The following is a 66,961-nucleotide window of genomic DNA, read 5'->3' on the forward strand; positions in this document are numbered from 1 at the left end:
GGTGGAATTTGGACCCAGACCCTGTGATACGGGATGCAGGCGCCCCAAGCAGCATCTTAACTGCTGTACCAAATGCCTGCCCCAAGAAGTTTTTTTTTAAGATTTTATTTATTTGAGAGTTAGGGAGAGGTCTTCCATCCATTGGTTCACTCTCCAAATGGCCACAACGGCCAGGCCAAAACCAGGAACTTCTTCCAGGTCTCCCACATGGGTGCAGGGGCTCAAGCACTTGGGTCATCTTCTGCTGCTTTCCCAGGTGCATCAGCAGGGAGCTGGATTGGAACAGGAGCAGCCAGGACTTGAAATGGTGCCTATATGGGATGCCAGCACTGTACATGGCGCCTTAACCTGCTGTGCCACAACACTGGCCCCAAGGTTTTTTTTTCTTTTCTTTGTTTAAGATTTATTTATTTTTTTGAAAGGCAGAGTTACAGAGAGGCAGAGGCAGAGAGAGAGAGAGGTCTTCCATCCACTGGTTCACTCCCCAGATGACCGCAATGGCTGGAGCTGAGCCGATCCAAAGCCAGGAGCCAGGAGCTTCCTCAGGGTCTCCCACATGGGCGCAGGGGCCCAAGGACTTGGGCCATCTTCCACTGCTTTCCCAGGCCATAGCAGAGAGCTGGATCTAGAGCTGGATCTAGAGAGCTGGGACTAGAACCGACGCCCATAAGGGATGCCGGCACTGCAGGTGGCAGCTTTACCCATTAGACCACAGCACTGGCCCCCAAATGTTGTATTTTTAAGAAATATCCTACAGGCAGTCTTAGGTCCAGGCTCTGAGAAACCAAGTGTTCTAATCACAAATATTTATTAAGCAGCTATTATATGCCAGGCTAAGAGTCTTCATTCTAGACAGAGACGGCATCGTGGAAAGGCTGCGCCCTGGTGGGGGCAGAAAACACCAAGAGTGTGGATACACATGGACGGCCAAGAACACCCAGCCGGAGGGCACAGGGGCCACGGCCGGCATCTGGGGCCGGAAGCGGCCAGCCCACAGCCGGGGGAAGTACCTCCAAATCCGTCCAAGTTCCCCAGGACCCACGGAGGCCTCAAAGGAAACCATGTCCACCATTCTGGTGGAACTCCCACCTTTACTGCTAAGGCTTCCAGAGCCAGGGCGGACGGCACGGGGGACCTGACGACCGGTGGGGGCGGAGCCCCAAGGCTTCCCCAGGCCAAGGGCAGAGCTGTGACTCCTGTGCCTACTGGGAAACCCGGCGCCTCCACCACTCCTCTCACTCCACGCTCCCTAAGACCTCAGCCAGGTCCCCAGGGCCGGGCCAGCAGGTAGGCAGTGCTAGTCGCTGGCTGAACGGGCAGAGGGGCCTCCTGATTCGAAGCCCAGGGGTGGGCCTGTGACATCACCAAAGGGAAGCTGACCGCATCCCAGCAGGCTGGACGACACACGAGGACGACGCGACACCGGGCCTCTCGGAGGGAGGGGTGGCCGCATGGCACGATGTGACGCCCAGGGCAGGAGGGCGGCCGGCCCGCCGGGGAAGGGGTGGGACTCGGGGCTCCAGGGTCACTTCTTCTTGGCTCGGTCTGCGGCGTCCAGGGCAGCCATGTTGCGGGCGGCCGTGACCAGGTGGATGATGCTGATGAGGGACTTGAGCAGGGCGATGGGGGCAGTGACCCAAAGGCCCACGCGGAAGAGCCCCACGGAGCCGACTGCAGGGAGGCAGCAGGGGCGATGCGGAGAGAAGGGGGATCAGAGGAGCGAAGCGCCTGGGGGGCTGAGGCTGTCCCCTCCGCAGGCGGGCAGGCAGGCAGGCTGGCCAGCACCCCCCACCCCGCCCGTCCTCTCCTACCTAATGGTCCCTCGGAGAAATTGAACAGGTAGAGGAGGCAGTAGAAGAGTTCGTTGCCGGCACACAGGGTGAACAGGGCAGGCTGCGCACACAGCAGACAGGATGCTTAAGCAAGCGGCAGGCAGGGGCCCACCCCACCCCACCCCACCCCACCCCCGCCACGAGCCCCTCCACCGCCAAGTCGGGGTGCGCAACCCAGGCGTTCGCTTCTCCTTCTAGGGGGCTGCCCATGCTTCCAGAAGTGCTCTCAGACGTCCCCCACCCCCCCTCCACCCCAGCCACTCAGCTCCCAGGGTGCACTGGGCCGAGCCCTCCCCCTCCCCCCAAGCCTGCAGGGTCTGGGCGGGCCCTCATCTGCCCTCTCCTGCCCTTTGGACCAGGGTCCAGCCCAGGACCGCCCCGAGGCTCACCCTGGACGTGTAGTAGATACGGAGCACTGGATTCCCAGACAGGTCGATCATCTTGTGGCTCTCACTGCCTCGGACCACGGAACTTGGGGGAGGAAGAGGGGGGCAATCCTCGGGCTTTCTCTACCATCACCACGCACCTGATCCCCCCACCAACCCACGAACGGCAGGTGCTGGGGTCACCCCCCTTGCATAGAGTGCAGGGCACAGCTAAGGACCAAAGTTCCTGTTTACCAAGGTGGGGGCAGGGTCCAGATTCAGATACCGCATTCAGAGGCTTCCAGAGGACAAGGGTTTGGCCTAGTGGTGCCACTTGGAACACCCACATTCCATGCTGGAGCGCCTGGGCTCGAGTCCTGGCCCCGCTCCCAATCCCAGCTTCCTGCCATTGCATTCCCCCGGGAAGTGATGGCTCAAATCACTGGACTCCTCCCACCCTCGCGGGACACCTGGATGGAGTTTCTGGCTCCCAGCTCTTCCGCCTGGCCCAGACCTGGCCAATGTAGGCTTTTGGGGGAGTGAACCAGAATGGGGGGCTCTCTCTTTGCCTCTCAAATAATTAAAAAAAAATAAGAAGAAAGACTCCTTCCTCTGAGTCGCCACCCATTTGGAACCCTAGGATCTTGAGATAGGAGGGTCTTAGGGACTGCTTAACCCCAAGGCGCTGTGGCAAGCTCCAGGGCTTCGAGCAAAGCGGCGCTGGCACAGAGACCTCCCCCCAGGCCCCCTCCCCGGGGTGGGGCCGGCCCCAGACCTGTGGAGGTGCAGCCAGTGACTGGCCACGTCCAGGCTCATGCTGAGCTGGAAGAGGAGGGTGGCGCGAGGGTACAGCAGGGCCAAGTTGACCAGCAGGCACATGGTGGCACAGCGGTCGGTCAGCATGTCCAACATGGCTCCAAACCGGGTTCCTGCAAGAGGACGGCCATTGGGTGGGAAGGCACTGGGTGGGAGTGGGGGGCGGGGGGTGCGGATCCATGGCAGGTGCACGCCGCGGGTGGAATACACAGGGGCCACAGTGGCGGGAACAACCCCATCCATCAAACCCAGAACCAAGGCTCAGTCTGAGGACAGATCAAAGAACCTTCTATCTCCATTCTCCCTCTAAGCCGGCCCTGTTGTCCTGGCCTACATAGCAAACACCTGTGGAATGGGCCACCGCCCGGTCCTGCTCTTTGACAACAGCCCCGGCCAGCCATGGATTCGACTACCAGAGCTGGCTTAAACCGGCGCCGCTGCACAACCCCAGGCCACCCCGTTACCCTCCAGAGAGAGGGCAAGGGCAGAGCCCCAGAGGGCTCGCGGCGGGCGGCTGTCACCTTGATTGAGCGCTCGAGCCGCGTGTCCATCGAAAGCGTCCAGGAGCCCGCTGAGCAGGTAGAAGGAGGAGGCCGTGAGGGGGCAGCTGGGCATGAAGTAGAAGGCGACGATGGCGAAGACAATCCGGGCGTAACCTTGGGACGGGACGGGGCGCCGTCAGGGAACCGCCGAGGCCCCCCACGCCCTCGCGTCCGGCCCGAGCCGCGGGCAGCACTCACCGATGAGGTTAGGCACGAACAGGAAGATATTTTCGCCCGGCATCGCGCCGGCTCCCTCGCCGCCCAGGGCGGGCCCTGGCGGTGCCAACGCTGTCCCGGCGCCGCCAACCGCGCGCTGGAGCCCGCGGCCCCGGCCGGGCCCCAGCTGTTCCAGCCCGCAGGCTGCGGGAGCAGGGGCCGAGCCAGCTGTGCGCGGGGCGCAGGGAGCGCGCGCACCCCGCCCCGGCGATGCGCAGCCCCCCGCCCCCAGCCGAAGCCCCGGCCAGCAGGGGTCTCGGCTGCTCCAGCTGTGCTCGGCTTCCGGGAGCCCACTCGACTGCTCGAGTCGTTGCCAATTTAGAAGAGAGATGGAGTGGGAAAAAAAGGAGGGCTTAAAAATGGCTGCGGCCCCTTTAAGACCTGCCCGCTTCCCCGTCCTTTTCCTCCCTCCGCCCCTTTCCATCGGTTCGTACCAAAACGCAGAGCAGGGGAGAAGGGGCAAAGGGCCGTCGGCGCAGAGCAAAGGAAGGAACTAAAAGGGGAAGCGCCCCAAAGAGGCAGGCCCGAGCGACTATCTCGGCCTTCCTTTCTGCGGAGGGCATGACCTCCTGGAGAGATGGATGAGACGGTAAGGCGCCCCTCTGAGTCCTGGCACACCCCCGAGAGGCCGGGGCAGTTAGTACAATCCACATGTTCCGGCCCCGCCCCCGCCAGGCCTTGGGCCTCGTTTGCTCTCGCAGGAGCCGTCTCGGCTGCGAAGTGGCGGCTAGAGCGGCCCGGCGCGGGGCTGGCGCCTGCTTCTGGAGACACCCTAGTGGTGGGAGGTCCCGGGCTCCACACCCTGCGCAATCGCCCCAGATTTCCCAGGACTCCGGCGCAGGACCTGGCGGGGTGCGGAGGGGGGCCAGGGACGCGGGGGAAGGGTCTCTCGTCCGGGGTTCTAGAACCCCGGTCTCCTAGCAGCGAGGCTGGGGAGCCTCTGCCAACACTGAGGTTTTATAGCAACGGGTAGCAGCGCCTCCCTGGCTCCCCTTCTTTCCATCCTTCCTCCCCAGTTCCATCTCCCTTTCCCGCCCCCACCCCCGCGACCTACAACAGGGCCCCTTTGACCTCCCCTCCTCCCCTCGTGCCGAGTACCCCAAGATTTCAAACCATCTGCAAGGTCCGGGGCGCAAGGGCAAAGCTGCCGTGGCTTGGGAAGCACCTTGGGAGGGAGGAAAGGACAGATGGACAGACCCTGTGTGGGCGATTTGGGGCTGGGGAGTCATTGTGGGCCCACTCCCCAATATAAGGCTACAAAAGGTTTTTCTTTTTCAGACAGAACTGAGACAACACGATGTTTTTTGGAAAAGCCCGGGTTAAATCTGGGCTTGGGGAATGGTGGAGGGATGGGTTCTGGGCAGGGGCAGGCGGGGGGAAGTGGGCTGCTTTCTTCAGCCCAACCCAGGCTCCTGCTTTCTCAGGGGCATGGCATCCACTCCCGCCAGGAATGAGGAGAAGGGCAGCCGGCTGGCTCCAGCTCCAGCTCCAACCTCCTTGAGTGAGGGGCCGCTGAGCTCCGAAGGGGAGACCCTGGAGATGGGAGTGGAACTGAGGGCTCCCAGGCAGAGGCACCCGTCCCAGGTCTGAGACACAAGCCCTGAGCCTCGTGGGTCAACCCTAAGCCCTGGGGCCCAGACCCACCGCCCACAGTGCGAGCCCCTTGGGGCTCCTCCTGAGACGGCCCGCCCCTACCCAGGTCCAGACCTCGGGGCTCAAGGCTGCCAGGTCGCACACGCAGCCCACAGCCCCAGCCTGTGAGCCCCTGGACCCAGGAACCCACGGAGGAGCTCCAAGCAAGCCCTTCTTACCTCTCCTCCCCAGAAGGTTTCACTCTCTCGCTCTGAGGAATTCCTGACCCGGATCAGCACGGAGCTCACCGACGAGGCCTTGTTTATCGCTTGCTGTCACGTGAATCCTGTGCCCATCAAGGAGAAGCAGACAAAAGACCAAGGGACTCAGATATCCCAACACGGTGATCCCCGCCTTGGGAGAGCCGCGTCTCCTACCAGCCCCGACCCCCTCCCCGCCAGAGCTGACCTAGCCAGGTCTGGGCCAGATGAGAGCCAGGGACTCCTCCTGGGTCTGCCACAGGGGTGGCAGGGCCTCACGCCCTGGAGCCAGCTCTTGGCTGCCCGCTGTGCCTTAGCAGGAAGCTAGAGTTGGAGACGGAGCTGGGACGCAAAGCCGGGCCCTCCCGGGCGGGACGCGGGTACCTTAAATGCTGCACCGGATGCCACCGCCTCCCCACCACCAAGATTTGGTGTCCACTTTCATGAGCCAGCCCTGGAGCCCACCCAGCGCTGACCTAGCCCCATGCTGAGCGAGTCCCCACTGCTGGCCGGGCGCCCCCTCAGCCCCCTTTTTCTCTAGCTGATCTCTTCCTGGCCACGGGGATGGTCGTCCTCTGACTGGGGCCTCTACTTCCAGTGTTCTGCACCAAGACCCGAGGCACTGACACCCGGTGAGCGCGGCTGCGAGGGGACGAGCCTATGCGGGTGGGGGTGGGGTGTCCATAGCACCCAGGCCAGGCAGGAAGTCTGGTCCCCTCAGGCTGCCAACCGGAGTTCTCAGCTCGCTCCCTTCTCTGCTGCTGTCCCTAGCTCTGACAGGAACCGGACCCGCACCAAGGCACACCTCCTGCCGTCCCCTCGTGCCAAGGTAGGGCAGGGCTGTTGACACTGGCCAGACGGTCACGCTCTGTGCCAGTGTCTGTCTGAGGCGCTTGGGACGCAGGAGTGAATGACCCAGTGTCTGCCCTTGAAGAGTTCACAGCTTAGTGTTGTGGGCAGACAAGGGGATGGCCTATTACAACCCGATATGGATACGTGCCCCAAGTACATACAGGAGCAAGGACAAGACCCGGCCTGTGTTGGAGAAATCGGGACGCTTCCTGGAGGAGGTAACTCCTAAAGAAAGAATTTTGCAGGAGAGAAGAAAATGAAAGGGTTGGTGAGGATTGCACGAGCAGTATCAGTCTTGGTGGAGTGAAAGTGTGTGTGTACTCACACAGGCCAGGAGAAGGGCCCACCTGCGGGAGTAGGCGAGCCGGGAGCTGGGGGCTAAGCAGGACAGGCCTCGAGCGTGCCATGCTAAGATCCATAGATGTTTTCCTGGAGGTGAGGAACTGCTGAAGAATTTGAGCAAGGGAGGTTGGAGTTTTACTTTTTTTTTTTTTTGTAAAGATTAGTTTTATTTATTTGAAAGAGTTGCAGAGAGAGGTAGAGACACTCAGAGGTCTTTCATTCATTGGTTCAATCCCCAAATGGCTGCAAATGGCTGGAGCTGGGCCAATCTGAAGCCAGGAGCCAGGAGCTTCTTCCGGGTCTCCTACGCCGGTGCAGGGGCCCAAGCACTTGGGCCATCTTCTACTGCTTTCCCAGGCGCATTACTAGGGAGCTGGATTGGAAGTGGAGCAGCCAGGACGCAAACCATTGCTCATAGGGGATGCTGGTGCTGCCACCTAGGGCTTTTTTTTTTTTTAATAAATTTTTTCTCCTGTTTTCTTTCTTTTCTTCTTCTTTTTTTAAAATATTTATTTATTTGAAAGTCAGAGTTACACAGAGAAGGAGGCTGGAGGGGAGAGAGAGGTCTGCCACCCACTGGTTCACTCCCCAAATGGCGTCAATGGCCAGAGCTGGGCGGGAGCCTCTGCCAGGCCTCCCACACAGGTGCAAAGCCTCAAGCACTTGGGCCGTCGTCCACTGCTTGCTTGCTTTTTTTTTTTATAAGAATTTTTTTTTTTATTTTTAAAAATTGTTTTATTTTTATTTATTTGAAAGTCAGAGTTACACACAGAGAGAAGGAGAGTCAGAGAGAGAGAGAGAGAGAGAGGTCTTCCATCTGATGGGTCACTCCCCAATTGATTGCAACAGCCGGAACTGTGCCGATCCGAAGCCAGGAGCTTCTTCCAGGTCTCCCACACGGGTGCAGGGGCCCAAGGACTGGGGCCATCTTCTACTGCTTTCCCAGGCCACAGCAGAGAGCTGGATCAGATTGCTGGATGAGAAGTGGAGCAGCTGGGACTAGAACCGGCGCCCATATGGGATGCCGTCGATTCAGGCCAGGGGGTTAACCCGCTGCACCACAGCGCCGGCCCCCCACAGCTTTCCCAGGCCATAGCAGAGAGCTAGATCGGAAGTGGAGCAGCCAGGACTCAAACCGGCGCCCATATGGGGTGCCAGCACTGCAGGCGGCAGCTTTACCCGCTAACGCCACAGCATCGGCTCCTACTTTTAAAATTGATTGATGTGAAAGGCAGTTACAGAGAGAGAGGGGGGTGGGGGGTCTTCTGTCTGCTGGTTCACTCCCCAAATGGCAGCAATGGCCAGGGCCGGGCCAGATGCAAGCCAGGAGCCTGGAGCTGCATCTGAGTCTCCCACGTGGGGGCAGGAGCCCAGGCACCTGGGCCATCTGCTGCTGCTTCTCCAGGAGCACTGGCAGGGGGAGCTGGATCGGAAGCAAAGCAGCAGTGCAGTGTGGGCGCCAGTGTCACAGGTGGCGGCTTAACCTGCTGTGCCAGCACGTGGGTGCCCTGGTGTTGGAGTCTTAGGTCCCTCGATCTATGGTCAGTGAGAAGAGGAGAGGCTGGGGCCAGGGAGGCCGGTCAGGAATTATTCTGCAGGGACCAGGTTGAAGGCTCTAAGATCCTTGTCACAGTAAGAGTAGAGACGGGGTGGGGTGGGGTGGGGGGTGGCACAGAGCAGAAAAGACCAGGAAGCTGGATGAGTTCGGTAACTGATTAGGAGCAAAGAGCGGACAGCTGCTAGCCTGGGTCTGCTTCTGTTCAGAACTCTTCCGTGGCTGAGTCCAAGCCAGAGGCTTGCTTACAGGGTCCTCCGGCCACCCCACTGTCTCTCTGCCCTGGAGCCTGTGGCTGCTCCCCTCGCCCCCTGTGCGGTCCGGCCAGCCTTCTCGGTCCTCCTGGAACACGGTGGCCATGTCCCCACTTTGGGCACCTTCGGCTTTGAGGATACTTTGGCAACTCGGGTGGAAATGTAGACATTTGGAAACAAGGGGGCGGAACTCAGCAGGGACGTCTGGGCTGGGCTGGGTCTCACCTGGGAGGTGCTGGGAGGGCGGTGGAGGTTGTCCTGGAAGGGAGAGAGAGGGAGAGAGGAGCCGGATGCTGAGCCCTGGAGGAGCGGACAGTGGGGAAGTGTTTACTATCTGTTGTGGGCCAGGCCACCAAGACCAGGAGTAATCCCCGCTGTGACTAGTGCCGCTGTTTCCATGTTTATCACCACAGCCTGCAGCACAGTTCGGTGCAGAATAAGCCGACATGCTTGTCCCCAAGGAGACTTGGGGACGTTTGATCCCTACCCCGTTGGGCCTTGGTGTTAGAAGCAGCTGGGGCCGGAGCCGCGGCTCACGAGGCTAATCCTCCACCTTGCTGCGCCGGCACTCCGGGTTCTAGTCCCAGTTGGGGCGCCGGATTCTGTCCCGGTTGCCCCTCTTCCAGGCCAGCTCTCTGCTGTGGCCCGGGAGTGCAGTGGAGGATGGCCCAAGTGCTTGGGCCCTGCACCCCAGGGGAGACCAGGATAAGTACCTGGCTCCTGCCTTTGGATCAGCGCAGTGCGGCGGCCACAATGCGCCTGCCGTGGCGGCCATTGGAGGGTGAACCAACGGCAAAGGAAGACCTTTTTCTCTGTCTCTTCCTCTCACTGTTCACTCTGCCTGTCAAAAAAAAAAAAAAAAAAAAAAAAACCAGCAGCTGGGCCTTTGCCAGCGCCACGGCTCACTTGGCTAATCCTCCACCTGCAGCGCCAGTACCCCGGGTTCTAGTCCTGGTTGGGGCACCGGGTTCTAGTCCCGGCTGCTCCTCCTCCAGTCCAGCTCTCTGCTGTGGCCCGGGAGTGCAGTGGAGGGTGGCCCGGGTGCTTGGGCCCTGCACCTGCATGGGAGACCAGGAGAAGCACCTGGCTCCTGGCTTCGGATCAGCGCGCTCGCCGGCCATAGTGGTCATTTGGGGGGTGAACCAACGGAAGGAAGACCTTTCTCTCTGGGCCTTGAGCGCGCGCCTGCTGTGACTCCGCAGTGAGCACTGCGCAGGTTGTCCGGCAGCCGCCGTCCACCCAGCGGTTTCCCCTCCATCCTGAGGGAGCATCTTCCTATCGTCCCCCTGTCAGCGCCCCCGCAGTCCCAAGAGACATTGCTCTCCACACCCTCAGCAAAGACTTGTGGTCTCTGAGTTGCCCCTGGAACTGGGGAGCACTGTGACTTCCCAGAGGCGTGGGCTGGGGAACGGGTGAGCGGACAGGCGGTCGATACCGTCTGTGGGCCTCATTGAGCGTGTATTTGGCCCTCACCGTGTGCCAGCACTACCCTAGGGGTAGCAGTTTGCCAGGGAGCAGAGAGCCCTGGCTCTCAAGGGTGGGATGACGATTACTGATGGAAGAGGGGCGCGAGGGTGGGGGATGGGTGAGCAGATGGGTGTGGGGGGGATGAGTAGATGGCTGGATGGGGAGATTGGGGGATGGGGGATGGGCAGATGGATGAATGGACAGATTGGGGGATGGACAGATGGATGAATGGACAGATGGGGGATGGGGAGATTGGGGGATGGACAGATGGATGAATGGACAGATGGGGGATGGACAGATGGATGAATGGACAGATGGGGGATGGGGGCGGGGGATGCATGGGTGATTGACAGAGCTTGGAGAACAGGTGGAGGGTGGAAGGATGGGAACAAGAGGCTTGGGCCTGAAGAGTCACAGGTTGTTCTTCTCTTCCAGGGAGCTCTGCCCAGCAGCGTGGCAGCCTCACTTGGCCTCTCACTCCCTCCCCCGTTTTGTCCCCTCTAGACCGTGCCTCCAAGCTCCCCTTTTGCAACTCGTTAAGCACTTCACTTGAGACGGACTCCCGGTCGTGAGCAGTGGTCATCTCAAAGCCTCTGGACTGTTCTGGAACCATCACTCAACTTGGCACACAACTCACCACCCTCTGGCACAGACACTGCCAGGAATCAAGGCTGTAATAAAGAGTCGGCCCCTCCCTTCCTTGGGCTCCGGAGTGCTCTGCTGTGGGTTCTCGGGGGGGTGGAGGTGTGAGAAGATGCACACGTGCACCCCCTTTTTTGGGGAGCAGGTGTGGACGCTGAGTGTGGGCAATTTGGGGTATGGTTTGAATTCAGTCTGTTGGCAGAGGTGAGCTCTCCTAGCCAAACTCGACCCCTCCCAGGTCTAGACCATCAGTGTTGAGGACCCTGAGCCTTGGGCCCACGTCACGCCCATCCCCGGTGAGAAGGCAGCATGACGGTCTTTGTGTTGAAATCTCTGCTTGGAGCCTCCTGAGAAAGTCTATATACATCTCCGCGCATCAGTTTTCTTATCTGGAACATAGGAGTGATAACCCATCTGTCTCCCAGGGTCCTTGTGAGGGTTCAAATCCAATGCAGAGGCTGGCGCTGTGGCTCAGCGGGTTAATGCCCTGGCCTGAATCGACGGCATCCCATATGGGCACCGGTTCGAGACCTGGCAGCTCCACTTCCAATCCAGCTCTCTGCTATGGCCTGGGAAAGCAGTAGAAGATGGCTCAAGTCCTTTGGCCCCTGCACCCATGTGGGAGACCTGGAAGAAGTTCTTGGCTCCTGGCTTTGGATCGGCACGGTTCTGGCTGTTGCGGCCAATTGGGGAGTGAACCATCAGTTGGAAGACCTCTGTCTCTCTCTTCCTCTCCTCTCTGTGTTAACGCTGACTTTCAAATGAAAAAAAAAAAATCTAAAACAAATGCGTACAAAGCACTTAGCACACTGCCTCACACTCAAAGCCTTAAGTTTTCACCAAGGTCGGTTTGCCTCGTGTTCTAAAATTCATTTCCTTTTGAGTATTTTAGCATCCTTCTGGGTGTTCTAAAACTGTGTTTATCATATTTAGAGATAAAATTTAAATGAAGTAAAATGCAGTTAATTTGAAGAAGGACTCTTCAGAAAAACATTTTATAATGTTTGAGAGTAGAGAGAGTGGAACAGGACACAAGGGCACAAAGCGAGCTCACATCCGGTGGGCATGTAACAGGTGCACCTAAAACACCCAAAAGATTGGGGGACAACAGAATGGTACACTTGGGGCTGGCATTGTGGTGTAGTGGGAAAAGCCGTGTCGCTGCCTGCAATGCCGGAATCTCAAGTGGGCACTGGTTTGAGTCCAGCTGCTCCGCTTCCGTCTCAGCTCCCTGCTACTGCGCCTGGGAAAGCAGCGGGAGATGGCCCAAGTGCCTGGGCTCCTGCGCCCGCGTGGGAGACCTGGAAGAAGTGCCTGGCTCCTGGCTTTGGCCTGGTCCAGCCTTGGCTGTTGTGGCCGTTTGGAAAGTGAACCAACAAATGGAAGATCTGTCTAACTCTGACTTCCAAATAAATAAATCTTTTTTAAAAATGGTACATTTGAATGGATAACAAAAATTCTCAAGAGGGTGGAATTTTAACTCAACCGGATATGACGTAATTCAAAAGCTGTTTGCCAGGGCTGTTGCTGTTGCTGTGGCGTAGCAGGTGAAGCTGCCACCTGCAGTGCCGGCATCCCATATGGGTGCCGGTTCAAGTCCCCACTGCTCCACTTCCAATCCAGCTCTCTGCTATGGCCTGGGAAAGCAGTAGAAGATAGCAGAAGCCCTTGGGCCCCTGCACCCGCGTGGGAGACCCAGAGGAACTCCTGGCTCCTGGCTTTGGATCAGTGCAGCTCCGGTCATTGCAGCCAATTGGGGAGTGAACCAGCGGTTGGAAGACCTCTCTCTTTCTCTCTGCCTCTCCATCTTTTCTGTGTAACTCAAATAACTTAATTAAAAAAAAAAAAAAAAAAAGCTGTTTGCCTCCTGTGGAACAGTGAGGGATGAGGGTTAGCTACGACCCACTGCCTCCCAGCCAGAACAGCCCAGAAAGACCCTGACCCAGCCCTGTCTCCAGTCTGAAATTCCCATCTCTTCTCCACTTGGGCCCCCTTCCCTCCCAGCCCTCCTGCGGGGTCGGGGGGAGATCGCCATCATCCCCCCTTACTGTTCATGGACCCCAGCCCCTTCCCACACCCCACCAGCCCAGTTACAAGTGACGATTTTCTGTTTATTGCTCAAAAACAAAAATCCAGAAGCAAAGGTGGAGAAAATGGGGGTTGGGCAGACAGCAGAAAGGGGGCGGGGCCTGGGCCCGGCTTGCCCCTTCCTCCCTCTTCTCCCGACCCCCGCCCCTCGGAGAAGACCCAGGCATCTGGGAGAGGAGGGGCCAGGGGAACCACAGGGCTGTCAGGGGCAGTCCTGGAGGGGTGCCCTGGGCTGCAGGGGCCCCAGGAGTTGCAGGGGCTGGGGGAAGGGCTGAGTTCCCCTCCTGGGATCCAAAAGCCAGTAGGGTGGGGGAGAGCAGGCCTCCCCCTTGTTTGGCAACTGACAAGAAGAGGCTTTGGGAGGCAGGATGCTGGTTTATTTACCGTCGGGTCTCCAGGGCCACGGAAGCCCCCTCGTGGGATGGGGGGAGACTATGTACACAGCAGGGAAGAGGGGAGCCAGGAGCCAGCCAGAGACCAGGTCCTGTGTTCCCCGCTGCCCCGGGTGGGGGAGGGGAGGGGCGTCCTGGGTCCCATAGCCTTAGCCTTGGCTTCAGATAGAAACTTCATACTCCCGCGTATCCTGAAGACAGAGAGAGAAGAGCAGTTGTTGGTGTGGGAGGGCAGCAAAGTGGGGAGGTGGCATCCACGAGACGGGCAAAGCACCCCAGGTTTTCAACGGATCCCTGAGGTTGGGGGGGTCACATGATGGGAATGAGGCCGAATTTGGCCAGGGATGGGTTTCGTTGTTCCTACAGTGTTCTAGGGATGCTGTAAACACCTACGTCTCTGCTTTGTCTCCAACGACAAGAGCTGGTCGCTGGGCCTAAGTTCCCACGGTGGCCCGAGCTGCATCCTGTTCTCACTATTTCCAGTTGCTCCCCCCAGCACGTGGCTGGCTTTGGCAATGGCCTCTAAGGGGGTGGGGGGTGCAGGGGGCGCTCACCCCGGCTTCATACAGCGGATTGCTGAAGTCTGACTCCACGGTGATGGGGCTGTAGGAGTGGGAGCCTGAGAAGCCGAAGAGGGATTTCCCCTGCAGCCTGGGGAAGACGGGAGCTTATCAGCAGGTGCACCCCGGAGCTGCCCCCTCCCCAGCCTCCTGCACACGGCAGCCCCTCCACCCCACCCCCGCATCACACACTCACTTGGTATAGTATATGTAAACGCCACTGCCAAGGACAATGACCAAGCCCAAGGGCAGCAGGATGGCCAAGGCAAGGTTCCCTCCCTCCAGCTGCCGCGACGGGTCTGTGGTCTGGGTCACTGCGGATGGAAAGGCAGGAGGCCAGTGAGCCCAGGCTGGCGCCATCCTAGGCTCTCCCAGCCTCCGGCCCCGGGGCCCTGAGCCCTGGGTCTCACCCCTCCTGCCCCCAGTCTCTGCCTTGCCCTCCTGGCCTACCAGGCCGGGGGCTCCACCTGTGCCCTCACTCACTGACCTTCCAGTTTTCGGTTGTCCAGGAGCTCCTCATAGGCCACTGCGGGGAGAGGAGGGGGAGGGGGACGGGGTCTGAGCCAGGGAGGGAAGGAGGCTGGGGAGAGGGCCGGAGCCCAGTGGGGCTGGGCTGGGCAGCCTGGTTCTCTCTGCCCTCTGCTCAACCTAAACGTAGCCTTGCTGTGGGGCGGGGCCGGGGATGGGGGCAACAGAAGTGATCAGGGCAGGCCACTTTCCTCCTACTGTAGCCCCAGGCTTCCTGGACGGGCTGAGCCAAGTACCTCTCTAGAATTTGCCAGAGACAGGGAAACTGAGGCCCGTCCAGGGAGGGCACAGGGGACTTGCAAAGCAAGGGCCCCCGCTGCTCGAATCCCTGGCCTAGAATCTCCCCAGCACCTGTGCACCTGCCCCGGAGGATGAGCGCCCACAGGAGCCTGCTCCAGCGGCCTGGGACGTGCTGTCTGACTTGCCCGTCCTGTCACTCCCCTGAGCGGCCCCTCCTGCCCCTCCTGCCCAGGCACCTTTGCAGAGCGGGGGCTGACTGGTCCACTGGGAGGGGTGGCCGGGCACACAGGTGATGGTGACCTCGCCGATGAGCTCGAAGCCCTCGTAGCAGAAGAAGCGCAGCGACTCCCCCGCTTGGTAGTGGTGCTTGTACAGCGTCTGGTAGCCATTCTCGGGGACCCCAGGGTTCAGGCACGGCTCATATTTCACTGCAGGGAGGGTGCCAGTCAGCCGGCCACAGGCCCAGCATGTGGTCACCCTTCCCAGGGTGGTCCCCAGACTCACAGGCGCATTTGGGGACCCGGTCGCTCCACTTGGGAGTCCCTGTGTCCCGGCTGTAGCAGGTGAGCACGGCTGCCCCCTCCAGGCTGTACCCGGGCAGACAGCGGTACTGGACGTGGGAGCCCACGGGAAAGCCGGCGTCCGAGGCGGTGCGGTGGCCGTTGGTGATCTCACCAGGGTCGGCACAAGTCATGACTGGTGGCAGAAAGGCAAAGTCACCAAGCCTTACGGGAGCTCCCACTGGCACCGCCTGCCTGGGGCCCTGCTGTGGACGTTGTCATCAGAGCCATTTCTTACCTACAGACCTGCGCCAGGTAGCCTGCTAAACGTTTTACAACGTGATTACCCTGAGATGTCAAGGTTGGGGTCCAGAGCTCAGCACACATGACTGGCCCATGTCACTCAGCCAGAGCTGGAACCTGCCCAGGGTCACGGCCACACAGACACTGGACAGGGAAGTGCAGACTTGGGTCTCGGCTCAGCGGCAGGCTCCCTGTGTGGCCTTGCCACTTCCAGAGCCCCAGCCAGAGAGGCCCACTGAATTCTGCACACACGCCCTCCCCCAGCCTGTGAATCCTCCCAGGGGCGGGAGCGGTGTCCACAGGGGAGCTGTCCTTGCATCCAGCCCAAATCCGACTTCCTGAAGCGTCTCACCATGGGTTCCCGGCGGCAAGCCTCCTATCGCTTTCTGCTCCTCTAAAAAGCATCAGCGCTCCCAGCTCCTTTAAATGCCACCTCCTCCGGGAAGTCTCCTGCCCCATCCCTGAGAGAAGGAACCCAGCCTCTTCCCACAGCCCTTCCTGGAGCTTCTGCCAGGCCTGGCTTACTCACTGTTTACAGCACCAGGCACCATGCACAAGCTTTGCTCTTCTCACTGCCCTGTTCCTGCAGCGCCCGCGAGGAAGCCGGGGCTCAGAGCCGTTAAGCCCCTGGCCCGAAGGCACCCCCACTCTGCGAAGTCTTGAGCTATCGATCTTATGGGTCCCCCTCCCACATGGAGAGCTCTGTCAGGGTGGGGAGGACCCCAAGTCCCCTTCCCATAACCCTAACCCAGCATGGGGCGTCCGGGGCTGCATTCACAACACCAAGTCCCCAGCAGACCTCGGCCCTAGCCAAGTGCCTCCCCACAACGCCAAGGTCCGGGACCGGGAGATGCGCACGGGAGAGAAGCAAGCATTGGTGGAACCCAGCCCCTTGGGGACCGGAGGGGGCGGGACTCAGACCGGGCAGAGGCGGGGTCAGGAGGGGAAGGGGCAGGGCCGTGAAACGAAGAAGGGGGCGGACGGAGCCCAGAACGGCGGGAGAGCGGGGCAGACAGGCAGGAGATCCCAGTAAGGACGGCTTCGGGGCGCCAATGGACGAAGGAAGATCTAGGCGGGCCCCAGGTGGGTCGAGGGGCGGGGACCGGGTGGGACGGGGCGGGGCCGCGAGGGCAGGGGGCGGGGCCCAGGTGGGACGGGGCGGGGCCTTCTCACTCTTCTGGCAGGCGGGCGGCGCGGCGCTCCAGGACAGGTCCCACTGGCAGGTGAGGATGTCGGAGCCCAGCAGCTCGTAGCCAGGCTCGCACTGGTAAGTGAGCACCGTGCCCCGGATCAGGTCCCCGTGAGACGCCGTCCTCCAGCCCCACTCCGGAGGCGGCAGCTCGGGGCACGTGTCGTTCCTGGGGACCTCTGCGGGGGCGGGAGGCGACGTTGGCGGCTGCCCTTTGACTCAGCCTCGGGGGCTTCAACCCGGTGCCCCTTCCGGGACCTCTGGCCTGCCGCGTCCCTGCCCTTTCCGAGACCTCCGTGCCCCGGTACCTTTGAAATGCAGTACGAAGCCCTGTCCCAGGCCCGGATTCGGGGGTCCGGGCGGTGCCTGGAACTGCAGCGTAAGGTCCGGCCCAGAGGAGAGCAGGCGGCGGCGCGGCTGAGGGCCCCGCAGCTGAGCCAGAACTCGGGCGCTGGGGCCGTCGCCGTCGAACAGGGTCAGCATGTCCCCTTCGCGGACATTCAGGCTGCGGGGGGTGGGACCAGGCAGTAGGGCGGGGCCACGGCCGGCCCCTCCCATCTGTTACTCTACAGTTCCCAACTGTGTTCAGGAGTAACGCCTCCTCCCTCCAGCCCCGCCCCGCCTTCCCTCTCCCAGGCCTGGCACTGCCTCAGTGCTGTCAGGTCCTGGGTTCCTCCTCTATGCTGAGCCCTCCGCGCTCCGCCTGTTCTACGGCTCCGTCCAGTCCTCAACCTGCTCATCAACCAGCTCCGCCCACTCTCAAAGCCTTCCTCCATCACCATGGGATCCGCAGCGTAGCCGAGCACCGGCTCTGACCAATCACAGGCCGCATACTCATGGTCACCCCGCAAGACTCCCGAGGCGCCTCAGCACCTGCTTTGGGGCCATGCCCACTACTGGCCCAGCACACCCAAGCTGCTCACTGGATTCTTCCCACAACCCTCCCCCCCCCCCCAACACACACCATGGATGCTGGTACGATGCAGCCGTTTGGACCTTGGTCCCCGGAAATTGCTCCAGGGGCAGCCTCAGGAACGTGCCGTTAGGGACAGAGGCCAGAGCCCTTTGTTCTCCACAGCCCCTAATGAGGGCTGCATTACTGTGTTTATCTGTCCAAGATCGCCAGGCTACTGATTTGCACCCAGGTCTGCCACCCTGTCCGGAACCCTGGGTCACCTCTTTGATCAGCTCACACGTCTCCCGAAGTCTGGGTGGACACAGAAGAGCCAGCCAGGCTCCCAGTGTGGCCGTGCACACTGCACTGCACCAAGCCCACACCCACCACACCCCCAGCCTGACCCAAACGTACATCTCAACTTGGAGCAAGATGCGCTTCTCTTCCTGGACGTGCAGGCCCCACACGCAGTCCTGGCCGGGGCTGTAGCTCTGGGGCCAATCAGGAGAGAGGACCACGCCAGCTGCCTCCGACAGCTCCCCTCCGCACATGGCTGGGGCAGAGGAGTACTAAGTTCAGGACGCATGTGGGCACCATGCCACATCTCTGCAGTCCTCATCGCACACCTGGCCACAGCGCACATGCCCCAGACCCCAACACGCCCTTGCTGTGCCCTAAGGTGCACCTGCTTCTTTCCACACGAGGTCCTCTTGTGGCCAATCCTGAGCCCTGCTCTGCATTAGCCCCGCCCACTCTCCAGCTCACCCAATCCCAGGTCTGGCTCCCAAAGACATTTGAGCAACAAGCCCACCAATGATTCCGCTAAGGGGACAATATGGGGGGACAGGGCTTGTCCCGTGTGGGTTTTTGCGAGCTGGGTTTCTTTCCTGAACGGCCGGCAGGCTGAAGACCCTCACTCACCCTTGCAGGCTGGCTCTGTGGCGTTCCAGTGGGGTTCCGTGGGATCCACACATTCGATAGCGTTGGGGGGTCCTGGGGGCTCCAGGGCATACCCCGGAAGGCAGGAGAAAGTGGCCAGCGCCCCTGGGCGGTACTCGGGGTCCGTGGTGGTGACGTTGCCATGGGCCAGGAAGGGGGCGAAGCATCGGTCCTCCTCGAAGGCTGGGGAGAGATCAGTCACACAGACGCCTGGGTGGGCTGAACTCAGGCCGGGGGCCATGCAGGGGGCTTTTTAAAAACTCGGTGCCCTTGGCCTTAGCTTTCACTGTCCAGCTTGTTAGCAACCCAACACTCCTCTCACACCTTCCTGTTACCCCCCAGGCCCCTGGAGGCAAACGTCCGGGCTGCAGATGGGAAAGTCCACTTCCCCAAGGTCACCCCAGCAGGCGATGGAGGAACCAGATGGCTTGGTTCCCAGCCACAGACACTTGGCTCTGGAAACAGCCAAGAGGGGCGGCGCAGGGCGGGGGTGTCTTTGGAGAGCTGGCTTGTGTAGGTGTGTGTGCCCCCGTAAAAATGCCAGTCGGGCTCTGGCACCCAAGCTGTTGCCGCAGGTCCAGAGCTCGGTCGTTAATTCAGATCCAGCCACGTGCGGAGCGTGTCAGGGTCTGCCCCCTCTGATTGCATAGCTGCACAGCAAGCTGTGCGGGGGGACTTCGGTGCCTATGAAACTGATGAGGCTCTGGTGGCCCACACTTGTGGATTCAGGCCTCAAAACCAGGGATTCTCACCAAGGACCAGCCTCCCCCCTCCCCCCAACACCCGCAGAGTTGATTGTGCAATCCATTCCTGTTCTATTTCACCGTTGCTTAATCTGGTAAGGTATCAAGTCCAAATCCTACCCCACCCCCCCACCCCCAGCAGGGCCCAAGGCCAGGTCCATTTCTCTCATGAGTCATACTGGTCACTGGCTTCTCCCACCTCTGAACATCTCATTTCGTCTCTACTCTTCATATAAAACCTGTGCTCCAGCCCAGCTCCAATTCTGTCTCCGGCACACGCTCGGCGTTGTTCTACCCGCTGCTTTTGGCTCTCACAGTTCCCCTCCCCCGAGATGCTCTTTCTCAGTCTTCCTCTTTTAAAATACCCTCCACCCTTTAATGCCAAGTTCAGGTGCCTCTTCTCCCACGGTCACGGGCCTCGTTTCTCCCTACCCAAGCTCCGTTCCTCCTTCTTCCGTTCTCATCTGGGGAAGCACACCTTCCCCACTCCCAGCCCAGCAGGCTCACCTGGGGCCAGCCAGGAACAGCCACGGGATGCGGACCTGCCAATCAGAACAGGCATGGCTCCCCAGCCACAGTGATTGGCTCAGGCAGAGGCACAGGATTTAACCAGGTCAAGGAGAGCCTTTCCTGGCATTTTTTTTGCTGATGCACTCAGCAAAGAAGGGCGCTCGCTCCCTGTGGCGGGTTTGTTACATTGGTGGTAAGCCTGCAGCAAGGGCTGTGACACAGAGAACGCCTGCCTGAGGAAGTCAACACAGGGCAAAGGGAGATGGGAGGGAACGGGTCTCGGCTAGCACCTGGATCCAGCCGCACTTGACGCCTAACATAGAAAAGGCTGCCCAGGGAAGGAGAGGGATCCCCATGAAGGGATCCTTGTCGTGTGGGGGCAGGAGGGAGACCAGCCTGGGTTCAGATGAGCAAGTGTGTTCACGGCTGGGCCTGGGGTCAGGCAGAGGGGAAGGTGTGGGTTTGGAGAGGATTACCTTCGAATCGGAGGCTGAGCAGCAGGGGATTGGCGGGCGTCTCCGACAGCAGCTCCACGTAGAGCGACTGAGCGTCGCTGATGAGGCCCCGCTCGGGGACGTCATCCATGTCCGAGTCGTAGATCACTGGGGACAGGGGGCTGCCCCCTGAGCGCACCAGCAGCCTGGGGGGACACAGAGGCTAGCTAGGCGCCCCACATCCCTGTAGAAGCTGCCTCACCTCCTGCCTGCTCCCTATTTTTTTTTTAGATTAATTAATTTCAAGAGTTACAGAAAGGCAGAGAGAGAGAGGTCTTCCATCTACTGGTTCACTCCCCCAAAGGGCCGCATCCAAAGCCAGGAGCCAGGAGACTCTTCCAGGTCTCCCATGTGGGTGCAGGGGCCCAAGGACTTGGTCCATCTTCCACTGCTTTCCCAGGCCATAGCAGAGAGCTGGATCAGAAGTGGAGCAGCCAGGACTCGAACCGGCGCCCATGTGGGATGCCGGCACTGCAGGCAGCAGCTTTACCCACCATGCCACAGTGCTGGCCCCTGACTCATTTTTAGAAATAGCTCTTAGTGTCAAAAACTACGGCCCTGCACTCATTGAGGCTGATGCAAGTTTCATCTTGTTTAACTCTCACAAGAACTCTTGAATCAGATACTATTATTCTGAAAGATTAATAATGCCTGCCCAAGATCATACGGCAGAACTGGGGCTCCACAAGGGTAAAAAATGATGGGGGCGGGAGTCATGGTGCAGTGGGTTAAGCCACTGCCAGGAACACCTCCATCCCACACTGGGGTGCTGGTTAGAGTCCCAGCTGCTCTGCTTCCGACCCAGCTTCCTGCTAACATGCCTGGAAAGGCAGAGGAGGATGGTTCAAAGCACCAGGGCTCCTGCCACCCACATGGGAGACCTGGGTGGAGCTCCAGGCTCCTGGCTTTTGCCTGGCCCAGACCTGGCTGTTGTGAGTATTTGGGGAGTGAATCAGCAGATAGAAGATTTCTCTCTCTCTCTCTCAACTAAATAATGTTCTTTTAAAAACAGTGATGGGGGCTGGCACTGTGGCATAGAAGCTTACGCCTCCGCCTGCAGTGTGGGCATCTCATATGGGTGCCACTTCGGGTCTGGGCTGTTCCACGTCCGATCCAGCTCCCTGCTACTGTGCCTTGAAAAAGCAGTAGAAGATGGCCCAAGTGCTTGAGCCCCTGCACCCACGTGGGAGACCCAGAAGAAGCTCCTGGCTCCTGGCTTCAGCTTAGCTCAGCCCTGGCTGTTGCATCTATTTGGGGAGTGAACCAGCAGATGAGAAATCAATCTCTCCTCTCTCTCTCTCTCTCTCTCCCCTTCTCTCTCTGTATCTCTGCCTTTCAAATAAATAAATAAATAAATAAATAAGAATGACAACAGTAATGCAGCAAACAGTGCACATTGATGCTTAAGGCACTGGTCTGTGTACTTCCCATTTCTTAATGCATTTGTTCTCACAGAGGGGGAGGCCCCATTAGCTCCATTCTACAGATAAGAAAACCAAGGCACAGAGCGAGGAAGTGATCTTAGGCTGCACAGCTCAGCTCCCTGAGAAAGGGTTAGGGCCACACCATGTTTGATACACCCTACCAGGTCCATCCCAGGATGAGCTAACTCCCAGCAACCAGAGATGGGGACTTCCGGCCCAAGACCCAGATGCTCACCGGTCATTGTCCTCATCCAGCGAGACCCTCTCAAAGTGCAGGTGCAGCCGGCGGCCCTCAGCTGCTTCAATGACCCAGCGGCAGGTGAGGTTGGGGCCAGCGGCTCCCCCAGGCTCAGGGGACACAATGCGGCCCAGGGTTGCATTGTGGATGGCGCCTCCACAGGACGCTGTGGGCAGAGGAAGGGGCAGGTGACAGGTGACAGCCCGGCCTGGGGAGGGGGCGGGGCTCAGCCCTGCTCAGGTGCCTCTGCAGAGCCATGGCACCCACACCTTTGGCTGGGACCTGGGCCCGGATGGACACGCCCAAGAATGAAGATTCCACTAACATGAAGACTCCCCAGACGTGGACGCCTGGGGCGGGGTGCTCCCGACCAAAACCCTCAGATGGAAAAAAACTGCAAGATGACAAGGCTGAGACCACAGGAGCCAAAGGAGGCGGGGTTCCCCTGGATGAAGGCTTTCCCTGGGGGAGAGCGCCTCCAGTGGTGGCCTCCAAAACAGCTTCTTCCGGGGTCATTTAGAATGGGGGTGGGGTGGGGGACAGGCTCACAAGATGGAGGCTCCCCAAGAATAGAGACGCCCAGTGCAGTGAGCTCCAGGACACAGACTCTTCCGGCAGAAACCCCTTCGGGATGGGCTTCCTTCCAAACACAGGGACCCCCAAGATAGGACCCTCCCGATGGGGTTCCCTGGGCAGCTGCCCCCACCCACCTAGGGCAGGTGACTTACCTATGCAGCTGGGGGGTTCGCCGTTCCAGGCTGGCCGGGTGCCATTGAGGCAGACAAGGGTCTCCTCGCCCTGCAGCTGGTAGCCTGAGTCACAGTGGAAGGTGGCAGAGCCCCCAGGGTGCAGGTCTGTCACACTCACGTCCCCGTGGGCCGGCCGCGGAGGGAAGCCACAGCTCAGCAGGTAGGCTGCAGCAGCGGAGTGCGGAGGGAGTCAATGCTTCTACACGCACTCGACCCTCAGACCAATCCACACACACACACACACACACACACACACCGGCCTGGCCTGGACTCCCCGGCACAAATTAGTTCTCCCCGCGAGTCCACCCGTAAGAATAAGGACCCTCGCGCAGGTGCCTTGTCCCATGAGGTCATTTCACCACCCCCTCTATCTCCCCTCATCCGTGTAATTGGCCCACTTGGGCCCCCAGCTTGTGCATGTGGGAGCTGAGGCTCCAGGCTATTCAGAACCCTGGGCACTCGTAGGCTGTGTGACTTCAGGCAAACCAGTTGACTGCTCTGAACTCCAGCCAGCTCTAATAATAATAAATAGTACTGCAGGGCTAATTGCCAAAGCGAGCTCGCATGGTGGCTTTGAGGCAGGCAAAGGCTGAGTGACCTATTTTCCAGATGTGGAAAGTGAGCCTCCAAGTTGTGAAATGCCTCGTAGACACACATGCTCCCCTAAACACACACACACACACAGAGGCCTGGACACACGCACATGCACACAGACACGTGTGTGCACACACACACAGAGACACACGCACGCACACGCACACACACACAGGCTTTCTTCCACAGAGGTGCCTTGGGATAATACACCCTCAGCTTCCACCCAGAGGAACTACACGGCACTTCTTTAGGGACTGTCACTAAAGATCTTAACAGTTGGTGCCCTCAAGTGAACCCCCCCAGTGCAGCTGAAGTACTAAGAAAAGTTTGCCTTCCTTGAAAAATGGATTTGTCTTCTTTCCTGCAAGGAGAACTATACAATTTCCCTTTTTGCATTGGCTGCCAGGTAGCTTGGAACCATATTAAGGCGTGGCCCTAGCCGCAATGGCCTGTCCAGCCATACTCTGTCTTCTCAGCTCTACTAAGTGTGGCCCGCCGCCATTTTTTTTTTTTTTGACAGGCAGAGTGGACAGTGAGAGAGAGAGACAGAGAGAAAGGTCTTCCTTTGCCGTTGGTTCACCCTCCAATGGCCACCGTGGCCGGTGCGCTGCGGCCGGCGCACCGCGCTGATCCAATGGCAGGAGCCAGGAGCCAGGTGCTTTTCCTGGTCTCCCATGGGGTGCAGGGCCCAAGCACCTGGGCCATCCTCCACTGTACTCCCTGGCCACAGCAGAGGGCTGGCCTGGAAGAGGGGCAACCAGGACAGAATCCGGCGCCCCGACCGGGACTAGAACCTGGTGTGCCGGCGCCACTAGGCGGAGGATTAGCCTAGTGAGCCGCGGCGCCAGCCCGCCATTTTTTTCTTACTTATTCTATTTAATGGCACTGCTTGCATTCTTTCTGAAAGCTTCCTGAAATTCTTAGGGAAGCCTATGGAATAAAAGAAAGAAATGGAAAGTTCCTTGTTATAGATGATGAGCTCTGAACTTGACCCTGACGGATTTCTGTGTGCCTACATTTCAGAAGCTGGCAGAACTCACCCAGAAGGGCTTCCTGGAGGAAGCACACCAAAACCGTGTCTTGTAGGAGGGGCAGGTTCTGGGCAGCAGAGGGCTTGGGAGACCCCCGCCTGCCTGGGCCTTTGCTTTCTCTGATTTCCAACCCTCGGTGGTTTTGTGAAAGACCCAGTCCCTCCCTCTTTTCAAAAACTCAAGCTGGACCCTGGGAGGGGGAGTGACAAAGACCCCGACTTTGCCCTCTGAGGGTCTCAGTCTACTGAGATAGACAGACCCCCACAACAACTTAGAACCGGGTGGTTTCCATCAAGCTTAGCTGCAGAGGCAGCGTGAATGCGTTCCTTGGCGTCCAGGTCCCCTGTACAGCACACAGCTCCTGCCCTACACATCATTCTGCTCCCGCCCTCACCCTGATCTAGAACGCCCTCTCTCACACTTCCAAGGAGGACATCAAATACCACCTCTCCCAGGAAGCCTTCCTGACTTCTCTCTCCGACAGCTCTCCTTCTTCTCTCTAGGTAATCTGGCATGCGTATTTTTTTTTTCTTCCCCATCATGTTAACCACTGTCTAGCACCTCTGTGAGACTAAACAAGGCCTCATTGCGTTTCTCTCCTAAAAGCCGAGCCAAGTTGATCAATCTGGAGGTAGGCAGAGCTGAATTCCGGTTCTGGGACCACAGCTTCCAAGCTGTTAACTCCCATCTGTAAGAAGTGGCCTGAAAGTTCTATCAAAGAAACAGGCACAGCCCAGCAGGGTGCTCAGAGGACATGAAAATCCCACCCCTTGGGCTCCATTAATGAATGACCGGGAGTCAAGGCCACCGGGATGGGCCGGCTGGCCCTGAGCGCATGCATCGATGTAGCTCGCCATTGGATGCTCCCGGAATGGCTACGAGAAGCAACCCACCCAGGCAATGGCTGGTGAAGGGCTCGGGGCACCAGGGGATGGGGCCTTGGACCTCTCAGAGGAGCGTGTGAGGCCACAGTACACCGGGGTCCCCGTCGGTGCGGGCAGCCAATGGGTGCAGGTGGCCAATGGCTTAAACAGGACCCGGGTCGGTCCCAAAGGCACGGCAAAGCCGCAAAGCCGAGAAGATGGGTGCAGGTAACGAAGGCCCGTTTATGCAATAGCGCAGCTTCCCCAATGTTCCAGTTAGCCTGGAGAGTCCTATTTTCAATGCCCCAGGGAAGTGGCTGCTGAAAGCAGCCAGGGGGAGCCGTTCTGTAACATCGGAGAGTCCAGTCGGAGGCCCCCGGACCTGCGGGGCTCGCTCCCGCTCCCCCAACACCCAGGCCTCCACCGCCAAGCTCGTGGCCCCAGCTCCCTCGCTGGTCTCCCCATGAATATGCCTCGTTGGTGGGCACCCTACTGGGCACAGGAGCCCCTGGGACAGGTCCAAGAGATGCCAAGGAAGCCAAGTAGAGGCTGTATCCTGGCTATAGTGCCATGACAGAGTTCAGCGGGTGGGGGGCGGGCAGCTAGCATACGGGAAGCCAGGCCAGGCCCCCAGTGACTCTCTCCAGAGAGCCCAGGAAGGGGGGGCAGCATTGAGTGTAGCGGATTAAACTGCTGACTGTAACCCTGGCAACCCGTATGGGCATTGGTTTGTGTCCCGGCTGCTCCACTTCTGATCCAGCTCCCTGCTAATGCGCCTGGGAAAGTAGCGGAAGATGGCCCAAGTGCTTGGGCCCCTGCACCCATGTGGGAAACCTGGAAGAAGCTCCTGGCTCCTGGCTTTGGCCTGGCCTAGCCCCAGCCATTGCAGACATTTGGGGAGTGAACTAGCAGGTAGAAGACCTCCCTCCTCCCCTCTCTCTGCCTTTCAAATAAGTAAGTACATCTTCCTTTCTTCTTCCTTTTTTTAAGAGCATAGGAAGGGGCTTTGCAGGATCCAGCAGTGTCTGCAGTGGGGACATGGGCTGGGCCCCTTGCTTCATGCACACATGTGCTAGAACACACACTGTGGGAGGGTTCCTGAATACGGGCGAGTATGCGTGTTCACACGTGTGCAGGCCGGCTGCGGGTGCGTGTCGGGAATGCAGCCATGCACGGGTACATCCCTGCTTCTGCCACGCCACACACAGTCCAGACATCAGAGAGACCTAAGGCACAAGGCCGAGGCTCCTGCTCCCCGATGAAAAGATTCCACACGTTGCCCTGTCGCAGGTGACACACAGCAGCCTGAAGCTGATAAACCTCTCTCTGATCGGAGGCCAACCTGTCTCCCAGACTGGCCCTTCCTGACCTCTGACCTCTGACCCCTGACCCTGAAGGCAGCGAGTGACGTAATCGTCGAGGTCTCACCGTGTCCCAGACACTGTCTGAAGCCCTTGACCAACGTGAACTCATTTGATCTCCCTCACAATATCGCACAGGAAGTGCGCTCATCCCCATCTTTCAGACGAGACCATGAGGCACAGAAAGGTTGGGTAAACGGTCCCAGGTCACACAGCAGCGAGGACGATCCTGCCCTGCAGGCCAGAGAGTCACGTGTTCTCTCCTCTCTGGGTCTGGGCTGTGCTTTCTCATCCACTCAGACATCTGCCTCCTTCCCTGTCTCCCTCGGCCAGCTCATCCTTTAGGGCCCAGCTTAGTCATCACCTTCTCCAGACACATGTCCCCACATCCCTGCAACTGCTTGCTCTGCCCGCCTGGCTTTCCTTCCTCTCAGCTCTTCTCGCGGAATGGTAACCATCCTGGTTGCTGTCTAGATTCTGAGTGCCTTAAAGTCAGGTCCACACAGGGCCTGGCATGAAGCAGGTGCTCCATAAGCATTTCTAGAGCTGAGTGAGGGAACTTGCACTTGGAGGCAGGCACCCCTCAGGCACAGGTCTGTGAGTGTGTGACCTCGGTGTGCACAAGTCTCCTCAGAGCCCTGCTGCCCAGGGTCCCTCTCAGTGCCTTGTATCTTGGAGAAGCTCCTTTTGCGCCCAGGATGACCCCCCTGCCCGTCCACCGGCACCCCCAGATGCCTCACCCTGATAGTGGATCCTGAAGCCACCGCCCCGTGGGACGCGCGGGCTCTGGAAGTGCAGGAGCAGCCGGTTCGTTGGGCTCCGAAGGACCTGTCCTTGTCCCAGCATGGAAGAGTTGGCCAGGAGTCGGGGGGCCAGGCCTGGGGAGCCCCCTCCAGCCAGCACCAGGAGCTCCTCCTCCTGAGACAGGTTCAGTGTCTGGACCTAAAGACGGCAGACACACACTCACCAGGGCAAATCAGATCGGGTTGGGATGTGACCCCCGAAGCCCCCTGCCACCTTCCTTGTCTGGGTGGAGCAGCCCAAACACCGCGGTGAGTTTCTGAGTCAGCAGAGCCGGGAGGCAGGGGCTGGGAAGTGCCCAGGCCTGGGCCTCGTTACCTGGATCTCAATGCCGTAGCCAGGGTAGACGTGGATGCTGTACGTGCAGTCCAGGAGTCCTAGGGTGCGACTGGCGGTGCTCCCCAAGTCTGGAGACTCCACAAATCCTTCGCCCTCGGAGATGTTGTTATTGCACAGAACTAAAGAGATGCCGGTGGCTGGGGGTGACCCCTTCACTCTCTTCTCCCCGTGCCCCTCGCCGACATTTCCCAGGCTCCCTCTCCCACCTGTACCCAGAACCCTCTTCCCAGGCGCAACAGATGGACAGTGCAGGCTGTGGCAAGGACTCATCCCTGCCTGTCTGATGCTATGAGCTGAAGCCTGGAGGAGCTTCCTTCTTCCCACGTTCCCAGCAGTCTCTCCTCCAACCCACAACCTCCTCCCCCACCCCCTTTCCATGGCCTCACCTGGACTGGTCACTGTGGTGGTGACGGTGGTCGTGGTGATGATGGTAGTCGTGGTCTCTTCCTCTCCTCCCTCGGGTCCCAGAGGTGGGACCGGGGAGGGGGGACTGGGAGGGGGCGGGGCTGTGGTTCCTGGGGGCGGGGTCAGCAGCTCTGGCGCTGTGGGTCCTGCCCCCCTGACGCCTTTAGGGGTTACGGCTGTTGTCAGAGGCCCTGTGGCTGGTTCAGTGGCCCGTGGCAGGTAGGGTGCTGCGGGAGTCTGGCCGGCTGGAGGGGTGGCCAGTGTAGTGTCTGGATCAGATCCTGGGACAGGACAAGGGGAGTCAGGGCACAGAAGGAGTAAATGGGGGGAGGTCTGGAGTGGGGAGCAGTGCACAGGGAAAGTGGAGGTTCCCCCTGAACCCAAAGTCCATCCCCAGAAGGTACAGGTCTCAGAATTTCCACTCATCTTTCTCTCTGTGTGTCTCTGAGGGTGTCTGGCTAGCTGTCAATCATCCTCTGTGTCTTAGGTTCTGCCCATGCCCACTTCTGACTCTGCCCCAACTTTCTCAACTCTGTCTCCCTCTGGATGCCAGCGGCCTTCCTGGGGAGCCTTGCCCCCCTGTTCTGCAGCCTTCTCTGCCCTGGGCTGGCTCCCCACCTCTGTGCCACTCCCCACATTCTGGGCTGGCGCCTCACCAGGCAGGTAGCCCATCTCCGGGCCCCTCCTCAGTAGGGCCCCGTGGAGCAGCTCGGCCAGTGCCTCCGAGGCCACGGTGGGGGTCTCGCTGCCAGGCTCCGGCAGCGTCTCCTCTTCCTGAAGAGGCAGACCTAGAAGGTGGAGCTGTGTGAGCCTCTCCGCTCCCCACCACATCCCCTCCTCCAGAGTTCTTCCTCCCTCCTCCGTCTGCTGGGCATGCAGGGCCTCAGAGGGTCCCAGGCTGGGCTGAGAGCCAAGACTGGAGGAGTGGTTCCCAGCTGCCCCTCACACTCCTACCCCTACCCCACCCCCGGCCGCGTGAGCCTCCAGCAGTCCAATGGAGCACTTACGGATGCTGGACAGCGCCAGCAGGGCTGACGGTGGAGGGGACCTTTGGGGCTGCCACCCTCCCCCGCTCCATGGTGCTGTCCTCCCCCCCAGTCCCCGGCCGCCGGGACCCTGAGACTCTGCAGAGGGTCTGGCAGCACCTCGGAGCCCTTGTTCCCGCAGTGTTCAGCTTTCTCTCAGGGTTTCTGTCTCTGCAGTGTGGCTGTCTCTTCTCTCTCTCTCTCTCTCTCTCTCTCTCTCTCTCTCTCTCTCTCCCTCTCTCTCTCTCTCCCCCTGCAGTCTCTGCCTCCTTCTCTGGAGAGTCTGGCTGGGAGACTGAGTATCCGCTCTCTGAACCCTGCCTCCGTTCATCTGTCTTTGTCCAGATGTCCAAGAGCAGAGCCTGGCGTCTCTCCCAGCACCCTCCACCTCCCACCCAGGTACCCCGCGTGCTCCTGCCGCCTGCCTCCGCAGATATCCCCCCAACTTCCCCAGCCCTCCTTCCTGGATTTAACCCTTGAGAGGCAGCCAAAAGCACCTCTTGTTGGCCCACTCCCTCAACGTTAGGCACAAGGGGCTCCCAGCACAAGCCAGAGAGCCCTGGCTTCCTCCTTCACATGCACTGTGCCCCTCCCCTCCCCCACGAGCTCCGGAGACCAGGATGCTTGGAGAAAGGAAGGCGGAGGACCTGTGGGGGCCTCCCCCCCTTCCCGCCCCCCATGCTCATGTCCTTACCCTGAATCCAGGGACAGCTCAGCAGAATCAGGAGCAGCAGCTGGGGAGGCGGCGGGTGCTGGGCCCTGGGAGTCCCCATGGCGACTCACCCCGATTTCTTCTCTCCTAAGCAATCTGGCTGCCACCTTTCCTCCGTCTCCTTTTATCTTTCTCTTTATTATTTTTTCCCCTGCTAAAGGGTCAGCAAAGGAATACAATTTATCTGCCCCTTGGAATGGAGGGGCAGAACTGGGCTGGGTGTTGCCTGGAGCCCCCACCCCCCTTTGCTCAGCCTCTTCTGTCCTCTGCTCCGGGATCGGTGGTAGAGGGGGGCGCGGCTCCGGCTGCAGGGGGTGGGGCTGAGAGGGCCGAAGGGGCCGGGTCGCCTGGGTTACCCTCTCGCTCTGCAACCTGGGTCCATCCGGCTGGATCCCAAGCCCGAGAAGTGAGGAGGAGGAAGGCAGCTTCCGGGGGCCTAGGGTGGGGTCGAGGATCGGGAAGCTTCCTACTGGGCTCTAGGGGGCTCTAGGGGAGGGGATGGGGTTGCGGAACCCGGAGAGAGGATGCTCTGGGCACTGGAGCTGCGGGAGGCAAAATCTGAGAGAGGTGTCGAGCTCACGTCAGATCCTGGGGACGGGCGAAGGGAGGGGCCTGGGATTTATTTGTGGGGGAGGGAGGAGGAGGAAGTGCAGATGGAGGGAGGTGGGATCTTACGAGCCAGGACCGTAATCCGCACTCCCGCGGCCCCTAGGGGGTGCAAAGGAAACTCTCCGGTCCCAGCAGCAATTAGACCCCTCCCCCCGCCATTCCAGCACATCTGGAATCTAAATCTCCTCGTCCCCGGGCGCCGAGGGCCGGCAGAGCCTGGTTCGCGCCTGTTAAACCTCCCGGTCGGCCTCCTTCCCGCATCCGGACGCCGCCGTGGGACCTCCCTGGGCCTTCCACAGGAGCTCAGGTGGAACGAACGGGCTCTCCCCGCCCGCAGGGCAAGGGCGGCTCTCCGTGGTTCCGGGAAGTCCTCGGGGTGGCCCGGCCGGGGTCTGGGGAGGGGAGACCCCCTCCTCTCCCAAACACCAGACTCCGACCCGCCGGCACGTCCTTTTCAGAACCACGGGGCGCGGACAGCGCCCACCGCCCCGCCCCCGCGAGCGGCCCGCCCCCGCTTCGGAGAGCCGCCGGCGATTGGCGGAAGCTGCTTTCTTTCACTGCTCATCGGTCCCCGCCCCGGGCCGGCTCTCCGAAGGCCGAGGGGGTTGGGGGAGCACAGGCTGACCGCTCCCGGGACCCGCAGACCTTCCGATGGGCCGCGGCGTCCCTGCCCGCAGTCCCGGGGCCGGCGGGGGCCGGCGGTCCGCACGCTCGCCCCGCCCCCTGGCCGGCCCCGCCCCTTCTTTTCGCATTGCGGGGCGGCCGGAGGCTGGCACTGTGCCCCCTGCACCCCACGTGGCGTCCGGCCGGGGCCGGGGCCGGGGCCGGCAGCGCGGGGGCGAGGGGGGTGCGGGAGGAAAATCCGGAGGAACACCCCCCGAGGCTGAGTTGCGGCTGCCACTGGGAGGGGTCAAGGCAGCTAAACTGAGAGGGTTGTGGGGAGGAGTGACGTCAGGGTGAGTGGGAGCCAAGGAAGGAGCGAGCAGGAGCGAGGGAGCCCGGGAGAGGCAGGACTGGCAGGTGGGCTCGAGGGAGAAGCGAGAGCAAGGAGGAGACGAGAGGGAGGAAGGAGACGCTGCCACGGAGGAAGACGGGCTGCGGGGTCCCGGGGTGCGGGGCCGGGGTCGGGTAGGAAAAGGGGGAGAGCGAGGGAGCACGCACAGAGACGGGGGTGGAGGGCTGAGAGGGAGCGAGGAGGCTGCCGGGAGGAGAAAGGAGTGGGGGAGGGGCGGAGGGCGAGGAGACAGCTGAATGGAGAGGGAGGAAGGGGTGGAAGGAGAGAGGGGTGAGAGATAGGAGCGGAGGGGGAGGCAGGGGCTCCAGGTGCGGGAAGGAGGGGAGAGAGACAGTCGGCCCAGGGAGCAACCATGGAGGGGACAGGTGGCGAGCTGGGGGCACAGGGGAGCTGGGGTCTAGAAGATGCCCCAGGGCTCCTGGCCAGGGCCTCCCTGCCCGTCATGCTCCCATGGCCACTGCCCCTGGCTTCCTCGGCCTTCACCGTGCTCCTCGGAGCACTCACTTCCCTTTTCCTCTGGTACTGCTACCGCCTGGGTTCCCAAGACATGCAGGCCCTGGGAGCCGGGAGCCGGGCTGGGGGTGTCAGGGGTCGGCCTGGGGGGTGCCCTGAGGCCGGCAGGCCAGGCCCCAGGAGCTCTGGGGAGACCGGGGAAGGAACCAGGACGGAGGGTCTCGTGAGCCGTCGGCTTCGGGCCTATGCCCGGCGCTACTCCTGGGCTGGCATGGGTAGGGTGAGGAGGGCTGCCCAGGGTGGCCCAGGCCCCGGGGGTGGGCCAGGGGTCCTGGGCATTCAGCGCCCAGGCCTGCTTTTCCTACCAGACCTGCCTTCAGCACCCTTCGTGCCGCGGGACGCTCAGCGGCACGACGTGGAGCTCCTGGAGAGCAGCTTCCCTGCCATTTTGCGTGACTTTGGGGCCGTGAGCTGGGACTTCTCAGGGACTGCCCCTCCGCCTCGGGGCTGGGCCCCACCCCTGGCCCCTGGGTGCTACCAGCTCCTGCTATACCAAGCAGGCCGGTGCCAACCCAGCAACTGCCGCCGGTGCCCGGGGGCCTATCGGGCACTGAGGGGCCTGCGGAGCTTCATGAGTGCCAACACCTTCGGCAACGCTGGCTTTTCTGTCCTCCTGCCTGGGGCCCGACTCGAGGGCCGCTGCGGGCCCACCAATGCTCGGGTCCGATGCCATCTGGGTAAGTAGAAGCGGCCTACAGACGACCTCCTGGGCTCCGCGACCCCTTGCACGCCTCTTCTGCCGAGCGCGGCACTCACGCCTGGCCTCTGAGGGCAGCTCCCCGTTGCCCTGGGCAGGGTGCCCTGACCCTCAGTTATCTGCAGACCGTCTTTGGCTGTCCTTTTCCACCTGTACCGTTGCCCCCCATGGACTCGCCTCGGGCCTTGTTTTACTTATTTAGAATGAATCTTTCTAGAGGATTCCTTGCCCTAAATCGAAATGATTCGTTAAAACAAAATTTTTTTAAGATTTTATTTATTTGAGAGGTAGAGTTACAGACAGTGAGAGGGAGAGACAGAGAGAAAAGGTCTTCCTTCCGCTGGTTCACTCCCCAAATGGCCGAAACGGCCAGAGCTGCGCCGATCCAAAGCCAGGAGCCAGGAGCTTCTTCCTGGTCCCCCATGCAGGTGCAGGGGCCCAAGCACTTGGGCCATCTTCTACTGCTTTCCCAGGCTACAGCAGAGAGCTGGATTGGAAGAGGAGCAGCCGGGACTAGAACTGGTGCCCTTATGGGATACCGGTGCTGCAGGTGGATGAGTAACCTACTGCACTACAGCACTGTCCCCAAAAACAAATTTTTAAAAAAACTTTGAGCATTCAAGTTAAATACCCTAGTCTCGTCTTAGCCTGAAGTCCACATTTTTTCGTACAAAAGGGATGGAGTGTTAGCGTTCCAGTAGCACCCCAAGAGGTTTTTTTTTTTTTTTTTTTTTTTTTTTTTTTTTATGCTTTAAAGATGAAAAGCAAATGAAAATGGGAAGAATTTTTCCGATTGTTCTTCCATGCCATGACCTTGCTTCAGGCAACGTCATCTGTGTAGCCAGTCCCTGGGGACACCCTGGCCCCTCCCACCATGCCCAGTCGTGAAGGCCGCCTGGCTGCTCCTGGCAGATGCCACACACATACTGGACTTTCCGCATGCGATGCCTTCCCTCTCTCTCCGCCTCCTGGAAGACTCCTGCCCTGTCTTCAGGACTCCAGGTTTCCAGTGCCACGCCTCCTCCGGGATGCCTTCCTAGTCCCATCATTTGATTTCGCTGCTCAGTTTTCTTCCCACACTCAACCATGTGATCTGGGGGGCCAGGCTCGAGTTGTTGGTCTTAGGCCTCATGGAGAGACTGCCTAGCACATAGTAAGTTCTTGAGCCCCACTGTCAGAAAGCCCAGGAGACGCCACCTCCTCCAGGAAGGCGTCTGTTTCCTCTACAATGGACGGCACTTCAGAAGCAGCATTCCCCAGATCTTCCCCATCCCCCAGTACTCCTTTCATCCAGTGCCCCTTCCAGAGAGCAAAGAAGGGCCCCACACAACCTGGTGCCGACGACCCTTGGGTCTGCGGATCGACTGGGGTGGGCTTCGTGGACGCAGCAGGCGTGTTGGACGCTGGGCTCTCTTCCCACAGGCCTGAAGATCCCCCCTGGTTGTGAGCTGGTGGTCGGGGGCGAGCCCCAGTGCTGGGCTGAGGGGCATTGCCTACTGGTGGACGACTCCTTCCTGCACACAGTGGCCCATAACGGTAAGGGGGCTCCCATTCTAGTGGGGGCTGGGGGAGGGAGAAGAGGGACTGCAGAGTGAAGGTGAGTGGGCTGAGGGCGGAGGCATCAGGCCCAACCAACCTCCTGTCCCAAACAGCACCATTTCCCGGCCGCGTGACCTTGGCCATCACCTGTGGGGCAGCTGCCTTGCCAAGTGGCTGCCTAGGTGAACGTGGGCACACAGTCAGGTGGTTAGCACAGGGCTCGCCCTGGCCCGCTGGGCTCCTGCCCTGCCCCTCACATTGAAGGAGATGCACGGCTAGGACCCTGGACAAATCACTTAACCTGCTGTGCCTCAGTGACTTTGGATAAATGGCGATGAATGGGCAGCGCTGTAGTTGGTTTTGCTCAGTCAACGCATGCAAAGGGTTAGAGTGAGGCCTCACACTTCCTGCCCACGCGCCCCCTCCCGTGTGTGGTGAGTGCTGCTCTCCGTCCGTCCCCCCATGCCCTAGGCTCCCCTGAAGATGGGCCTCGAGTGGTCTTCATCGTGGACCTCTGGCACCCCAATGTGGCTGGGGCCGAGCGCCAGGCCCTGGACTATGTGTTCGCACCAGACCCCTGAGTGCTGTCTTCCCCTGCGGACATCTGAGCTGGAGACGCCGCACTGAGGGCCAGCCAGCGCGATGGCCAGCGTGGGACCGGGGGGCTGGGGGAGGGCGGAGGCTGAGGGAGGTGGCGTGGGCACCGAAATAGACCTTCTGGATCCTCTCTGGTGTGCCGACTACTTCCTTCCCGGCTACAGGGCTCAGGGCAGGGGCCCGTCCTCCCCTGTAGAACCAGTCAGGTATCTCCTTAACACAGGCCGCCTCCCTGTGCCTCTGCTGGGAGCCAGCACCACACCGCTACTCAACTGTATTCCAATAATTTAATAGAAAATTTAAATAATAAATAATACGAAACAGATCGAGAAGATGGCTGAGCTGGCCCAGGCCCAAGCCAGCCTAGTCCACAGTTACGGGGCAGGGGGGACGGCAGGGGAAGGAGCGGGTGGGGGCTCCCGGGGTGGTGGCCGTCGCCAAGGTCTGTCTTGACGCTTGAGCGTGGGCTACATGCTAAAAAAACACAAAGGGGATTCGGAATCGTTCAAAACCAGCCGCCAGGCAAAGACGGCAGGGCGAGGCCGGGAACGGTGGGATGGGTGACAGCCCTCAGTGCGGGAGGGCTCTGCTGAGGGGGCAGGGCACCCCATGGTGTCAGCAGTGCGTGGGAACGGGTGCAGAAGGGCCACGGTGACCTGAACATGCGGTGAAGGGGAGACCCACGACTTGGCCAGCAGAGTCGGGGCAAAGGTCTGGGAAGGGGAGGGAAAAAAGGAGGGGCTGGGGTGGGGAGGCAGGAAGGCGGGGCAGGGTCAAAGGTCAGTCCTTGAACACAATCTGCTGGCCGTGAGGACGCTCGTCGTGGGTGATGTGGCGCCGCACGTGGATCCTGCGGACGCGGTGCTCCCGGTTCTCTTCGTCCTCCCCTCGGCCTGCCCGACCTCCTCCAGCCGCGCCTCCTGTGGCTTCCAGGAGGGCAGGGTCTGGGCCTCGGGGAGTCTCGTAGATCAGAATGTTCAGGGTCTCTTCAAAGATCCGGGCCTCTGGGAATTCCACCTGCGCAAGGTCACAACCCGCCGTGGTCCAGCAGCACAGAGCCAGCCCCCAGCCCTGGCGGCTCCTGCACTGGCCTGGATGTCTCTGCACCTTCTTCATTTTTTTAAGATTTACTTATTTATTTGTAAGGCCGAGTTACAGAGAGAGAAGGAGAGAGAGAGAGAGCAAGCGAGCGAGCTTCCACTCGGCCTCCCACATGGGTGCAGGGGCCCAAGGACTTGGGTCGTTGTCCACTGCATCTCTCAGGCTGGTAGCAGGGAGCTGGATGGGAAGTGGAGCAGCCGGGGCTCCAGCTGGCGCTCACGTAGGATGCCTGTGTCGCAGGTGGCGGCTTTCCCCACTACGTCCCAGCACTGGCCCCTGCGACGTCTTTACTCAGCAAAGTCCCGCTTCAAGGCCCAGCTCTGCACCCAGGCAGAGTGACTGTTTCCGCTCCTCCGCGGCCTTGTCTCTTCATGTGGCAAATACTCACCCAGGGACCACGCTGTCCCGGGGCCCCTCTGTACCCTGGGGACAAAGCCCCTGCCCACAGGGAGTTTACGTTCTAGTGGGGAGACTCACACATATGAGGGTCTTCAAAAAGTCCGTGGAAAATACATGTAATGAAAGACACCACGTGCACTTCAAAATGCTTTGGCACCAAAATAAACTTATCTCGTAATCCCACTCCTCCACAAACTTTCTGAGGTAGCCTCGTACACTTACGAAAACGTAAACTGAGTCGGATGATGACAGACGCTGGGAGAGGAGGCAGGTGAGGCTGGCCACAGCCAGGAGGCTCACCATGTCAGGCAGTTCAGGAAGGCCTCCCTGAGGTGCCGTCCACCTGGGTGGACAGCCAGAGGTGGTGGTCTGTCTGGGGAGGGGCAAATGTGAAAGCTCTGGGTCAGGAGCGAGGGTCAGCCAGGCCAGTGCCACTGGGATGGAGGCAGAGCAGAAAGGATGAAGCCAAGAGGATGCCTGGCCTTGGAAGGCGGGAACCACCACAGCTCTTAATCAAGATGTACTCTCATGACTGGTTAATCTTCCAGCCCCGCCCAGCCTCTGTTGTAGTGGGCATGTCCTAATCAAGATGCACTCTTTTTTTTTTTTTTTTGACAGGCAGAGTGGACAGTGAGAGAGAGAGACAGAGCGAAAGGTCTTCCTTTGCCGTTGGTTCACCCTCCAATGGCCGCCGCGGCCAGCGCGCTGCGGCCGGCACACTGTGCTGATCCAATGGCAGGAGCCAGGAGCCAGGTGCTTTTCCTGGTCTCCCATGGGGTGCAGGGCCCAAGCACTTGGGCCATCCTCCACTGCACTCCCGGGCCACAGCAGAGGGCTGGCCTGGAAGAGGGGCAACCGGGACAGAATCCGGCGCCCCGACCGGGACTAGAACCCGGTGTGCCAGCGCCGCTAGGCGGAGGATTAGCCTAGTGAGCCGCGGCGCCGGCCAAGATGCACTCTTATGATTGGTTTATCTTCTGGCCTGGCCCAGCCTGTTATAGTGGGCATTTGGGGAGTAAACTAGTGGATGGCAGCTCTCTGCCTCTCCAATTTATATATTTATATATAATTCTTGGCCGGCACTGTGGCTCACTAGGCTAATCCTCTGCCTTGCAGCGCCGGCACACCGGGTTCTAGTCCCGGTTGGGGCGCCGGATTCTGTCCCGGTTGCCCCTCTTCCAGGCCAGCTCTCTGCTGTGGCCCAGGAAGGCAGCGGAGGATGGCCCAAGTGCTTGGGCCCTGCACCCCATGGGAGACCAGGATAAGTACCTGGCTCCTGCCATCAGATCAGCACAGTGTGCCGGCTGCAGCGCGCTGGCCGCGGCAGCCATTGGAGGGTGAACCAACGGCAAAAGGAAAACCTTTCTGTCTCTCTCTCTCACTGTCCACTCTGCCTGTCAAAAAAATAAAATAAAATAAAATATATATTTATGTATAATTCTTCTTTTTTTTTTTTAAAGAAAGTTCATGAGGGAAAGTGTCACAAAGAAAGTGCTGGTCAGCTTGGGCCTAAAAATGAAATACGTGTCCTTTAGGCACAGGGATGAGGAAGAAGAGGCCAGCAGTGTGGCACGACAGGTTAAGCAGCCGCCTGCGATGCCTATGTCCCATATCAGAGTGCCGGTTCGAGTCCCAGCTGCTCTGCTTCCAGTCCGGCTCTCTGCGAGTATACCCAGGAAGCAGTGGAAGGTGGTCCAAGTGCTTGGATCCACACAGGACACCCAGATGGAATCCCTGGCTCCTGGCTTCAGGAGCTTCACTTCCTGGGAAGTGAACCATCAGATGGAAGATCCACCCCTCTGTCTGCCTTATGAATGAATGAATGAATGAATGACCTTTCCAAAATGTGGGAAGAGTGTGCGCAGAGGCAGGTGTGAAACAGCACAGGCTACTGGGAGACTCGCAGTGACTGGGGGGAGGGGGCCGAGGGCATCCATCACCCACCACATCCACCTCGGGCGGCCCCTGCCCTCAGCACGCCGGTCCCCTTGGAGTGGAGCCTGGCTGCGGTGCTTCACATGGAGCAGGTGCTGGGAAGCCTCTGCTGTCGTGTGAGACTCAGGGCCTGCAAGCCCAGCGAGATCTAAGTGGCCATCTGGTCCGAAGTTCGTAAGAGCCTCGCTGTGGGGGTGCAGCGGCGAAGCCCCGGCTTGCGGCGCTGGCGCTCCCGGCTGCTCCACTTCCCATCCAGCTCCCTATAACGCATCCGGGAAAGCAAGGGAGGAGGGTCCAGGAGCTTGGGCCCCTGCACCCGCATGGGAGACGCGGAAGAGGGTCCTGGCTCCAGCCTGGCCCAGCCCATGTCATTGTGGCCATTTGGGGAGTGAACCAGCGGATGGAGGCGCTTTCTCTCTCTCTAACTCTGCCTTTCAAATAAATAAAGTAAATCTTAAAAAAAATTAAAAAAAAAAAAAAAAAACACCCTCTAGGTGGTGACAGACATTTCCGGGTGTCTATGGACCTTCCATATGGGAAAAGGCACACCCCACCCCCAAACCTGAGCATTCTCTCTGGGGACTACAGATAGCCTTAAAACTCTTCCCATGGGCTGAAGCTGAGTCCTGCTCTAATCAGCACCTTCATTTCACAGGCAGTGAAACCGAGAGGGGTGGGCGTTGTGGCACAGGGGGCCACGCTGCTGTGGGAGCCTGCATCCATATCAGAGTGCTGGTTCCCCCACCGCCCCGCACTTCCCATCCGGCTTCCTGCAAACACGCCTGGGAGGCGGCAGGTGATGGCCCGAGTGCTGGGGCCACTGCCACCACGTGGGAGACTGCATGGACTTGCTGGCTCCTGGTTTCGGCCTGGCCTAGCGCTACCTGTTGGTTATCTGGGGAGTCCACCAGTGGACGGAAGATCTCTGTCTGTCCCTCTGTCATTCTGCCTTTCAAATCAGCCCATCGTTAAAAAAGAGAGAGAGTGAGAGAAACACACACACACAGAGGTGACTTGCCCTGGGTTACACCCCGAACCACGGAACCCTGGCTCCCGGCTCCCGGCCGCCCCCCCGCCCGCCAGGCCCTGAGCCCTGCTGACCTTGGTCTGCTTCTTCTCCGTGGCGTAGACGATGGAGGTGCAGCACACCTCGGCGATCTTGCGGCCCTGCCCGTAGAAGGACCAGCAGCAGATCTCGTCCCCCAGGACGTCCTTGAGGAAGAGCAGCCGCCCGTGGAAGCGCAGGGCCAGCTTGTCAAACAGCTCGATGTTCTTCAGGAGGTTGTCGTCCGAAGTGCTGAGGAGGGGCCGGGCCTCAGCCACTAGCTCCCTCCGCCCTCCCCTCCCCCTCCCCCGGGTTCCCAGCACTCTGGTCCTGTGGTGGGGTGGGGGGGTGGTCTGGCAACCCCAGGGAGCTGCCTACCCTCTGGGGCCCAAAGGAAGGCGCATTTGCAGAGCGCAAGCCAGTGCCCCGAGAGGCCCTGCAACCAGGCTGCTGCCAGCCCGGCTCCATCCAGTGACACCAGGCCATTCACCTCAGCTCTCGGTGCCTCAGTCCCCCCGCCCCTCCCCCGTCTGTGAAATGGAAGTCGCGAGCACACTGTATGTCACCAAGGACTGTGTAAGTGGACATGCAGGGTGCACCCAGAGCAATGCCAGAGAGAAAAATCCACCCTTGGCACAGCCCAGCCGTTGCCACTGCCACTGCCACCCAATCCCCTGGGCCCCAGCTCTCTGGTCCCCGGCCTGAAGCTCAGAAGTGAACATGAGCTGTCCAAAGCACTCTGGGGTGAGTGCCAGGGCAGGCGCTGCTGGAGTCCCTCTGCAGGGCCCTAAGGCTGTGTGGGCTGGGGACCAGGGACAGGCTCCCCCACCTCCCCCGCCGGCTCTGCCCCCGCCCCCCACGCCCCGCCCCCGCGTCACCTGGTGTAGGAGTACTTGTTGTTACTGCGGTTGTGCAGGAGTTTCACCACGGGCTGCGGGGGGAGAGGACAGAGGGAGGGGGGTCAGGCTGTAGGGAGAGGCCCCGCCTCCAGGGCTAGGCTGTGGGAGCTCACCTTGGAGGTGCTGGCCAGGAGCTGCTGCTCCTCCCGGGGAGATGTCACGGTGGGGATGACGCACAGCGGGGACAGGTTCTCCCTTTTTTGCTGGGGAAGAAGAGGAAGGTGGTTAACAGCATAACCAAAGGTCTTTCATGCCCCCACTTAGAAGCCCTTGGGGGAAAACGCAGGCTCCTTAGTGGCCCACAGGCAGTGCTGATGTCTCTGGCCTCACCTCTACCACTGTGCCCTGACCCTGCTGGCTCAGGCCCTGTGGACTGCCGTGCGACCAGCCTGTGGCCACCATCACTGTTCCTCCCACCTGCGCTGCGCTCAGCTGTCTGCAGAGCTGGCTCCGTGGCCCGCTCAGATCTCAGCACTGACAGTGCCTCTGGAAGGGCTGGCCCACCTCCCCACCGGCGCAGCCTCCTCCCTGCAAATTAGCGGCTCACCTTCTTCACAGCACTTAGTCCTGGGCATGCTTTTTTTTTCTTTTTTGTACATTTGTTTATGGTCTGTCTGCTCCTCCACCTCACACAGGCAGCAGGTGCCCAGCACACACACGGAGCTCAACACGTATCTGTTGCCTGAAAACCCTGGCTGGGTGGGAAGAGGTGGAGAGAAGACCAGAACCAGAAACACGGGCTTCTTTCTCCTCTGCCTTCCAAAATCTTCATGGTCAAACCCCTCTCACCTCGCCCAACCCTGAAAAACTAAAATGTGCAAATCTAGAATTCTAGAAACTCTTACGACTTCTTCTAAAATTACTATGGAAGGACAAATATCTGCAATTATTTAGGTCAGTTTTTACACAGCAGCAAAGAGGAGGGACTGAGGCTCCTGGATGGTGAGATACACTACACAGCCACAGTGATGCGAACGGGGTAGTTCTGGTGCAGAAACGAATGAGAAACCCAGTGGACATAATAAAGAACCATGAAACAGGCCAGTGCACGTACAAGGGCTGCTGTTTGAACAGACACACCTGAGGGCTGGCGTTTGGCGCAGCAGGCTACGCCGCCACCTGCAACGCTGGCATCCCACACGGAGGGCTTGCCTGAGTCCCCCTGCTCTGCTTCCCATGCAGCTCCTGCTCACACACCTGGGAAAGCAGCAGAAGGTGGCTCACGTACTTGAGTTCCTGCCACCCAGGCGGCAGACCCAGATGGAGCTCCAGGCTCCTCCTTCAGCCTGGCCCAGCCCTGGCTATTGCAGCCATTTGGGGAATGAACCAGCGTGATATCTCTCTGTTTGCCCTGCTGTGTTGCTCTGCCTTTCAAACAACTAAACATTCAAAAATAAACAAATTCATTAAAGACGACACCACACATAAGTGCGGGTAAGTGTGGGGTGTGTATTAGTTACCTACTGCTGTTTGACAAATTCTCCCAAACTTCGAAGCTTCAGTTTATAAAGAGCATCTATTATTTCCACATTGGAGAGCCAGGAGTGGTTTAGCCACGTGGTTCTGGCCTGGCGTCCTTAAGGAAGCTGTCATCAAGACGTTAGCTGGGGCTGCAGGCATCAGAGGCACCGCTGCCTTTGCAGGATCCGCTTCTGAGAAAGCACATTCGGACAGCTGGCAAGTCCGCGCTGGCCGGGGCCAGGAAGTGCCCAATTGCTGCCACTGGACTTTCTCACTGACATGCCCGAGTGTCCAGACAGCTTTCTTCATGGCATCTAAGGAAGCAAAGTGGAGGCCTTGTCTTTTTTTAAAATTAATTTATTTTTATTTATTTGAAAGAGTTACAGAGAGAGGTAGAGACAGAGAGAGGTCTTCCAGCACTGGTTCACTCCTCAGATGGCCGCAATGGCTGGAGCTGCGCCGATCTAAAGCCAGGAGCTTCTTCCGGGTCTCCCATGTGGGTGCGGGGGCCCAACCACTTGGGCCATAGCAGAGAGCTGGATCGGAAGAGGAGCAGCCTGGACTAGACCCAGTGCTCATATGGGATGCTGGCACCTCAGGCCAGAGCTTTAACCTGCTGCGCCAAAGCACTGGCCCCGAGGCCTTGTCTTTCATGACTTACCTTTGTCAGCCCTTCCAGTATGGAAAAAGACAGAAGGGAGTGAAGGGGACCAGAACCAGTGGGGTCCCTGGGGACTGCTTTGGGGCCTAGCTCTGCAGTCTACACTCTAGCCCTCACTGATTCCCACCTCTATCACCTGCACAATACACACTCCCTCTTTTTAAGCTCATATTATCTGTATGCGTCACTGCTCAAAGCAGAGTCTTATAATTCAAATGAGGTCCCAGTGGGGATAGTTCCTTAATTACAGCTCCTGAAGTACACTTCCTCTCTAACTCAAGGCCAGTGAGCCACACGCAGGATCTAACAGAAGAGGCCTGGAATAACCACTAGGAAGGCTCTCCTTCAATCGGGGAGAGGCAGCAGGAGGCAGAGAGAAGTTCCTGGCCCAGAGACACATTAGGAACTCGCCGCAGCCTCCTCCTGCCCAAGACCAGCGCTCCACGGCTCCTGACAGCATCGCGTGATCCTGGCCTTCCACGGACGTGAATGGCTGTCGCTTCCTCGGCCTGCTTCCTGCCTGCCTGAGTTTGGGGATCCAAAGGCATCTTTCTTTTGCTCTGTCCCCTTCAGCCCAAGCTGACTGGATTTCTGCCAATACAGTTTTCTAAAACTTTACTGGGTGTCCTGGAAGTCTCGGGTTCACTTTGTTAGGAAAGAGCCACCCCCACGCACCTCAGCAAAGCCTGCCCTTCTCTCCTTGGGGCGTCGCGAGCCCGTGCAGGCGACATCGTCTGAGAAGCCTGATTATCGGATCAGTGGTCTCGGGGGCAGCTCCTGGACTGCTCTGAGCTCTGCACCAAGGACTTTATGAATCGTCAGACCTCGCTTTCCTGAGAGTATCCTGTATTTAATCTCTGCCTGCCAGTCATTTGTTCAACTCCGTATCATGCAGTACCTGGAAAGGCTGGGGATTTGCAGACCCATCAATTTCTGTCATCTTCTTTCCCCCAACTGTTCCTTTAGCGTACTAGCTCCTCTCTCCTTGTACCGTCAACGAGAAAGCCGGTGGTCCCTGGAACATTCGATCTGGAAGTCTCCTCGGCTAGGCCAGACCAGCCAGTCCTCGGGGGAGCCAGGAGGCAGCGTTGCTAAACTTCCTGTCAGTCAGCAAGGATCCCCTTTCTCTCTGTGTCAAGTTCTTCACGGGGGTGCAAGCCCTCGCTGCAGTCACCAGACTTCTCGTCCCGGAGTCTCTGACACTCTGCAGGCTTTTACTACCCCTCTCCTCAAAGCGCTCCCAGCTCTGCCCACTTCCTAGTTCCACACGATGTCCAGGGCAGGTGTTTGCCTAGTAGTTTCGCCTCTGGCTGAGACAGCCACACCCCACGTCTAAATTCAAGTCCTGCTTCCACTCCTGATTCCAGATCCGGGCTAAGACCCACCCGGGCCCGGGGCAGCAGGTGACAACTCAAATAACTGGGTGCCTACCACCCATGTGGAAGACCTGGACTGAGTTCCCAGCTCCTGGTTTCTGCCCAGGCTGTCGTGAGCACTGGATGGACGAATCAGCAGATGGGAGCTCTGTGTGTATCTCTCTGCCTTTCAAACAGAATAAAAACTACTTCCACATTTTAGGGATTTGTCATGGCAGATACCCTACCCTAGAAATCGAAATCTGTTAGCTACTGCTGGGTAATAAATTACTACAAACTTAGCGGCTTCAGACAGCAATGCACATTTATTGTCTCGCACGGTTTCCATGGTCACACAGCGGCGTGGTCCTGGCCCAGGGTCTCTCACGAAGCTGCCAGGGCTGCGGTCCTCTGCAGACTTGACTGCGCCTCGAGGGTTTGCTTCCGAGGCAGCTGCTGCACTGCCTGCGAGTCTGTGCTGGCTGCTGGCTGCTGCCTCCACTTCCTCATCAAGTGGACTTCTCCCCAGGGCTGCCCAAACGTTCTCACCGGACAGCTGACTCCCCCAGAGTGAGTGACCCGAGAGAGAGGCAGAACCTGCAGTGTTCTGCACCCTAGCTGTGAGTCACTCTGTCGCTTCTGCAACATCCTGTTGGCTACACAGGTCGGCCCTACTCTGTATGGAAGCGGGCTCAACAGGAGCCTGGCTACCAGGAGCCATGCATCACTGGTGGGGCTCTGGATGCCCAAATCCCATCCTGGAACACCTGGGTTCAAGTCTCAGCTCTGCTCCTGATTCTGGCTTCTGCTAACGTGACCTTGGGCAACAGCAGGTGATCGCTCAATTAACTGGGTGTCTGTCACCCACGTGGGAGTCCTGGATTGAGTTCCCGCTTCCTGGCTTCAGCCTGGCCCAGCTTCTGCTGTTACAGGCATTTGGGGAATGAACCAGCAGATAGGAGATCTCTTTTGAGTCTCTGCCTTTCAAATAAATAAGCATTCAGGGGCTGGTGCTGTGGCACAGTGGGTTAATGCCCTGGCCTGAAGCGCCGGCATCCCAAATGGGCGCCAGTTCGAGACCCGGCTGTTCCACTTCCGATCCAGTTCTCTGCTATGGCCTGGGAAAGCAGTAGAAGATGGCCCAAATCCTTGGGCCCCTGCACCCACATGGGAGACCCAGAAGAAGCTCCTGGCTCCTGGCTCCTGGCTTTGGATCGGCTCAGCTCTGATCGTTGCGGCTAATTGGGGAGTAAACCATCAGATGAAAGACCTCTCTCTCTGCCTCTACTCTCTCTGTGTAACTCTGACTTTCAAATAAATAAATAAAATCTTAAAAAAAAAAAAAAACAAGCATTTTAAAAAAACCCAACAATTTCTCAAGCTGACAATGGAAAAGATGACTTTACAAATAATTCCCTGTAGTAAGATTCAAGAAATGATAGAATTACAATCATTCTACAGCCCTACTGAAATTATGGATTCAGTCAAGAATTATCAGTTGTGTTGCTGTTGAGAGGTAACTGCAATGCATACTGGGCACCTGCAGTACCACCCAGATTGCTCTATGGCTGGCAACACGGAAGGAATCAAACTTCTAGCGCCTGAATCCAGGGGCCAGTTCCTGGTATCATTAATTACGGGTAAGATCAGCAATATTATGGGAGTCTTGGGGTAACCCAAAAAGAAATACAGCATGTTACCTAAAATGTATTCTAACTCAAAGGCTTACTATCAAGCCTTCAAATCTGTGGTCTAGCTTACAGGAAATTCCATAGGGTAGGGTGACAGACCAAACGACACCACAAGTGAACAGCCAGCAGGTCTGGAAAGTGGGCCATCCTCCAGGACAACTGGCGGGCTCTTTGACAAGTCAGCACGATGAGAAAAAAGAACTGGCTTGGATTGGCAGAGACGTAACAGAAACGACAACCAGACGTAATGCGAGGGCAAGGACTGGATCCTGGTTTGGATGATCCAGCTATGAAAACCATTTCTGGAACAACTAGAGAAACTGGAGTGTGCCCTAACGTGAGATGGAAATTGTACTGAGATGGAAAGATGCCAATTATTAACAACACCAAAAAAGAAAAAAAGCAGATAGCGAAACAGTAGATACAACATGATTGTATTTTGGTAAAAACATCCACATCCACACACACACATACCTGGAAAATATATATATTTGGTGCTTTTATTTTATTAGTTAGCTGTATTTGTTCACTTCTACAATTCATAAATACTGCTGCAGAAATTTAAAAAGTGGTCATTTGTAATTTAAAATATCAAGGAACCTGGGGTAGGCATGTAACACAATGATTAATATGCCACTTGGGGCGCCCACACCCAACACTGAGCGCCTGAGCTGGAGTCCCGGCTCTCCCTCAGAGTCTGGCTTCCTGCTGTTAGGCACCCTGGAGGCAGCGGGTGAGAGTTCAAGTACCTGGGTCCCTTCTACCCACACGATGTCTAGACTGAGTTCTAGGCCCCTAGGTTGGCCTGGCTTCCTCCTGGCTATTGCAGGCCTTTGGGGAAGCAACCAGCAGATAGAAACTCGTTCTCTCCCTGCCTTTCAAACAAAATGAGAAAAAAATAAAGAAAAAACATTAGGGACCGGCGCCGTGGCTCACTTGGTTAATCCTCCGCCTGTGGCGCTGGCATCCCATATGGGCACCAGGTTCTAGTCCCGGTTTGCTCCTCTTCCAGTCCAGCTCTCTGCTGTGGCCTGGGAGTGCAGTGGAGGATGGCCCAGGTGCTTGGGCCCTGCACCCGCATGGGAGACCAGGAGAAGCACCTGGCTCCTGGCTTCGGATCGGTGCAGCGCCGGCCATGGTGGCCATTTGGGGGGTGAACCAATGGAAGGAAGACCTTTCTCTCTCTCTCTCTCTCACTGTCTATAACTCTACCTGTCAAATAAAAAAAAAATTAAATATCAATCTACTAAATATTAAACACTAAACTTACCAAATACTACATGCCAGAGATAGGTAACATCCTAAGAGAAAATATTGGCAATATCGAAAACTGCCTAAGAGTTAATATCTGTAACGTGTTTTTCTCATCTGGGGTTTTTCATCTGAATCTTACAACCTAGCAAATCATATGAGCATTTTCTGAACTCTCCTAAGGATGGTAGGTAAATAGCACCATGCCAGATGCGTGGGAGAAAATGGATTATGTATAACACGTGCCTAAGGCATGTATAAAACATGGCCTTCTGTAAGATGGCTTAATTCTCCCTACAAACTAAACTGCAATATGCTGTACTTTCCTGCCAAAGCTCTAAGAGAAAGCAGGAAGCTGAGCAGGAAACTCGGCAAGGCAGATGAAGCAGCACTCACAGAAGGGCACACCGAAAAAGCTAGTGAGTGTGTGCAGGAAACAATGCTCAACCTCATTAGCGCTCAGAGGCAGCAAATTAAGGCAGGATCACTCTCCCAGCCATCCGTGTGTGCTTCAGTGAGAGCAGAAGGTATACAGCCATCCGGGAGAGCAACCCGGCGACACTGAAACTCCCAGCCATCCCACTGCCAGCTACAATCGCGAGAAACTCTGCATAGGACCACGGAGGACAGGTACAAGGGTGCTCACAGGGGCACTGTCTGTGAGGGCAGGAAGTGGGAGACCATCTAGGTCTCCAGTTTCAAGGGAATGTATAAAGAAAATGGGGGGGGGGGGCATGAAGCCCATAGATTCCTGGGCAGCCATCAGAAGCAAAGAACCAGGTGCACATGCAACAGTGCAGATAGATCTTGAAAAAAAGTATTGTACTGACAAACTACGAAACACAACATGACCCATTACTCAGTGCTGTGTTTGGAAATGTATATAAAACAAAGCTTTAGCTTTTCCAGGGTACAAACACAATCCAAGCATCTGTATCCAAACACTAGACTAGGACAGGTGCCCCTGGGGAAAAGGGCAGTGGGCAGGGGACTGGGCGGGGAAATTGAAATGAAAGGGAAAAGATCTGCACAGGCCGGTGCTGGCCAATGGCACACATGGCGTGTGCAGAGCTGGCGGGGAGGGGCAGGGACAGTCTCAGGGGAGCCTGGAACGGGGGCAGCGGAGCACAGGAGGAAAGCACCACACTTGGGGGTCAGAAGACTGGGGCTGAACCTGCCGTCTGCTGCATGCTGGCCTCTTCCACCTTGGATGGACCATCCGACCATCCTGCTCCTCTTTATGTCGAACTCAGGAACAAGCGGCAGACAGAAGCAGAGGGCGGAATCTCTCCAGACACACGCTGGGTGTGCGATCATGTCAGCTCCAATTTAAAATATAAAGCAAGAATGCGCTTCACGGAGCCCATGCAGTGTTTCTCAAACCACAACTGGAAACCCACTAATGGATCATGAAGTAAGTTTAATGGGTCCCAAACAGCATTGGAAATAAATAAATAAATAAATAAATAAATAGAGTATCCTACAAGTATCATTTTATGACACTTTTTTAGTTATATACACGTGACTCTAAAATGCATTTTTCCTTCCTAGGGGCTGCAATCAAAGAGTTTGAAAACCATGGTAATTGTTTATACCTTTGGATTTTAAGAACCAATAAATACTTGTAGAGATAACAGAAAGTTGTTCAGAGCTGCCATTTTTTAATCTATAAAAATACATAAAAAGAAACTCTTATAATCTCCTACTACTATTGTATCATAAAATAATGAACACTTTAACACTGTAGAGACAGAACAGACTAGAGCTTTCTGTAGCCCATTACCGTGGACTGCTTTTCCTCAGTCCCCTATCTCCTGGAATACGTGGTCAGAACGTAGGAGGTAGGAACTGACCCAGTCAGCTCTGGGGAGGCGACACCAACCCCTGTGTCCTGGCTGTGCTTTCTAAGCCCCGCTCCTCAGAACCCGCAGGGAACCACAGAAGCAGGGACCAGCAGGTGGGGCTGTGGAAACCCTGGCCCTATTGGACTGGGAGTGGCTCCTGCTTCCAGGGGCTTTCACTTGAGGGAAGGAGTTCAATGCTAGATAAAACGTCCCAGAGGAGGAGGGCCCCAGAGGGTGAGGGATGGGGGGCACCGCCGCCTCCCAGGATCGCAGCACATCACGATCCCAACTCCAACATAGGTGTTCTCCCTCTAGTGGCACTAGGAACTGTGCAGGGTTCCTGGGCAGGGGAGAGGACAGCCCGGGGGCTGTGTTGGAGGGTAATTGCTCAAGTGGTCCTGTAACAGCTGGGTTGGCTGGGCAGGAACAGCAAGCAGCAGAGAGCAGTTATTTAACCATCGCAAGGGTCTCAGCGTGAGGCAGTGAGGGGACCTGCCTGAGGGACAGTTCCGCCCTCCCCCCAGTTCTCTGGGGCAACAGCCAGTCACAGCCGGGCTCTCCGGGCAGGACTCCGGGTATCCTTTTTCCCATTCTGGTATCTAACGGCTTAGGCCGTGCTCCCGGGGACGCGGGCACAGGAACCGGGGAGGGAGGGGAGGGCCCTCACCTGCAGGGCCAGCTGGCAGTCCTCGATCAGGCCCTGTACCAGGTAGTAGCGCGCCTCGCCCAGCAGCTCCCCCAGCTCTCGGGCACTCTCAGGCAGTGGCACAGACCCGTCCCGCAGGTAGTTGAGGATGGTACCAAAGTGGCGGCCGCTCCGGTCAATCAGCACCCAGCCTGGGGAGAGGCAGGAGGGAGGGTGGCTTTGCCGTGGGCCCTGAAGCTGCTCGATCTTTATGAAAAAAGAATCCCATGGCCACGAGAAGGTCTGAAAACCGATCTGTCTCAAACCTTGGCCAGGTCAAGGAGCCCCCTTTCAAACATCCCCCGTGCGTTCTCCCCTCATTCCCTCCTGAATCTCTTCTACAGTGAGAAAGCTCTCACAGAGAGAAAGTTCTTACGCTGCAGGTACTTCAGAAAGGTCACGTACAAATGCAATTACTAGGGGCTGGCACTGTGGCGTAGGAGGTTGAGCATCCGTCTGCATAGTGCTAGCAGCCCATATGGGCACCAGTTCGAGTCCTGGCTGCTCCACTCCTGATCCAGCTCTCTTCTAATGGCCTGGGAAAGCAGGGGAAGATGGCCCAAGTTCTTGGGCCCCTGCACCCATGTGGGACACACGGAAGAAGCTCCTGGCTCCTGGCTTCGGATCTGCCCAGCTCCAGCCGTGGTGGCCATTTGGTGAGTGAACCAGCTGATGGGAGACCCCTCTCTCTCTCTGTAACTCTGCTTCTCAAGTAAATAAATATATTTAAAAAAAAATGGAATGAATGGCTAAGTTTATTCAGGCACAGAAAATTTTCAAACCCATGAAAAGTTTCCTTGTGGCATGCATTTTCCATTTTCTTTCTGAAGACCCCTCATACACCTGGCCTCCAAACTTCTCCGCACCAAAATAAACTTAATTTTCATTCCACTTTTCCATGAACTTTTTGAAGCCCTCGTGCATAATTACCTTATCAATAAACCTCCAACCCCTAATGTTAACGCCAATCATCCTATTCAAACTGTTTATGCCACTCACTGCCCATTTAAGCTGTACGGTCTTCACACGACTTTTACTCCCTGCAGTTACAGTTGTATGCTGTTTGTTTACTTGTCGCTTTATTTATTGTGCCCCACCCCTACCTCCCTAAAAAGACTCATCTTGTCAGATCTGCTCACCAAAGTCTCTCCAGCACTAACTGGAACTTTACAAACACTGAATGAATGAATGAATGAATGATTTGCCTTGGTATCTTCTCCCCACTTCTGAATTTTCCTGCCCTCTCCTATTAACCTCTTCTGAAACCCCAGCCCCCCTGAAGCAAACCTGGGCACGCGCCACGCAAGCCTCAGTGCGACCCTCCAAGAGGGTTAAGATTCACCTGCCAAGGGAACTCCCCATCATCTCCTTCTCCTGCTACAGTATGCATTTACTGATGAGCCCTAGAGTGTTCAGGGACCTGTGTCAGGGGACCACAGAGACACGGACAGCTCTCCACGCAGAGGGGAACAAAAGGCTGGGGGTGGGGGGCGGGACACTGAGGGAGGCTGCCCGGAGGGCCGCTGCTGGCGGCAGGGCTGGCTCTCACGTCTTCCCAGACGAGGGGTGAGGGGTGGAAGAGCTGGTGACGGGGATGGTGAAGGGCACGGTGGTGCCTGGAAGAGTCAGAGGTTCCGCGAGGGGGCAGGGGCCGGAGGGAGGGGAGATGTGAGACGGGGAAGGGGCACGAGAAGGCTGGGCGATGAAAGCCTAGGGAAAGCGAGCCGGGGCGCCGGGGTCTCCGGGCGGCGCGCCTACCTCCGGCGTCGGTGAGCACCTCCACCCGGCCGCTGAACATGGCCTTGAGCATGGTGTCCTGTCCCGTGAGGGTTCGCAGCGTGGTGTAGTGCAGCGAGCCGCCCACGTTCAACTTCACATACTTGCTGTTCGGGGTCAGCGGCTTCAGACCGTAGGCGGCGGAGCCAGGCTCGAGACCCGAGGGCTTAGGGGCTTCCAGCGACGGGGCCGCGGCAGCCGCCGGGCCCGAGGCCTCGGCCGACATGCCAGGTGGCGGCGGGCAAGCAGCGATCCCAGGTTCTATCCGTGTCCTCCGGCCTGCTCCCACAGACCCCGGGATCCCGGCTCTCCAGCCACACAGTCCGGCGTACACGCCCACTCGCCGCCGCTACTCCAAAACACTGGCCCTTCCGTCCATTGCGCTCGCACCACCCGGAAGTAGGCGCCGGGTATCTGCGCAGGCGCGGCCAGGCCCCGCCCCTGATCCTGGGGGCGTGGCCGCGAGTGCAGAGCATGCGCAGTCGTCTAGGGAGCGAGTTCGCTGGCGGACTGCGTTGCCCCAGCAGGATGAGGAACCGGAGAGATGAGGCTGAGGAAGGGCGCGGACCCCTGCCGGACGTGGAAAGCGAAATTCCCGGGCCGTGGTGGGGTCTCTGCTCCCCGAACTTCGTGGGCATGAAGGGAAACCTCGCTCAGAGAGGACGGGTGTTGGCAGTGTCCACTTCCCAAGCCCCGTACCCTGACAGGATAGGAGAACAGAGCCCCGAGGCGGGAAGTGTTAAAGCAGGCGGCGGCGGTGCTAGGGCTGAGCTGGAGCTGAGAGGGAGCGCAGGTGCCGAGACCTCAGGCAGGAAAGGCTTGGTGTCTCAGCAGAGAGCACTTCCGGGGTGGCCGGAGCCGACGGACAAATAGACTCCCGGGTAATGTGATACCTAGCACCCAACCCGGAGAGAAAGAACGCACTGTTCACGAAAACTGTGGTGGGAGAGACGTGTTCTTAGCTGACCTGACCCGCACCCGGGTTAGAGGCACAGAGAGAGATGGTTTTAATCATGCGCCTTCACGTCTGGCCAGGGAGGTTAGCTGGAAGAAGACCAGACACAGGGTCAGAGCTCTGGTTTCAACTTTGCCACCCATCCCCTGGGAGGTAGCCAGGAACTCAGCCTAGGGCTTCCATGTGGGTGGTAAGGACCCCAATACTTGAGCCATCGGCTGCTGCCTGCCAGGGTGCACATGAGCAGGAAGCTGGAATTGGATGCAGAGATGGGACTCGAACCTAGGAACTCCAATATGGGATGGATGCAGGAGTCCCAACTGGCATCTTCAACTGCTGCACCGGATGGCCACCCCAGGGGTGCACATTTAAATGCCTGCAGGAGATGGTAGGAAGGCGAATGAGCAAAGTGGGCCAGTCGTAAGGTATCAAGGAGAAATGGGCCTGTTATGAACCAGAGATCGCAGGTTCTACCAAAAGGGGTCGCCAATTCTGACTTTCAAGTGTAGCAGAGGAAAAGAGAGGCAACTCCTGACAGCTGGAGCCGATTTGCACTCTTCCTTCCAGAAAGCCTTGGTGTTGCCAGGCACTGGCTCGGCACCCACAGCCGGGCTGCGGTGATGTCCCGTTGAGCACGAACAATTTCACTGAACAACCTCCGACGAGGTCACTCAGTGACGGGTGGGTGGAGAAAAAGACCATTCCCTAATCACGTCTGAACCCAAAAACGATCGCATACTACAGACCACCAACATGGTCTAACATGACCCCTTCCACCACTGGGTGAGGGACATCCGCTTCTTGAACAAGCACAGCTTTTGCCATCATTCAGTCCTGTCCTCTTCCAGCTGACGTCGGTAAGCTAACTGAAAAGAACGAGTTTGCCTCCTGTCAACGTGCAGCCTAGAGCAAAGCCCCCTTCCCTGAGCCCTCCTAGGACATCCCACAGCAAGCCCAAATCCTTCCCACCGGGCATCTGTGTTTGGCCTCTCTTACTCTATCACAAGTGCGTTCCTGATGGTCCCTCCCTGAAGAGCACTCAGACATGGAGAATCCGCAGGGGTTCAGCCGAAGCTCTCACTGCCTTGGCCTGGGGTCCCTTAGCTCTAGTCATTGTATGCCTATTTGGAATCCCACGTGTGTCGGCCGTGTTTGAGGTGTCATCCTGCCCATGACTGCAAGGTGAGTTCTTGCCAAATTGAGCTCTGATAATTGGTTGAGACTCTTTAAGCATTTGGTTTGTTTTTTCACCCTTGGAATTTTTGGTTATCTGATCAGGTTTTTATTTTCTCTTAGTGAAATTTGTTTTTGTTTTTGTTTTGTTTTGTTTTAGGCTGTTCCTATGGTCTGTCTGCTTGTCTGGATTATTCGATTTTTATTTGAGAGACAGAGATACCCACAATGGCTGAGTCTGGGCCTACCTAAGTCAGAACTCCATCCAGGTCTCCCTGGTGAGTGGCAGAAGCCCAACTATGTGCGCCATCACAGCTGCCTCACGGGGTCTGCACTAGCAAGAAACAGGAATCAGGATTCAGAAGTGGACACTGAACGCAGGAGTTCTGACCCAGGCATCTCAGCTCCTAAGCCAAACACCTGCCTCTGCCTGCCTGCCATTTTGAATGTTGTTCGTCTTAAAGAGGAAAAATCTATTTGGACAAGACAAGTGTGCAGGCCTGGATTTTTAGGGGTGTCACAGCCTATGACTGCTTAATCTCTAATGACTGTACTATTTGTCCCTTTAGGAGGTTGGGAATGACAACTGCTTAGGGACTCGTTAGCATCCCAGAGTTTTGACAGGTTGAGTTAGGCAGTGAGAGAAAGAGAGACAGAGAGAAAGGTCTTCCTTCCGTTGCTTCACCCCCCAAATGGCCGCCATGGCCAGTGCGCTGCGCCGATCCGAAGCCAGGAGCCAGGTGCTTCCTCCTGGTCTCCCATGCGGGTGCAGGGCCCAAGCATTTGGGCCATCCTCCACTGCCTTCCCTGGCAACAGCAGAGAGCTGGACTGGAAGAGGAGCAACCAGGACAGAATCCGGTGCTCCAACCGGGACTGGAACCCAGGGTGCCGGCGCCGCAGGTGGAGGATTAGCCTAGTGAGCCACAGTGCTGGCCCCAGAGTCTGATTTGATATCCAAATTAACTGGACAAATTCCTCCATCAATAAAAGGCCAAAAACTTTCTCCTACAGCCAGCCCCAGAAGCTGTATAATTCAGAAGAGATTTTCAGATCCGTGTCCTTTGGACAAACTTTGTCCCAGGTCACTATTTCAAAGCCTTGATCAAGGCTGGCGCCACGGCTCACTAGGCTAATCCTCTGCCTTGTGGCGCTGGCACACCGGGTTCTAGTCCCGGTCGGGGCACCAGATTCTGTCCCGGTTGCCCCTCTTCCAGGCCAGCTCTCTGCTGTGGCCCAGGAGTGCAGTGGAGGATGGCCCAAGTGCTTGGGCCCTGCACCCCATAGGAGACCTGGAGAAGCACCTGGCTCCTGCCTTCAGATCAGCTCGATGTGCCGGCTGCAGTGCGCCAGCCATGGCGGCCATTGGAGGGTGAACCAACGGCAAAAGGAAGACCTTTCTGTCTCTCTCTCACTGTTCACTCTGCCTGTCAAAAAAAATAAATAAATAAATAAAAAGGGAAGACATATATTAATTTGAAAGGCAGACTTACATAGAGGCGGGGTGGGGGAGAGACAGAGAAATCTTTTATCTGCTGGTTCACTCTCCAGAAGGCTGTAATAGCCAGGGCAGGGCCAGGCTAAAGCCAGGAATCGGGGGCTTCTTCCAGATCTCCCACGTGTGTGCAGGGGCCCAAGCACTTGGATCATCTTCTGCTGCTTTCCCAGGCGCATGAGCAGGGAGCTGAATGGGAAGTGGAGCATCCAGGACTCTGCTACACCACAGTGCTGCCCCTAAGCTGACTTTTAAATGACACAGCTCCGTTACACTGCCAGATGCCGAAGTTGTTTGTTTTTAAGATTTATTTATTTGTTTGAAAGGCAGAATTACAGAGAGGCAGGGGGAGGGGGAGAAAGAGAGAGAAAGAGAAAGAGGTCTTCCATTTGCTGGTTCACTCTCCAAATGATCGCAATGGCCAGAGCTGAGCTGATCCAAAGCCAGGAGCCTTGAGCTTCTTCCAGGTCTCCCACGCAGGTGCAGGGGCCCAAGCACTTGGGCCGTCTTCTCCTAAGTTTTTTTTAAATTTGCTTTAAAAGAAAAATATTTATTTGTTTTAAAAGCAGAGTGACAGAGAGAGGGTAAGGGAGAGAAATGAGAGAGACTTCTCTACTGGTTCACTCTCCAAATGGTCACAATGGCCAGGGCTGGGTCAGGATGAAGCCAGGAGCCAGGAATTCTATCCTGGTCTCTCACATGGGTGACAGGGACCCAAGTATCTCAGCCATCTTCCATTGCACATTAGCAGGGAGTTGGATCAGAAGTGGAGCAGCTGGGACTCCAACTAGCATTTGATATAGGATGCTTAATCCACTGTCCCATGACAGCTGCCCCCAAAGCAGACTTAAAACACATAGCTCCATTACACTGCCAAATGCCTAAGATACTTTTTAAAATCAGCTATAATGTCATTCTCTCTGTGTGTGTAGAAATCTATTTTTCCACATTTAAACAGTCTTCCCTGTCTTTGCAGAAGGAATAAATTTTAGCGTTTTAGAATGATAATTTCATATTCATCAGAAGTAGTTCCCTCTCACTTTTTTCTTCAAAAGTATTAAAGATGAACTAATCAGAAAGTTGTTCCGTTTTATGTGTACACTCTAGGGAAATCTCGTCCAGTTAAATAGTCAGAAATGTCTAGAAGAAATAAAATGTTATTAAAATGTATGTTTCCTTTGTGGGCACTGAAATGTGTATTTATGTAATAGCCTTTGTTATTCTAGTTACAAGATAAGAAAAGGCTTTAGTACTAAGACAAAAGAAGACTTTTTGGTATCATCTAGTTCTTTAATTTTTTTTAAGATTTATTTTGTTGGGGCCGCCGCTGTGGCATAGTTATTTGAGCCCCCGCCTCTGGCGCTGCCATCCCATATGGGCGCCAGTTCGAGTCCTGGCTGCTCCTCTTCCAATCCAGCTCTCTGCTGTGGCCTGGGAAAGCAGTGGAAGATGGCGCAAGTCCTTGGACCCCTGCACCCACGTGGGAGACCTGGAGGAAGCTCCTGGCTCCTGGCTCCTGGTTCCTGACTTTGGCCTGGCCCAGCCCTGGCCATTGCAGCCATTGAGGAGCGAACCAGCGGATGGAAGACCTCTTTCTGTCTCTCCCTTTTTCTGTCTGTAACTCTGCCTCTCAAATAAATAAATATGAGAGAGAGAGAGAGAGAGAGAATTTTCCATCTGCTGGTTCACTCCCCAACTGGCTACAATGGCATGGGCTAGACCAGGCCAAAGCCAGGATCTAGGAACTCCACCCGGGTCTCCCACATGGAAGACAGGGGTCCAAGCACTTGGGCCATCTTCTGCTGCTTTCCCAGATACATTAGCAGGGTGTTGGATCAGAAGTGACGCAGCAGGACTGGAACCTGCACTCAGATACAGGATGCCAGCATCGCAAGTGGCACCTCAGTCCACTGCACCACAATGCCAGCACCAGTTCTTTACATTTTAATTTGCCATGTAAAAATAATGCCCACATAGTATTGTGGTTTGTAGAAGAGCAGGGTTAATTTTCTCATAATGTAATCCTTCTCAGTTTTTTATATTGATTTTCTGAGTTAGGCTGCAGGATTCTGTGACAAAAAAGGAGGAGGGAACAGCCTTCGTCCAACTATAGATAGTCTTTTTTTTTTTTTTTTTTTTTTTTGGACAGGCAGAGTGGACAGTGAGAGAGAGAGACAGAGAGAAAGGTCTTCCTTTTCCATTGGTTCACCCCCCAATGGCCACTGCGGCTGGCGCACCGTGCTGATCCGAAGCCAGGAGCCAGGTGCTTCTCCTGGTCTCCCATGGGGTGCAGGGCCCAAGCACTTGGGCCATCCTCCACTGCACTCCCGGGCCACAGCAGAGAGCTGGCCTGGAAGAGGAGCAACCAGGACAGAATCTGGCACCCCGACCGGGACTAGAACCCGGGGTGCTGGCGCCACAGGCGGAGGATTAGCCTAGTGAGCCACGGCACTGGCTTATAGTCTTTTGACAATCTCCTGATGAGCAGAACCTCGGCAACATGGAGAAGCTGAATAATGGACTAAAGCCCTGAGGCCTGGTTCCATCTGCCTTGGCCAAGGGGGCACTGAGCAAGAGGAAGTAGACTCTGACATCCCACAGTGAGCCTGGCATGGCCATCTCGGTCTCTAATGTTGACAGGAGTCAGAGTGACACAGCCAGGCTCCTGTTTTCTCGTGACAGTTTTACAGAGCAGCAACATTACAGAGACACAGCTGCTGTATGACTGTGCTGGATCAAGATAAAAACAAGAGCACTCTGTACTCATATCTGAATGCAAACATAAGAACATTATCCAGGGGCTGGCATTGTGGTACAGAAGATTAGGCTGCTGCCTGCGATGCCAGCTCCCCGGAGGAGCAATGGTTCAAATCCCCACGGCTCCACTTCCAATCCAGCTCCCTGCTGAGGCATCTGGGAAAGCAGTGGAAGGTGGCCCAAGTGCTTGGGCCCCTGGCACCCATGTGGGAGACCCTGATATAGTTACAGGCTCCTTGCCTCAGCCTTGCCAGTTGTTGCAGCCATTTAGGGAGTCAACCAGCAGATGGAAGGCCTCTTCCTCTCTATTTCTCCCTCTCTCTCTAACTCTGTCTTTCAAATAAACAAACAAATCTATTTATTTTTTATTTATTTTTATTTTTTATTATTTTTATTTTTTGACAGGCAGAGTGGACAGTGAGAGAGAGAGACAGAGAGAAAGGTCTTCCTTTTGCCGTTGGTTCACCCTTCAATGGCCGCCGCGGCCAGTGCGCTGCGGAGGATTAGCCTAGTGAGCCGCGGCACCGGCCCTATATATATTTTTAAAAAAAGAAGTTACCCAAACTATTTAATCTTGTTCCTTTCCTCTTACCTTGTAGATAAAAAGTTCAGATACTCAAATGTGGGGATGAGCATTAGGGTCAGTGGTTAAGCTGCCCCTTGGGATGCCTGCCTCCTGTGTTGGGGTGCCAAGGTTCAAATCTCCGCTCTGTCCTCCATTCCAACTTCCAGCTAATGCACTCCCTGAGGAGCAGCAGGTGAGGGCTCAAGTGTGTAGGGTTCCTACCACTCGTATGGGAAATCTGGACTGAGTTCCAGGCTCCTGGCTTCAGCCTTGCCCAGCACTAGCTGTTGCAAGTGTTTGGTAAGTAAACCAGCAGATGGGAGATCTCTTTGTGTTCCCTGTATGTCTGTGTATCAGGCTTTCAAAGAAATTAGATGAATAAATCACCAATCTTTTATAAAGATACCCACTCATACCCTTCCTGCTAGCATCCAGACCAGAGCCCAATGCCTCCCTTGAACCTCCCCCAGAAAGCTACAACAGGCGTTGGTCCTCTAAGTCGTTTCCAACACTGAGGTGATTGAGGTTCTCACGGTTGCCTGTGATGCAATGACTCAACCCAACTTTGTTCAATTAAAAAAAAAAAAAGATTTGTTTACTTATTTGAAAAGCGAGTAACAGAGTGTGTGTGTGTGTGTGTGTGTGTGTGTGTATGTGTGTGTGTGTGAGAAAGAAAGAGAGAGAGAGAGAGAGAGATCTTCCATCTGCTGGTTCACTCCCCAAATAGCCTCAATGGCTGGGGCTGGCCTGGGTGAAAGCCAAGAGCCAGGAACTCCATCCAGGTCTCCCACATGGGTGGCAGGGGCCCAAGTACTCGGGCAATCTTCCACTACTAAGATTTATTTGTTCTATTTGAAAGGCAGAGTTACAAAGGGAGTGCAAGACAGAGAAAAAGAGAGACAGAGAGAACACTCTTCCATTCTCTGGTTTACTTCCCAAATGACTGCAGTGGGGCTGGGACTGGGGCTGGGCCAGGCCAAAGCTAGGAGCCAGGAGCCAGAAGCTTCTTCTGAATCTACAGTGTGGGTGCAGGTGCATTAGCAGCGAGCTGCACTGGAAGCAGAACAGCCAGGACTCGAACCAGCACCCATATGGGACGGCAGCTCCTTCTGTTGCTTGTCTAGGTGTATTAGCAGGGAGCTAGATTTGAGGCAGAGCAAACAGGACTTGGTCTGGCATTCCAGTATGGGATGCCGGTGTTACAGCAGCGGCTTAACCCAGAACATCACAATGCCAGTCCCAATTTGTTCAATTTTAGATGTGTCCTTGGTGACCTTGACACAGAAAGGCCTGGGCACTGGAGACTAGATTTTTTTTTTCCAGTGAATGATATTGATTTTTTCAAAGTTGACTCCAAACAAGTTTTCAACATTCTGCAATCAGACAAAACAGGTGTGGGTTAGATTTGGCTGGAAGGCTGCTGGCTGGCAGGATTTCTGGCCTCTCTCCTTCCGGATGTAAGGTTGATGCTGCTATGAACAGCCCCCAGCTATTAAGCACCTAAGTTGAACCAGAAATAGAGGCATACTTCCAGATGCACTATTATATTTAATGTTCTCTTCTAAGTCGTTCAGAACTCTCTGTGTGCGATTCATGCTGTGCCATTCGCAAGGTTGCCTGCTGCATGTTTGACTATAAATGAGGTCAAATCCCTGTTTTACCGGAAGATGCCGATGTATTCCCATTCCCTTCTCCCGCGAGCCCGTCGCCATGGGAACAGGAATCAAGTACACAAGAGCACCTCCATGAACAGATACTCAGGGAACAAAGTTCATCTGAATGAAGCTGGCCTGACTGCCGAGCAGTCTGGAGGGGTTTCTGGGCTTCTCCGCGGCATTGTGCCGCCTTCTCACTGTAAGCTGGCTCTGGAGGAGGAGGAAGTGGAGCTGTCTCAGGTAGGGACTCCTTGCTGGGAGCTGGGATGGAGACAAAGAGCCGCAGGGAAAGTTCTCCCAGGCCTGCCTCTCCCGAGGGTCTCTGAAGGCTGGATCAGTTCTGCAGTGTGGAAGGCGTGCCAGGCAGTGGCTGGAATGTCTTTAAGTGCAGGGGATGGGACCTGTGACAGCTGTTCTGGCCTGTGGAGATGGGAGGGGACAGGAAAGGCTTTAGGCCACGCGATGGAGTTGGCACCACCCTACTGCACTCTCTTCCCTTTGTGCACCCCCACTGTTTCCCAACCCAATGTGCCCTTCATCTGTTCTCAAAAAAAAAAAAAAAAAAAAAAAAAAATCTGGGGGATTTGCCTTCCTCTCACTGCCTGCCGTGAGCCCAGGGAACTCTTATGGCTGCCAGGCCTGTGTCTTTCTCCTTTCCTCTGCTCTGTGAACCAAGCTTTCTGCCTCGGTTTCCCTGCCTGTCAGCATGGTTTCCTACGACTGAAGTTAGCCCTGGCCCCTGCCATGCCGGAGTCCCCTGGCCAGTGCTGGAGCTAGGACCATCTTCCTGTGCTTGCTGTGATAGACCAGGCTTTGGTATAGAAGAAAGTGATGTTTGGAAAAGGCACTACATTTGTTTATTAAATGTATGTACTCATTCTCTTTAATTTCAAATTTTTTATTTTATGTATTTGAGAGTCAGAGAGCGTTCATCTACTGGTTCACTCCCCCAGAATGGCCAGGAACTGGAAACTCAATCCAGGTCTCTCACGTGGGTGACAGGAATCCAAGTGCTTGAGCCACCAGTGCTGTCTCCCAGGGTGCACGTTAGCATGGAGCTGGAGCCAGGGGCGGAGCTGGGACTCAGAACTCAGGCACTGATTTGGGATGTGGGGGCATCGCATGCTTCTTAACTGCTGTTTCATATGCCCTCCCAGAACCACCATGTACAAAGTAGCCTCTGGCCAGAGTCTCTGGCTGCCTCTGCCCCAGGTCCTTCATTACGTTTCCAGAACATTCTATGCATATGTACCAGGTATGTGTCTAATCTTGACAGCTCAAATTGGGCACAGTCCAGGGGACCATGGCAACGTAGGATTGGGTCTTTGGCAAGAGTATGTTCATAGTTCAGGCCTCCATTCTCACTCCTGGTCCCTCTCTCACCTGCCCATAAACCTGAGATCCCAGTATACCTCTGTGGCCAAGCCACCATTTGAAAGAAGTGACCAAAAAGGGGGAGGGGGAGAGAGAGAGAATGGAAGCTGCTGAAAATGATTTGACCTTTTCCTATCAATCAGTTCTTCCCCCGTCTCCCTGCCCAGGACATAATGGAAAGGCTGAATATTTTTCCTCTCTTCCTGTCCAATAAGCAGTTTTGTTATTAAAATAAATGAGTAGGGGGCCAGTGCTGTGGCATAAGGGATAAAGCCGTTGCCTGTGGTGCTGGCATCCCATATGGGTGCCAGTTCAAGTCCCAGCTGCTCTACTTCCAATCCAGCTCTCTGCTATGGCCTGGGAAAGCAGTGGAAGATGGCCCAAGTGCTTGGGCCCCTACACCCACATGGGAGACCAGAAGAAGCTCCTGGCTCCTGGCTTCGGATCGATGCAGCTCCAGCCGTTGCGGCCAACTTGAAAGTGAACCAGCGGATGGAAGACCTCTCTCTCTCTGTCTCTGCCTCTCCTCTCTCTGTGTAACTCTGACTTTAAAATAAATAAACAAATCTTTAAAAAAATAAATAAGTAAATTACTATGTTATTGAAGAGGTAATACATCTGATAAAAAGAAGTGAACAACAGAATATTGTAAGATACGTTTTCTTTGTACCTTGACCCCTAATGCTCCAGTTCTCTCTTGAGGCCATCACTATCCAGAATGTCTTGTTTACTTTTCCAAAACATTTTATACATATGTAAGCATGTAGGTATCTAATCATATTCCCCTTGCAAAAATAAACATTAACATGCTATGTATGCTTTCCTACTTTATGTTATTTCTTTTTTAAAAAAGATTTATTTTATTTATTTGAAAGACGGAGTTACAGAGAGAGGTCGAGCCAAAGAGAGAGAGAGGTCTTCCATCCACTGGTTCACTCTCCATATGGCCACAACGGCCAGAGCTGAGCTGATTCGAAGCCAGGAACCAGGAGCTTCTTCTGGGTCTCCCACATGGGTGCAGGGGCCCAAGGAGTTGGGCCATCTTCTACTGCTTTCCCAGGCCATAGCAGAGAGCTGGATTGGAAGTGAAGTAGTCAGGACTCGAACTGGTGCCCATATGGGATGCCAGTGCTCCAGGCCAGGGCTTTAATCTTCTGAGCCACAGTGCCAGCCCCCCATTTTATGCTGTTTCTGCTTGGTATATCTTGGAGCTTACTCCATGCTTGTTTAGGTAGACCTGTCGCATCCTAATTAGTGGTTACCTAGTCTTCTATTATGAATGTACCACAATTGGTTTACCTCCCCACTCATGGGACAATTAGGTCATTTCTGGTCAATTATAGACAAGACTGTAATGAATATCTTGGAACACATGAATGAAGAGGGTGTCAGGTAAATTCTGAAAAGAAGGATCACTGGTTCGAAGATATGCTCATCTTTTTTTAAAAAAATTATTCATTTGAAAGTCAGAGTTACACAGAGAGAAGGAGAGGCAGAGAGAGAGAGAGAGAGATCTTCCATCCACTGGTTCACTCCCCAATTGGCCACAAAGGCTGGAGCTGAACAGATTGGAAGCTAGGAGCTAGGAGCTGTGGGGAGCAACTCAGACTAGACTGTTACTGGAATTAAGACTTACTCTATGCATCTGCTCTCCCACAATATGATGCTGGGAGAGGAGGAAACAGCTTCTACACAGCTGCCTCCAGTTCAACCAATAAACTGTAGGACCTACTCCTGATTGGAGGAGAGCAGCGTACTCGGCGTGTGGGTAGCAGAGTTGGGATTGGTGGAAGAGGACTATAAAGGAGGAGAGAGACAACATGCACCAGGAACATCTAAGGGGAACATCTATCTGAAGGAACACCTGAGCAGCCCCCGAGAGAGCCGGCCGGCGGTGTGCCGCTCCCCCGCGGAAGTGGGGAAAGTGGCAGGGGGAACCGCCCTTCCATGGAGATGGAAGGGTCAGTAGCCAACCCGGGAAGAACCAGCAGCAAACCCGGGAAGGGCCGAGCAGACAAAGGAACAGCGCAGGGTCCTGTGTTGTTCCTCCACGAAGACGGGGAGCGACATAATGGTGCCATGACTCGGATATGAAGCCTAGGCAGGGTTTAGTGTCGTTCCTCCACGAAGAGGGGGAGCGACATAATGGTGCCGTGACTCGGATAGGAAACTTAGGAGGGAAGAAGCGGGAAGAAGTAGGAAAATACCGGAGAGAGAGACTAGCAAAGAGCCTAGGGAAAAGCCGGACGGAAAAGGTGCCGGAAGAAGCTATCGAAAGCCTAGGCATAGACTCGGATACGGACTGTGGGAAAGAAGTTAGGATTGGACGTTAGGATTGAAAGCGAAAGTGAAAGCTGGGAGAAATCTCTAAGGTCGAAAGCGAAAGCGAAACCTAGAAGAAACTTAGACTTGGATACGGACTGTGGGGAGAAGCCAGGAGAAATGAGAGGGGAATATTGTTGGAAGAAAAGTTAGGAAACATACCGGGTAGAGAAAAATGTTAGGATGAAGCCGCGGGGGCAGGCCGAGGCGGAGACGTAAGCTAGATTGGGATTCGTCGAGTCAGCCCGGGGAACAAGGGGCGAAAATCTGGAACCAGAGGCGGAGACGTGGGCCAGGTTGGAATCTGTCAGATTAGCCCGGGGAGCAAAAGACGGGAAGCCAAACCGTAAGGCGGAAACGTAAGCTATAGGTTGCATTTCGTCAGGTTAGCCCGGGGAACTTAGACTGAATACCGGTGGCGGAAACGTGAGCTAGGCTGTGTGATTCGCGGAAACCGCTGCGTGCAGAGAGCACACGGGGCACAAGTGGGGAGAGCGCACGGGGCGCGAATAGATAGGGAACGTGGGGCTAGCGCGAAGGCCGTGGTGCGGGCGCAAAGGGTGCGGAGACCGCGGAGCACGCGAAGCCGGGAAGCCGCCGCGGGGCGAGGCGCCGAGAAGCAGCCTCAGGGCGGGCGCCGGGAAGCCGCGGGGATAAGAGAAACAGAAGTTTAGAAGTAAAATGAGAGAAATAGGAATGCTGGCAGTTAGAAGTAAAATAGGAGAAATAGGAATGCCCGGAGATAGAGAAATAGAGAAAAACAAGGCCTCCCCACAACATGGCAATGAGAGCTTGGATTCGGTCTGCCTGATTAGGGAGACAATAAGCACCTGCTGGCGGCTAGCAGCTTACCCGCTGCAGGTCACCGAAGACAGGCACGTTATCAACACCAATAAGTCTCCCCACAAGACGGCAATGAGAGGGCTTGGATTCGGTTTGCCTGATTGGTAGGGCTTGTAAGCACCTGCAGGCAGTTCTAGCAGATTAAAGCATGCGCTGCAGGGCACCGAACACAGGCACGCATCAGCGCCTAAAAACCTCCTCACAACATGGCAAAGAGAGGACCCGGATTCGGTTTGCCTGATTGGTAGGGCTTGTAAGCACCTGTGGGCAACTCTAGCAGGCAGAGCAGAGTGTGTGCCGCGGGGCACCAAAGACAGGCACGTATCAACGCCAAAAATAAAAAGAAAGGGGGATCTGTGGGGAGCAACTCGGACTAGACTGTTACTGGAATTAAGACTTATTCTATGCATCTGCTCTCCCACAATATGATGCTGGGAGAGGAGGAAACAGCTTCTACACAGCTGCCTCCAGTTCAACCAATAAACAGCAGGACCTGCTCCTGATTGGAGGAGAGCAGCATACTCGGCGTGTGGGTAGCAGAGTTGGGATTGGTGGAAGAGGACTATAAAGGAGGAGAGAGACAACATGCACCAGGAACATCTAAGGGGAACATCTATCTGAAGGAACACCTGAGCAGCCCCCGAGAGAGCCGGCCGGCGGTGTGCCGCTCCCCCGCGGAAGTGGGGAAAGTGGCAGGGGGAACCGCCCTTCCATGGAGGTGGAAGGGTCAGTAGCCAACCCGGGAAGAACCAGCAGCAAACCCGGGAAGGGCCGAGCAGACAAAAGAACAGCGCAGGGTCCTGTGTCGTTCCTCCACGAAGACAGGGAGCGACAAGGAGCTTCTTCCAGGTCTCCCATGCGGGTGCAGGGCCCAAGCACTTGGGCCATCTTCCACTGCTTTCCCAAGCCTTAGCAAAGAGCTGGATGGGAAATGGAGCAGCTGAGGCTGGAACCAGCACCCCTATGGGATACCAGCACTGCAGGCAGCGGCTTTACCCACTACACCACAGCATGAGCCAAACGTATGCTCATTTTGCTGGGTGTTTTCACTGTGTCCTTCGTAGAATTTGAGTGAGCTTAGACTCACATCACCACTGTGAAAAGGCCTGCTGCCCCACACCTTCACCAACGCAGAGGATTCCCACAATTTTGTGTCTTGGTGTAGCTTAACTAGTTCATTCATCAGTCATCATCCATGGGGCAAGGGTTGTGGTGCAGCAAGTTAAGCCACCACTTGGGATACCTGCATTGCGTAACGAGTGCCTGCCACTGGTACGTGGTTCCTCTGCTTCTAATCCAGCTTCCTGCCAATGCACGTGAGAGGTAGCAGATGTTGGCTCAAGTACTTGGGTTCCTGCCACCCATGTGGGAGACCCGATGGAGCTCCTGGCTCCTTGCTTCAGCCTGGCCCAGTCTGGTTGTTGTAGCCATTTGGGGGGCTGAATCAGTGGATGGAAGATTTCTCTGTCTCTCTTTTTCTCTTTCTTTTTTGCTATGCCTTTTGAATAAATAAATAATCTTTTAAAAAAAGAAGAAGAAGAAGAATATGGTGACAGGAGTCTCTGTGGACAGGGGTGAAGAGGCCATTTTTTAAAAAAATGCAAATTCTTGGGGGCCGGTGTTGTGGCATAGCAGTAAAGCCATGGCCTGCAGTGCCAGCATCCCACATGGGCACGAGTTTGTGTCCCAGCTGCTCTACTTTTGACCCAGCTCCCTGCTAATGGGCCTAGGAAAGCAGGGGAGGATGGCCCATGTCCTTGGACCCCTGCACCCACATAGGAGACCTGGATGAAGCTCCTGGCACCTGGCTTCTGCCTGGCCCAGCTCCGGCCATTGTGGCCATTTGGGGAGTGAACCTGCAGATGGGAGAACTCTCTCTGTGTCTTCCCATGCCCCTCTCTCTGTAACCTTTTCAAATAAATAAGATAAATCTCAAAAAAAAAATGCAGATGCTCATTCAGCACGTTTGCATTTTTATTTGAGAGACAGAGACAAGCAGACTAAGAGAGAGAGAGGGAGAGCACTCCCATTTGCTGCAACAATTTCCTGCAACAGCCAGGGTTTTGCTAGACTGAAGCCAGGAGCCAGGAACTTCATCCAGGTCTCCCATGTGGGTGGTAGGGACCCAACCACTGAGCCATCACCTGCTGCCTCCCAGAGCGTTCATTAGCAGGAGTCTGGAGTCAGGAGCCAGAGCTGGAATTGAACCCGGATGCTCCCATCACGGAGGGTCTTTTTTTTTTTTTCTTTTTCTTTTTGACAGGCAGAGTGGACCATGAGAGAGAGAGAGAGAGACAGAGAGAAAGGTCTTCCTTTTCTGTTGGTTCACCCAACAATGGCCGTGGCAGCCAGCGCACCGTGCTGATCCGAAGCCAGGAGCCAGGTACTTATCCTGGTCTCCCATGGGGTGCAGGGACCAAGCACTTGGGCCATCCTCCATTGCACTCCCTGGCCACAGCAGAGAGCTGGCCTGGAAGAGGGGCAACCGGGACAGAAGCCGGTGCCCCGACTGGGACTAGAACCCGGGGTGCCGGCGCCTTAGGCAGAGGATTAGCCTAGTGAGCCGCAGCGCTGGCCAAAGAGGCTCTTAACTGGTAGGCCAAGCACTCACCCCAGTAGCAGTTCTAAGTAGGGTGGTCAGGTAGGTCTCATCAAGAAGTATTTTTCAGGGCCGGCGCCGCGGCTCACTAGGCTAATCCTCCGCCTTGCGGCGCCGGCACACCGGGTTCTAGTCCCTGTCGGGGCACCGGAGTCTGTCCCGGTTGCCCCTCTTCCAGGCCAGCTCTCTGCTGTGGCCCGGGAGGGCAGTGGAGGATGGCCCAAGTGCTTGGGCCCTGCACCCCATGGGAGACCAGGATAAGTACCTGGCTCCTGCCATCGGATCAGCACGGTGCACCGGCCGCGGTGGCCATTGGAGGGTGAACCAACGGCAAAGGAAGACCTTTCTCTCTGTCTCTCTCTCTCACTGTCCACTCTGCCTGTCAAAAAATAAAAAAAAATAAAATAAAAAGAAGTATTTTTCAGAAGGCTTGAAGAAAGTGAGGGGGTTAGTTAAGCAGAAACCAGAGGAAAAGCTTCCTGGGCAGTGAAAGCCAGCAGCACAGAGACCTTGA

The 66,961-nt window shown here is 56.7% G+C and overlaps 4 protein-coding genes and 2 long non-coding RNA genes across 12 annotated transcripts; 3 read left to right on the forward strand and 3 right to left on the reverse strand.

Annotated features, from left to right (window-relative positions):
• Window positions 1–791: 791 nt before the first annotated feature.
• On the reverse strand, window positions 792–4,157 carry CDIPT (CDP-diacylglycerol--inositol 3-phosphatidyltransferase). Its single transcript, XM_002711864.6, has 6 exons — window positions 3,754–4,157; window positions 3,535–3,669; window positions 2,973–3,126; window positions 2,222–2,303; window positions 1,812–1,893; window positions 792–1,671 (listed from the first exon to the last, which is right to left on the reverse strand). The coding sequence occupies exons 1-6, from the start codon at window positions 3,794–3,796 to the stop codon at window positions 1,526–1,528; spliced, it is 642 nt and encodes a 213-aa protein (XP_002711910.3). The 5' UTR covers window positions 3,797–4,157; the 3' UTR covers window positions 792–1,525.
• Window positions 4,158–4,203: 46 nt separating this feature from the next.
• Window positions 4,204–10,772, forward strand: LOC103348601 (putative protein T-ENOL). Of its 4 annotated transcripts, none has more exons than XR_016225877.1 (7): window positions 4,221–4,360; window positions 5,196–5,355; window positions 5,596–5,746; window positions 6,202–6,235; window positions 6,375–6,432; window positions 6,538–6,673; window positions 10,578–10,772. It is a non-coding gene; the product is annotated as a putative protein T-ENOL (long non-coding RNA). The 4 variants fall into 4 exon arrangements; XR_016225878.1 differs by having other exon boundaries at window positions 6,610–6,673; XR_016225879.1 differs by lacking the exon at window positions 5,196–5,355 and having other exon boundaries at window positions 4,204–4,360; window positions 10,509–10,772.
• A 2,033-nt stretch (window positions 10,773–12,805) lies between these two features.
• Window positions 12,806–30,183, reverse strand: SEZ6L2 (seizure related 6 homolog like 2). 2 transcript variants are annotated; one of them, XM_002711866.6, is made up of 18 exons: window positions 29,621–30,183; window positions 28,558–28,689; window positions 27,883–28,182; window positions 27,476–27,615; window positions 27,097–27,298; window positions 22,487–22,672; window positions 21,756–21,924; window positions 20,079–20,242; window positions 18,332–18,532; window positions 17,825–17,963; window positions 16,824–17,020; window positions 16,500–16,694; window positions 15,028–15,219; window positions 14,760–14,951; window positions 14,243–14,281; window positions 13,952–14,069; window positions 13,750–13,846; window positions 12,806–13,386 (listed from the first exon to the last, which is right to left on the reverse strand). In XM_002711866.6, exons 1-18 carry the CDS (start codon window positions 29,697–29,699, stop codon window positions 13,357–13,359), a joined length of 2,772 nt encoding a protein of 923 aa, XP_002711912.1. In that variant the 5' UTR covers window positions 29,700–30,183; the 3' UTR covers window positions 12,806–13,356. The 2 variants fall into 2 exon arrangements, with proteins under 2 accessions (XP_002711912.1, XP_017198036.1); XM_017342547.4 differs by lacking the exon at window positions 14,243–14,281.
• A 1,019-nt stretch (window positions 30,184–31,202) lies between these two features.
• Window positions 31,203–35,502, forward strand: ASPHD1 (aspartate beta-hydroxylase domain containing 1). Of its 3 annotated transcripts, none has more exons than XM_051847575.3 (4): window positions 31,203–31,375; window positions 32,084–32,452; window positions 33,895–34,008; window positions 34,483–34,738. In XM_051847575.3, exons 2-4 carry the CDS (start codon window positions 32,347–32,349, stop codon window positions 34,590–34,592), a joined length of 330 nt encoding a protein of 109 aa, XP_051703535.1. In that variant the 5' UTR covers window positions 31,203–31,375; window positions 32,084–32,346; the 3' UTR covers window positions 34,593–34,738. The 3 variants fall into 3 exon arrangements, with proteins under 3 accessions (XP_051703535.1, XP_051703536.1, XP_017198037.2); XM_051847576.3 differs by having other exon boundaries at window positions 31,214–31,267; window positions 34,483–35,502; XM_017342548.4 differs by lacking the exon at window positions 31,203–31,375 and having other exon boundaries at window positions 31,513–32,452.
• On the reverse strand, window positions 34,877–51,137 carry KCTD13 (potassium channel tetramerization domain containing 13). The gene is made up of 6 exons (XM_002711870.6): window positions 50,694–51,137; window positions 48,918–49,087; window positions 40,101–40,190; window positions 39,967–40,019; window positions 39,145–39,340; window positions 34,877–35,625 (listed from the first exon to the last, which is right to left on the reverse strand). The coding sequence occupies exons 1-6, from the start codon at window positions 50,935–50,937 to the stop codon at window positions 35,389–35,391; spliced, it is 990 nt and encodes a 329-aa protein (XP_002711916.1). The 5' UTR covers window positions 50,938–51,137; the 3' UTR covers window positions 34,877–35,388.
• Window positions 51,138–58,295: 7,158 nt separating this feature from the next.
• Window positions 58,296–61,487, forward strand: LOC149120518 (uncharacterized). The gene is made up of 3 exons (XR_016225884.1): window positions 58,296–59,549; window positions 60,467–60,564; window positions 61,027–61,487. It is a non-coding gene; the product is annotated as an uncharacterized LOC149120518 (long non-coding RNA).
• Window positions 61,488–66,961: the final 5,474 nt, after the last annotated feature.

This window comes from Oryctolagus cuniculus, chromosome 19 (genome assembly GCF_051225735.1).
Source record: "Oryctolagus cuniculus isolate XC-2025 breed Fujian yellow rabbit chromosome 19, ASM5122573v1, whole genome shotgun sequence".
NCBI lineage: Eukaryota > Metazoa > Chordata > Mammalia > Lagomorpha > Leporidae > Oryctolagus > Oryctolagus cuniculus.

Bases quoted from the DNA above. Each gene is read 5' to 3' on its own strand.
- CDIPT (XM_002711864.6), bottom strand. From the start codon at position 3,796: ATGCCGGGCGAAAATATCTTCCTGTTCGTGCCTAACCTCATCG. The intron at 3,127-3,534 runs GTGACAGCCGCC...GTCCTCTTGCAG, and splicing joins GGCTCGAGCGCTCAATCAAG to GAACCCGGTTTGGAGCCATG. The intron at 1,672-1,811 runs GTAGGAGAGGAC...GCCTCCCTGCAG, and splicing joins TTTCTCCGAGGGACCATTAG to TCGGCTCCGTGGGGCTCTTC.
- SEZ6L2 (XM_002711866.6), bottom strand. From the start codon at position 29,699: ATGGGGACTCCCAGGGCCCAGCACCCGCCGCCTCCCCAGCTGCTGCTC. The intron at 21,925-22,486 runs GTAAGTCACCTG...CTCTGCCCACAG, and splicing joins CGAACCCCCCAGCTGCATAG to CGTCCTGTGGAGGCGCCATC. The intron at 17,021-17,824 runs GTACGTTTGGGT...CACCCCCCGCAG, and splicing joins ATCTTGCTCCAAGTTGAGAT to CCTGAATGTCCGCGAAGGGG.
- ASPHD1 (XM_017342548.4), top strand. From the start codon at position 31,615: ATGGAGGGGACAGGTGGCGAGCTGGGGGCACAGGGGAGCTGGGGTCTA. The intron at 32,453-33,894 runs GTAAGTAGAAGC...CTCTTCCCACAG, and splicing joins TCGGGTCCGATGCCATCTGG to GCCTGAAGATCCCCCCTGGT. The intron at 34,009-34,482 runs GTAAGGGGGCTC...CCCATGCCCTAG, and splicing joins GCACACAGTGGCCCATAACG to GCTCCCCTGAAGATGGGCCT.
- KCTD13 (XM_002711870.6), bottom strand. From the start codon at position 50,937: ATGTCGGCCGAGGCCTCGGGCCCGGCGGCTGCCGCGGCCCCGTCGCTG. The intron at 49,088-50,693 runs GTAGGCGCGCCG...GCCTCTCCCCAG, and splicing joins GGTGCTCACCGACGCCGGAG to GCTGGGTGCTGATTGACCGG. The intron at 35,626-39,144 runs GTCAGCAGGGCT...GACCTTGCGCAG, and splicing joins CGGAGAAGAAGCAGACCAAG to GTGGAATTCCCAGAGGCCCG.